Here is a 62,216-nt window from a genome sequence, read left to right as displayed (position 1 = left end):
GATAGAAAGTGTACCCTATAGTTTCCTTAGGGTATCCTATGAAGATGCATTTCTCCGCTTTGGGTTCTAGCTTGTCCTGTTGTAACTTTTTTACATAGGCTTCGCAACCCCAAACTTTAAGGAACTACAGCTTAGGTTTCTTATTAAACCATAATTCATACGGTGTCGTTTCTACGGATTTTGATGGTGCTCTATTTAAAGTGAATGCGGTCGTCTCTAATGCATAACTCCAAAATGATAACGGCAAATCAGTAAGAGACATCATAGAACGAACCATATCTAAGAGAGTTCGATTACGACGTTCGGACACACCGTTTCGTTGTGGTGTTCCCGGCGGTGTCAATTGTGAAAGTATTCCGCATTTCTTTAAATGCATGCCAAACTCATAACTCAGATATTCACCTCCACGATCGGATCGTAGAAATTTGATCTTCTTGTTACGTTGATTTTCTACTTCACTTTGGAATTCCTTAAACTTCTCGAAAGTTTCGGATTTATGTTTCATGAAATAGATATACCCATATCTACTCGGATCATCTCGTGAAGGTTAGAACATAACGATAACCACCGCGCGATGCTACACTCATTGGTCCGCACACATCGGTATGTATGATTTCCAATAAGTCGCAGCTCGCTCCATCATACCGAAAATGGAGTCTTAGTCATTTTTCCCATTAGACATGCTTCGCATCTATCAAGTGACTCAAAGTCAAGTGATTCAAGTAATCCATCGCATGGAGTTTCTTCATGCGTTTCACTCCAATATGACCAAGACGACAAGTGCACATATAAGTAGAATTATCATTCAATTTAATTCGCTTAGCATCAATGTTATGTATATGCGTATCACTACTATCGAGATCTAACAGAAATAAGCCATTCTTTTGTGGTGCTCGACCATAAAAGATATTATTCATAAAAATAGAACAACCATTATTCTCGTACTTGAATGAATAACCGTCTTGCATTAAACAAGATCCGGATATAATGTTCATGCTTAACGCAGGTACATAATAACAATTATTTAGGCTTAAAACTAATCCCGAAGGTAGATGTAGAGGAAGTGTGCCGACGGCGATCACATTGACCTTGGATCCGTTTCCAACGCGCATCGTCACTTCATCCTTCAGCAGTTGTCGTTTATTCTTTAGTTCCTGTTTCGAGTTACAAATATGAGCAACCGAACCAGTATCAAATACCCAGTGTACTAGAACGAGAACCAGTGAGATAAACATCTATAACATGTATATCAGATATACCTTCTTTCTTCTTCTTGACAAGGCCGCTCTTCGTATCCGCTAAATACTTGGAGCAATTACGCTTCCAGTTGTCCCTTCTCCTTGCAGTAATAGCACTCAAGCATCGTGCTTAGGGCCGTTCTTAGGTTTCATAGGAGGCGTGGCAGCTTTCTTGCCACCCTTCTTGAATTTTCCCTTAGACTTGCCCCGTTTCTTGAAACCGGTGGTCTTGTTGACCATCAACACTTGGTGCTCTTTCTTGATCTCAATCTCAAGCAGACTTTTAGCATGCCAAAGAGTTCCAGTAACTCCTTGTTCATGTTCTCGCATATTGTAGTTCATCACAAAGTTCTTGTAACTTGGTGGCAAGTGATTGAAGGACACGATTAATCCCCATCCGTTAGGAATCACTATTCCCAAGTCACCGAGTTTCTTCGCATGCCCGGCCATGGCGAGCATGTGCTCACTAATGGAGCCGCCTTCTTCCATCATACAACCGAAGAAATGTTTCGATGCTTCATAGCATTCCCACGGCCGCATGAGTCTCAAAAATAGCTTTCAGCTCATTCATCAACTCATGAGGATCGTGGTGCTCAAAACGTTTTTGAAGATCGGATTCCGCATCGCACAGATGGCACACCGAACTTGAGAGTACCGAGTTTTCCGAGTCTCGTAAACAGCTTTTACTTCATCGGTTTCAGTTTCGCAGGAGGGTCACCTAGCGGTGCATCAAGCACATATTGCAGATTTCCGCCGAGAGGAAGATCCTCACATGACGGAACCAGCTCGGTGAAGTTGCTACCGTTGCTCTTAAGCTTTTCTTTCTCTAGGAACTGGTTAAAATTGATTGGGGACGCCATCTCTACAACATATATTTGCAATAGTTTAGACTAAGTTTATGACAAATTGAGTTCAAATTTTAATTCAACATAATTAAAAATCTAGGTGAACTCCCACTCAAAACAATATCCCTCGCATTGTCTTAGTGATCACACGAACCAAATCTACCGCACCTAAACCCGATCATCACGAGAAAAGGTGTGATTTCAATGGCGAACACTCAAAGTGTTCATCATATCAATCATATGATTCATGCTCTACCTTTCGGTATCATGTGTTCCGAGACCATGTCCGTACATGCTAGGCTCGTCAAGGCCACCTTAGTATCCGCATGTGCAAAACTGTCTTGCACCCGTTGTATGTACTTATTGAATCTATCACACCCGATCATCACGAGATGCTTCGAAACGACAAGACTTGATAACGGTGCTACTAAGGATGAACACTTTATTATCTTGAGATTTTAGTGAGGGATCATCTTATAATGCTACCGTCGCGATCTAAGCAAAATAAGATGCATAAAAGGATTAACATCACATGCAGCTCATATGTGATATGATATGGCCCTTTTGTCTTTGCGCCTTTGATCTTCATCTCCAAAGCACGGACATGATCTCCATCATCTTCGGGCATGATCTCCATCATCGTCGGCGTAGCGTCAAGGTCAATGGCGCCGTCTTCATGATTGTCCTCCATGTAGCAACTATTACAACTACTTTGAAATACTACTCAACATGAAATTTAAAGACAACCATAAGGCTCCCGCCGGTTGCCACAATACAATAATGATCATCTCATACATATTCATCATCATATTATGGCCATATCACATCACCAAACCCTGCAAAAACAAGTTAGACGCTCTCTAATTTGGTTTGCATATTTTACGTGGTTTAGGGTTTTCGATATAGATCTAATCTACCTACGAACATGAACCACAACGTTGATACTAATGTTGTCAATAGAAGAGTAAATTGAATCTTTACTATAGTAGGAGAGACAGACACCCGCAAAGCCTCTTATGCAATACAAGTTGCATGTCAAACGAGGAACAAGTCTCATGAACGCGGTCATGTAAAGTTAGTCCGAGCCGCTTCATCCCACTATGCCATAAAGATGCAAAGTACTCAACTAAAGATAACAAGAGCATCAACGCCCACAAAACCATTGTGTTCTACTCGTGCAACCATCTATGCATAGACACGGCTCGATACCACCGTAGGATAACGTAGCATAGAAAACAAAAATTTTCCTACCGCAAACACGCAATCCAAGCCAAGATGCAATCTAGAAGACGGTAGCAACGAGGGGTTATCGAGTCTCACCCTTGAAGAGATTCCAAAGCCTACAAGATGAGGCTCTTGTTGCTGCGGTAGACGTTCACTTGCCGCTTGCAAAAGCGCGTAGAAGATCTTGATCACGATCGGTTCCGCGCCACGAACGGGCAGCACCTCCGTACTCGGTCACACGTTCGGTTGTTGATGAAGACGACGTCCACCTCCCGTTCCAGCGGGCAGCGGAAGTAGTAGCTCCTCTTGAATCCGAAAGCACGACGGCGTGGTGTCGGTGGCGGTGGAGAACTCCGGCGGAGCTTCGCTAAAGCACGCGGGAGCTATGGAGGAGAGGGGGGCGGCTAGGGTTTGGGAGGGGGTGGCCGGCCACTCAAGGGGGCGGCCAGGTTGTGGTCTTGGGGTGGCCGGCCCCCTCCCTTGGCCCCTCATTATATAGGTGGATCCCCAAGAGTTGGTCTCCAAGTCTCCGAATAAGACCCGAACCAAATCCTTCCAAAAAAGAGGGGAAACCTAGCCAAGCTAGGACTCCCACCAAAGGTGGGAGTTCCACCTCCCATATGGGGGTGGCCGGCCCCCTAAGGGGGAGTCCACTTGGGACTCCTCCCCCACTAGGGTTGGTCGGCCATGGAGGTGGAGTCCCATGTGGACTCCACCTTCCTTGGTGGTTTCTTCCGGACTTTTCTAGAACCATCTAGAACCTTCCATAGAACCTTCCGCGACATTTTAATTCACATAAAATGACATCCTATATATGAATCTTATTCTCCGACCATTCCGGAACTCCTCGTGATGTCCGGGATCTCATCCGGACTCCGAACAAATATTCGAACTCCATTCCATATTCAAATACTACCATTTCAACATCCAACTTTAAGTGTGTCACCCTACGTGTTCGTGAACTATGCGGACATGGTTGAGTACTCACTCCGACCAATAACCAATAGCGGGATCCGGAGATCCATAATGGCTCCCACATATTCAACGATGACTTTAGTGATCGAATGAACCATTCACATACAATACCAATTCCCTTTGTCTCGCGATATTTTACTTGTCCGAGGTTTGATCTTCGGTATCACTCTATACCTTGTTCAACCTCGTCTCCCGACAAGTACTCTTTACTCGTACCGTGGTATGTGGTCTCTTATGAACTTATTCATATGCTTGCAAGACATTAGACGACATTCCACCGAGAGGGCCCGGAGTATATCTATCCGTCATCGGGATGGACAAATCCCATCGTTGATCCATATGCCTCAACTCATACTTTCCGGATACTTAATCCCACCTTTATAACCACCCATTTACGCAGTGGCGTTTGGTGTAATCAAAGTACCTTTCCGGTATAAGTGATTTACATGATCTCATGGTCATAAGGACTAGATAACTATGTATCGAAAGCTTATAGCAAATAACTTAATGACGAGATCTTATGCTACGCTTAATATGGGTGTATCCATTACATCATTCATACAATGATATAACCTTGTTATTAATAACATCCAATGTTCATGATTATGAAACTAATCATCCATTAATCAACAAGCTAGTTAAGAGGCATACTAGGGACTCTTTGTTGTTTACATATCACACATGTATCAATGTTTCGGTTAATACAATTATAGCATGGTATATAAACATTTATCATAAACATAAAGATATATAATAACCACTTTTATTATTGCCTCTTGGGCATATCTCCAACAACTATGCACTTGCCCACTTCCTCTATTGCATGCACAACTCCGGACGATTGCTCACTTGCCTCCATATATGGTAACACAAAACCATCACGAATAAAAGTTTTGAAGTCCTCCCAAGTACAAGCAAATTCTCCTATGTCAACCGCATCACACCAACAATTGTCTAACTCCTCGTCCACTCGACGGTGAGCAAGGACATACGCATCATACCCACTGAACTTTCCATTGTATCGACGACATCGATTGAAACCCAGTTCCATGTGCTTTTCCCAATCTTCATACTCCTCAACTGTCGTGTAATGGTGTAAATACCAATAAAGTTTGGATGCATGACGCTCTACTCCCTTCCGAATGTCAAGATAATCATTGAAAACAACACTGGATATCTTCCTTAGAGAACACCGCATGCCCAAAACATCGCCTGGAAACGAATCCGTCGCGGAAGACTGTTGAACCGCTGGTCTGGGAGCTGCTTGCGCTGGCCTGGGAACCGGATGGTCCGGCCAGGGAGCTAGTTGGCCCGGGCCTGGGACCGGCTGGTCCGGCCCAGCACCCGGTTGGACCGGGCCTGGGGCCGGTTGGTCCGGCCTAGCAGCCGGTTGGACCGGGCCTGAGACCGGACGGATGGGCAGAGCTCTCAGTACATCGCCCCGGTTGGCACCAGCGTGCAGGCCGGTTTTGGCTGGGCCGGCCGATGGTAGGGCCGGTCTGGCCGGGCCTGGGGCTGGGTGGGCCGGTCGTAGGGCCGGTTGGCCGGGCCTAGCACCGGGTGATGTCCGAAACTTCATCTTCTTCCCGATTCCAAACCTCGAAATTTGTGATTCTCCCAGCAAAAACTGCCCTAGACGGTGGAAAATCTGCGCCCCAACAACACCAAACTTCCTCCACCTCAACCTTCTTCAACCCTGAACCCGAGCCCGAGCCCGAGCGGCACGTCCGCCATGGACATGACGACGACGCCGTCACCGGACTTGGTGTTCTCGGTGATGCGCGCGAGCGCGGACTTGGGCACCGAGTTCCCGAAGAGGAAGGAGCGCTCGGTGTCGGGCTTGACCCAGACGCGGCGGCGCGCGTGGGCGGCGAGCAGGTCGAGCGCGTGCACGGTGAGGTGGAAGGCGCCACCGTGGGTGAACTTGCCGATGGGCGTGCCGACTGATAACGCGTGAAGCACACGTCCGTTGGGAACCCTAAGAGGAAGGTGTGATGCGTACAGCAGCAAGTTTTTCCTCAGTAAGAAACTAAGGTTATCGAACCATTAGGAGATGAAGGCCACGTGAAGGTTGTTGGTGGCGCCAACGTGGAACCTGCACAACACAATCACAATACTTTGCCCCAACTTAACAGTGAGGTTGTCAATCTCACCGGCTTGTTGTAAACAAAGGATTAAACGTATGGTGTGGAGAATGTTGTTTGCTTGTAAAGAACAACAGAGAAGAGAGATTGCAGTAGATTGTATTTCAGATGTAAAAGAATGGACCGGGGTCCACAATTCACTAGTGGTGTCTCTCCAATAAGATAAATAGCATGTTGGGTGAACAAATTACAGTTGGGCAACTGACAAATAGAGAGGGCATAACAATGCACATACATATCATGATGACTACTATGAGATTTACTTAGGGCATTACGACAAAAAACATAGACCGCTATCCAAGCATGCATCTATGCCTAAAAAGTCCACCTTCGGGTTAGCATCCGCACCCCTTCCAAGTATTAAGTTGAAAACAACAGTACAATTGCATTAAGTACCGTGCGTAATGTAAACAATACAAATATCCTTAGACAAAGCATTGATGTTTTATCCCTAGTGGCAACAAAGCACATCCACAACCTTAGAACTTTCTCATCACTGTCCCAGATTCAATGGAGGCATGAACCCACTACCGAGAATAAATACTCCCTCTTGGAGTCACAAGTATCAACTTGGCCAGAGCCTCTACTAGCAACGGAGAGCATGCAAGATCATAAAAAACACATATATGATAGATCAATTAATCAACTTGACATAGTATTCCATATTCATCGGATCCCAACAAACACAACATTTAGCATTACAAATAGATGATCTTGATCATGATAGGCAGCTCACAAGATCTAAACATGATAGCACAAGAGGAGAAGACAACCATCTAGCTACTGCTATGGACCCATAGTCCAAGGATGAACTACTCACGCATCAGTACGGAGGCGGGCATGGTGATGTAGAGCCCTCCGGTGATGATTCCCCTCTCCGGCAGGGTGCCGGAGGCGATCTTCAGAATCCCCCGAGATGGGATTGGCGGCGGCGGCGTCTCAGTAACTTTTCTCGTATCGTGGCTCTCGGTACTAGGGTTTACACGACGGAGAGATTATATAGGCGAAGGGGCAGAGTCGGGGGACGCTCGAGGGGCCCACCCCATAAGGCGGCGCGGCCAGGGGTGGGGCCGCCCCCCTATGGTGTGGCCGCCTCGTCGCCCCTCTTCGTCTCCTCTTCGGACTTCTGGAAGGCTCCGTGGAAAATAAGACCGTGGGCTTTTGTTTGGTCCAATTCCGAGAATATTTCCTGTGTAGGATTTATGAATCCAAAAACAGCAGAAAACAGGAACTGGCGCTTCGGCATCTTGTTAATAGGTTAGTGCCGGAAAATGCATCAAAATGATGTAAAGTGTATATAAAACATGTGAGTATTGTCATATAACTAGCATGGAACATAAGAAATTATAGATACGTTTGAGACGTATCAAGCATCCCTAAGCTTAGTTCCTACTCGCCCTCGAGTAGGTAAACGATAACAAGGATAATTTCTGAAGTGACATGCTACTATCATAATCTTGATCAATACTATTGTAAAGCATATGAGATGAATGAAGTGATTCAAAGCAATGGTAAAGATAATGACTAAACAACCGAATCATATAGCAAAGACTTTTCATGAATAGTACTTTCAAGACAAGTATCAATAAGTCTTGCATAAGAGTTAACTCATAAAGCAATAGATACTTAATAGAAGGTTTTGAAGCAACACAAAGGAAGATTTAAGTTTCAGCAGTTGCTTTCAACTTTCAACATGTATATCTCATGGATAATTGTTAACACAAAGTAATATAATGAGTGCAAATAAGCAAGTATGTAAGAATCAATGCCCACAGTTGACACAAGTGTTTGCTTCTAAGATGGAAAGAAGTAGGTAAACTGACTCAACATAAAGTAAAAGAAAGGCCCTTCGCAGAGGGAAGCAGGGATTACTCATGTGCTAGAGCTTTTTATTTTTAAAACATGGAAAGAATTTTGTCAACGGTAGTAATAATTCATATGTGTTATGCATAAAACTTCCTATAAGTTGCAAGCCTCATGCATCGAATACCAATAGTGCCCGCACCTTGTCCTAGTTAGCTTGGATTTCCATGGATTATCATTGCATTACATATGTTTCAACCAAGTATCACAAAGGGGTACCTCTATGCCACTGATACGTCTCAAACGTATCTATAATTTCTTATGTTCCATGCTACTTTTATGATGATACTCACATGTTTTATACACACTTTACATCATTTATATGCATTTTCCGGCACTAACCTATTGACGAGATGCCGAAGAGCCAGCTGCTGTTTTCTGCTGTTTTTGGTTTCGAAATCCTACAAAGGAAATATTCTCGGAATTGGACGAAATCAACGCCCGTGGTCTTATTTTTCCACGGAGCTTCCGTAAGACCGAAGGGGATACGAAGTGGGGCGACGAGGCGCCTGCACCACGAGGCCGCGCGGCCTGGGTGGGGCCCGCGCCACCCTATGGTGTGGGGCCCTCGTGCCTCCACCGACTCTGCCCTTCCGCCTACTTATTCCCTCCGTCGCGAAAACCCTATTACCGAGAGCCACGATACGGAAATACTTCCAGAGACACCGCCGCCGCCAATACCATCTCGGGGGATTTAGGAGATCGCCTCCGGCACCCTGCCAGAGAGGGGAATCATCTCCCGGAGGACTCTTCATCACCATGATCGCCTCCGGATTGATGTGTGAGTAGTTCACCCTTGGACTATGGGTCCATAGCAGTAGCTAGATGGTTGTCTTCTCCTCATTGTGCTATCATGTTAGATCTTGTGAGCTGCCTATCATGATCAAGATCATCTATTTGTAATGCTACATGTTGTGTTTGTTGGGATCCGATGAATATGGAATACTATGTCAAGTTGATTATCAATCTATCATATATGTGTTGTTTATGTTCTTGCATGCTCTCCGTTGCTAGTAGAGGCTCTGGCCAAGTTGATACTTGTAACTCCAAGAGGGAGTATTTATGCTCGATAGGTGGTTCATGCCTCCATTGAATGCGGGACGATGCGATGAAAGTTCTAAGGTTGTGGATGTGCTGTTGCCACTAGGGATAAAACATCAATGCTTTGTCTAAGGATATTTGTGTTGATTACATTACGCACCATACTTAATGCAATTGTCCGTTGTTTGCAACTTAATACCTGGAAGGGGTGCGGATGCTAACCTCGAAGGTGGACTTTTTAGGCATAGATGCATGTCGGATAGCGGTCTATGTACTTTGTCGTAATGCCCTAAGTAAATCTCATAGTAGTCATCATGATATGTATGTGCATTGTTATGCCCTCTCTATTTGTCAATTGCCCAACTGTAATTTATTCACCCAACATGCTATTTCTTATCGGAGAGACACCACTAGTGAACTGTGGACCCCGGTCCATTCTTTTACATCTGAAATACAATCTACTGCAAACTCTGTTCTCTACTGTTCTTCGGAAACAAATATCATTTTCCACACCATACGTTTAATCCTTTGTTTACAGCAAGCCGGTGAGATTGACAACCTCACTGTTAAGTTGGGGCAAAGTATTGTGATTGTGTTGTGCAGGTTCCACGTTGGCGCCGGAATCCCTGGTGTTGCGCCGCACTACACTCCGTCACCAACAACCTTCACGTGTTCCTTGACTCCTACCGGTTCGATAACCTTGGTTTCTTACTGAGGGAAAACTTGCTGCTGTACGCATCACACCTTCCTCTTGGGGTTCCCAACAGACGTGTGTCTTACACGCCAGCAAAGATATTTTCTGGCGCCGTTGCTGGGGAACCGAAGAAAAGTTACTCCACAAAGATTTCTAACTCCCACGTCAACTGTAGCAAGATATTTTCTGGCGCCGTTGCCGGGGAGATCAAGACACGCTGCAAGGGGAGTCTCCCACATCCAATCTCTTTACTTTGTTTTTGTCTTGCTTTACTTTATTTTATTTACTGCTTTGTTTGTTCTTTATATTAAAAACACACAAAAATTAGTTACTAGTTTTACTTTATTTACTATCTTGTTTGCATTCTCTATATTAAAAACACAAAAAAATTAGTTACTTGCATTTACTTTACTTATTTCATCATGCTTCCTCCTAAGTTCACTCCGAAAGATATACCGGTAGGGCGTGGGTCTATCATTGGAAGAGATAATATAGAAGAATTTTTCACTCATGTTAGTATGGTTGAAGATTTTGAAGATAGACACTTGGTAAAAGTTGTCCCTACTTATGAAAGTGCTACTGCCTCTTTAGTACACATGTTGGAAACTAGATTTGTTAATCTCAATCCTATAATGCAACATATGTTTCTTACACTCTCTGATATGGAAATGGGAGAAAAGAGAGATTTTGTTTTAGAGGTCCTTCTTAGAGAATTTGGTGATATAGCTAAAGAAGCTAGAAAAGTTTTTATTAAGCATAAGAGGCTTGGCTTTTGTACCGATTTTGCAAAAACACTTGAAAAGATGGACATGGATAGATTAAAGTACACTAATAAAGTCAATGGTGAGGGGGAGATTAAAGTACCGATACCTAGTAAGCTCCTAGGGATGCATGAAGCTCTAGAAAATAACTATGATTGGCTTGTTCCTGAAAATTTGTTTGATGAGGATAGTAAGCCTAAGAGCAACGAAAGAGGAGTTTCTTACATAGAAAAGATACAATGCATTGTTGAAAAAACTCCCAACTCCCTTGGTAATAATGTTAATGCTTCATCTCTTGATAATACTTGATTCACACTTTCTGCGCCTAGCTGAAAGGCGTTAAAGAAAAGCGCTTATGGAAGACAACCCATTATTTTACTTCTGCACTTTTATTTTTTATTTGAGTCTTGGAAGTTGTTACTACTGTAGCAACCTCTCCTTATCTTTATTTTATTGCATTGTTGTGCCAAGTAAAGTCTTTGATAGTAAGGTTGATACTAGAATTGGATTACTGCGCAGAAACAGATTTCTTGTTGTCACGAAATTTAGCAGCCCCGTCTGTAGGTAATTCAGAAAAATCTGCCAATTTACGCGCGTGATCCTCAGATATGTACGCAACTTTCATTCAATTTGAGCTTTTTCATCTGAGCAAGTTAAGTGCCCCTGAAAAATCCGTCTTTACGGACTGTTCTGTTTTGACAGATTCTGCCTTTTATTTCGCATTGCCTGTTTTGCTATGTTGAATGGATTTTTTTGTTCCATTAACTTTCAGTAGCTTTGCGCAATGTTCAGAAGTGTTAATAATTATTATGTAACCTCTGAATATGTGAATTTTCGATTATGCACTAACCCTCTAATGAGTTTGTTTTGAGTTTGGTGTGGAGGAAGTTTTCAAGGGTCAAGAGAGGAGGATGATACAATATGATCAAGAAGAGTGAAAAGTCTAAGCTTGGGGATGCCCCCGTGGTTCATCCCTGCATATTTCAAGAAGACTCAAGCATCTAAGCTTGGGGATGCCCAAGGCATCCCTTCTTCATCGACAACTTATCAGGTCACCTCTAGTGAAACTATATTTTTATTCTGTCACATCTTATGTGCTTTACTTGGAGCGTCTGTTTGTTTTTATTTTTGTTTTTGTTTAAATAAAATCGGATCTTAGCATTCTTTGTTTGGGAGAGAGACACGCTCCGCTGTTGCATATGAACACATGTGTTCTTAGCTTTACTTTTAATGTTCATGGCGAAGGTTGAAACTTCTTCGTTCATATTATGGTTGGAAACAGAAAATGCTTCATGTGGTAATTGGTATAATGTCTTGAATAATTTGATACTTGGCAATTGTTGTGCTCATATAGATCATGTTTAAGCTCTTGCATCATGTACTTTGCACCTATTAATGAAGAACTACATAGAGCTTGTTAAAATTTGGTTTGCATGATTGGTCTCTCTAAAGTCTAGATATTTTCTGGTTAAGGTGTTTGAACAACAAGGAGATAGTGTAGAGTCTTATAATACTTGCAATATGTTCTTATGTAAATTTTGCTGTACCGGTTTATACTTGAGTTTGCTTCAAACAACCTTGCTAGCCTAAGCCTTGTATTGAGAGGAATTCTTCTCGTGCATCCAAATCCTTGAGCCAAAAACTATGCCATTTGTGTCCACCATACCTACCTACTACATGGTATTTCTCTGCCATTCCAATGTAAATTACTTGAGTGCTACCTTTAAAATTCCATTCTTTGTCTTTGAAATATATAGCTCATGGGAAAATAGCCTTAAAAACTATTGTGGTATTGAATATGTAGCTTATGTGCCTTATTTCTTATAAGTTGCTTGTTGAGCGGTAACCATGTTTCTGGGGACGCCATCAACTATTTCACCTTTGTTGAATATCATGTGAGTTGCTATGCATGTTCGTCTTGTCTGAAGTAAGGGTGATTTATCATGATCAAATGGTTTGAGTATGCATATTGTTAGAGAAGAACATTGGGCCACTAACTGATACGTCCAAAACGTATCTACTTTCCCGAACACTTTTGCTATTGTTTTGCCTCTAATTTGTGTATTTTGGATGCAACAAACACGGACTAACGCTGTTTTCAGCAGAATTGCTCTGGTGTCTCGTTTTTGTGCAGAAATCCAACTTTCGGGAAAATCCTCGGAATTTATGCGAAAGGTCCTATTTTCCCGGAATATTGACGGAGCCGTAAGGGCAAGCCAGGTGGAGGCCCGAGGGCCCCACACACTAGGCCGGCGCGGCCCCGGAGGGGGCGCGCCGCCCTGTTGTGTGGCCGCGTCGGCTGGCCCCCGACGCCCTCCTTCGGACTACTTAATGCCTTCGACCTAAAAACGCACGGGGGGTTAGAAGAAATCGCCAGAAACCATCCAGTACGCCGCCACCGTCGCGAAACTCCGTCTCGGGACCGAAACTCCGTTCGGCACTCCGCCGGGACGGGGAATTGGAGGAGATCATCGCCATCATCACCACCGACGCCTCTCCATCGACCAGCCATGTTTCCCCCATCCATGTGTGAGTAATTCCCCCGCTGTAGGCTGAAGGGGATGGTAGGGATTGGATGAGATTGGTCATGTAATAGCATAAGATTGTTAGGGCATAGTGACTAGTGTCCGTAATTGGTACTTTTATGATATTGTTGCAACTTGTTATGCTTAATGCTTGTCACTAGGGCCCGAGTGCCATGATCTCAGATCTGAACATGTTATCGATTCATGATGATATTCATTGCTTTATGATCTTACCCGCAAGTTGTATACACGTATTGCTGTCCGGAACCTAAGGCCCCAAAGTGACGAAATTGGGACAACCGAAGGGGAAGGCGATGATATGAGGATCACATGTGTTCACGGAGTGTTAATGCTTTGCTCCGGTGCTCTATTAAAAGGAGTGCCTTAATTTCCAGTAGATTCCCTAGAGGCCCTGGCTGCCACCGGCCGGTAGGACAAAAGATGTTGTGCAAGTTTCTCATTGCGAGCACGTACGACTATATATGGAACACATGTCTATTGATTGATTAGTACTTGGATACCATTTTATTATTATCTGCAAATGCCCTGCTTTGATTGTTACATGAGTTTCTCTCATCCATGCAACACCCGTCATCCATCCATGTGCCTACAGTATTTTAATCCTGTTGTTTACTATAATCACTATTGCTGTCTTTGTTACTCGTCGCTGTTATTTCACTACCATGCTATCGCTATAAAACCGTTACTATCGATAAACTCTTGCGAGCAAGTCCGTTTCCAGTGCAGCTGAATTGACAACTCCGCTGTTAAGGCTTACAAGTATTCTTTGTCTCCCCTTGTGTCGAATCAATAAATTGGGTTTTACTTCCCGCGAAGACTGTTGCGATCCCCTATACTTGTGGGTCATCAAGACTATTTTCTAGCGCCGTTGCCGGGGAGCATAGCTTTATTTGGAAGTTCACTTGGATTGATATTGTTCGCTGCAAATTCTCCATCATGGGTAAACCTCGCGATCCTAAAGTCGCCATATTACCATCCACTACAAGAAAAGGTCCAACTCTGAGTACCTCTGCTGCTCTTGATTCACCATCTGTGATTGATAAACTTGTTTCACCACCACAAGCTTCACATGCTGGTACTTCTGCTAGATCTGAAAATTCTTATAATATTGATGATGCTTCTGCTCGTGCTTGATGATAGTGGTTCATTGGGATCTTTTCTAGATGCTACGATTGCTAGGTCTAGACAAATTGAAAGTACTCGAAACTCCTAATGAAAATGCTGCTACACTCGTTAGTTCACCCGAGTCCGTTGAATACTCTAGTGATGATCTTGATGAAGATTATGTAGAACTTGATGATGATTTTATTGATAAATGCAATGCTACTACCGATGCAAGAAAAATTAAAAAGTTGCTTGCACAACATACTGTTAGATATAAACCTGTCTCCCGATCCTAAATTTGCCACATCTCCTATAAACATTAAGGATAAGGATTATGATTTTTCTCTTGATTTGTCTCATATATCTATTGTGGAGAAAACACCTTTTTGTGGTACTGAAAAAGAAAGTGCTCGTAGAACACATGATTGAGCTATCTACTCTTAGTAGCTTGTTTTCTCGATGATGTTAAGAAGCGTACTTATTTCGTTGCTAAAATTTTCCCTTTCTCATTAAAGGATGATGCTAAAACTTGGTATAATAGTTTGCCACCTGATTCTATTAATAGTCCAAAAGAATTGCTTGATGTTTTCTTCCGGAAATACTTTCCTCGCTAGTGCTCAACATATTGCTTTGCGGAGAATTTATAACTTTGATCGGGAAGATGGAGAGAAATTGCCTCGAGGCTTGGGCTAGATTTTGCTCTCTTATTAGAGCTCGGCCTGACCATGATTTGGAAAAGCATGATTTACTTGATATATTTTATAGTGGGCTAACCATTGAGTCTAGGGCATACCTGGATAGTTGTGCTGGTTGTGTTTTCAGGAAAAGAACTCCAGACGACGCTGAAGAATTATTGGCGAGAATAGGCCGGAATCATGATGATTGGTCTATACCTGAACCAATCCCAACACCAATATTTAAGAAGAGGGGTATGATTAAATTAAATGATGAAAATATGAGGGAAGCCAAGAAATCTCTTAAAGAGAAGGGTATTAAATCCGAAGATGTGAAGAATTTACCTCCCATAGAAGATTCATGTAAGATCACTCCCCCTTCATCCATGATTGAGGTACACTCTCTTGAACGCTTTACTAGAGAAGATATTCCGTATTCAAAACCTCCTCGCTCAATGCTTAGATGAGTTTGATAATTATATTGTTAAGCAAAGTAATTTCAATATGAGAGTAGAGAATCATTTAATGGAAAATTCTCGAGCTATTGGTGAATTGCATGGTATTGTGGAGAGAACCTCCAATGATGTTAAGATGCTTGTTAAACATTTTCAAATGGTTCAAACTCAAATTGATCAACTCACTAAAGTGCAAAATGACTTGTTAAAAGATAATTCTAAAGAAAAGCATACTTATGAAGTAACAACTAGAGGCGGTGCTTCTACCTAGGATCCTCTATATCCTGAAGGGCATCCCAAAAGAGTTGAACAAGATTCTCAATGAACTGAAATTAGAGCTCCATCTAAGAAAAAGAAAAAGAAACATAAAACTGTTGTAGAATCCTCTGAGCATGTTAATGATCCTAATAGTATTTCTATTTATGATGCTGAAACTGAAAGTGGTAATGAACATGATAAAGATAATGATAAGAATGATGCTTCTGATAAAGAAGAGGTTGAAGAAGAACCTGAAAAGCATGCTAAAAATAAAAAGTATACTAAAGAAGATTTTATTGCTAAGAAACATGGTAATGAAAGGGAACCTTGGGTTCAAAAGAAAATACCTTTTCCTGCTAAACAACTAAAATCAAAGGAAGAAGAACACTATAATAAATTCTGTGATTGGATGAAGCCTTTATTCCTGCAAATACCTTTGACTGATGCTATTAAATTGCCTCCTTATTCAAAGTATATGAAAGATATTGTCTCTAACAAAAGGAAAATTCCTAATGAGGAGATTTCCACTATGCTTGATAATTACTCTTTCAATGGTAAGGTTCCAAAGAAGCTTGGCGACCCAGGTATACCGACTATTCCTTGTTCTATTAAGAATAATTATGTTAGAACTGCTCTATGTGATTTAGGAGCGGGTGTTAGTGTTATGCCTTTCTCTCTTTATAAGAGACTTTATTTAGATAAGTTGATACCGACTGATATATCTTTGCAAATGGCTAATAAATCTACTGCTATTCTTGTTGGTATATGTGAGGATGTTCCTGTTCAAGTTACTAATAACTGCTTGATATTAACTGATTTTGTTTTTTTTGAAACCCTATTAACTGATTTTGTTGTGTTGGAAATGCCTGAAGATGATAATATGTCTATTATTTTTGGGAGACCTTTTCTTAACACCGCAGGGGCTGTTATTGATTGAAATAAAGGAAAAGTTACTTTCAATGTCGATGACAAGGAGCATACCGTTTATTTTCCCAAGAGGATTGAGAAAGCATGTGGAGTCAATACAATTTCTAATGTGAGAACTATCAAAGTGGGAACTATTGATTGTCCAATATATGAGCCTAAAGAAGAATATCAAACTCTTGTGATTGGATCCATATCAATACAATACAAGGTAACATGATTGATTTGAGGTTTATTTCTTCTTATGCTATGTAAAATTTATTTGGTGGCAAGACTTGATCAACCTTGTTAACAAATTCATTTTATATGCATAGAAGAGCTAAACAACATCTCTTTCTTCCTCCACTTGATCTACTTGCTGTAGCACTTTTGTTTTGCAAAGTTCTTTAGTTAATTAGAGATTTTAAAATCTTTTCCTGCCTAGTAATAATAATTTTGACACCCAGAAATGTGCATTTTTCAAAGTTTTCAAAAATTCACAAAAATTATACCGTTGGTCCTATTTTTCGACGAGGCACCTGGGAACACCTGGGGATGACCAGTGGGCACCCTGCGGTGGCACCCCACAAGCCGGCGCGGCCGACAAGGGGGCGCGCCACCCTGTTGTGTGGGCCCCTCCTTGCCCCACTACTTCATCTCTTCCTCCCACTTTCTTCTCTCTCCCGAAAAAACTCGCACCAGGTTCCTCTCACCCGCGTTTCTGCTCAAGAGCTCAAGATTTCTCAATCTCTTTGCTCAGCCCAGATTTCTGTCTGAAACTTGGCACATTTGCTCTCCAGTATGTGACTCCTCCGATTATCCAAGTAGAATTTTGTTTGGTGGAGTATATCTTGAATATTTTGCTGCTGTAGGTAACATGTTTAGTGAGCTTGCATGCTTGTTCTAAGTGGTAGAAACTAGTTTTGATGCATGTTTAGTACTCTAGCAAGTTCCTATGGTAGTTTCCCTCAATTATATGTCACCAAATCAAGTTTTATAATGTTTGTTGAAAAATTTCAGAAAAGCAAGATGGATAATTGTAACTTTGGAGAAGTGTTTGAAAGAGAGACAACAAGCACGGGGAGGCCCTCAAGGTCATCTACCAGATTCAGGCAATCCTATAATGAGGACCTCATCGCACCGAGCTTCGCACCCGAGGAGGACAATGGAGTCCCTAACGCTTCATCCTTCCCATGTTATGACTTTTTGAGTAATGCAGGGTTGTTGGATGATTTCTTGACCCTCGTTGGTAAGGCGGGCTTAACCACCTACATGGGAGATGAGAGTGAGCAATACTACACGCTCACTAAAATCTTTGTGGAGAGCTTCAAGTTCAACAACAAGCACTTTCGCCCGACAGTCGCATTCAAGATCTATGGTAAACCTATTACTATGAAGTTGGAAGATTTTTGTGCTGCATTGGATATTGCCCCTGTAGGTACAGCAAGGAAGATCGAGGACAACCCCAAGGAATTGCTGGAGCTCTATCAAGGAATCACCAATGATGATTGTTGCACCATTCAGCGTGGCAAGATAAGAAACATTCAACTCCCCGCCACTAAGTATTTTGCTTATTACATTGCTACTAGCATTCTTGGTAGGGAGAACACTAGTAATATATCTAGCTATCATCTTGCTTTCTTAATTGCTGCACTCACTAGGGACACGCCTTATCATCTTGGTGCTCTTGTTGCTCGCCGCTTGGCTAACAAGGGGCCTATATTTGGAGGAATTATTGCATCGCACATTTTAGCATATCTAGATCTTCCTCTTGACCCTACTGATGTGAAAATAACTCCTATGAGGCTTGATATTGCTGCTATGAAGAGTCATCAATTTGTTACAGCTCGACTCTAGTTTAGATAATATTGTCTATAGAGTGTTGTTTGCCGACGGGGAAGAGAGGGAAGTCCTTTGCCGCAGCCTGCATTTGTTCAGTATTGACAGGAAACCATGGTCGCGCTCTAAGGAGGAGGTGGATGAGCAATTGAAGATACAAGGCTTCCACCAGCAGCGATGACTCCGAGGACGCCGAGCCCTCCTACGACTACACCGTCACGTATCCGGGTGCTTCTTCCAACACATACCCGGAATATGATCCATCTTCGTCGTACTACGGAGGTGCTACTTCATGGGCACCATGGGGTTGATCTCCACTTAGGCCAAAAGCCTAAGCTTGGGGGAGGTATACCGGCATCACTCATTCTTTGCATATTATGGTTGCTGGATACTTTTATATACTTGTTTAGTTTCTTTGAGTGGTTTTCTAATGAGAGGAAGATGATATTTGGGGAAGTGCTGCCTGAAAACAGATTCTGGACTGTTACTAAAAATATTCGTGAGCACAGCCAGAACGTTATTTTGAGCTGCCAATTTTTGTGCATGTTCCTCAGGTTGTTATCTAACTTTCGTTAGTTGAACACTTTTTGAGATGAGCAGCGTAAGAATTTCTTGAAAATCGATTACTGTACTGCTGTCAAGTTTTGGCAGATTTCTGCCACCCTGCTTTTCTGTGTTTCTTCTAGTTTTCATTTTCTTGTTTTTGCTTTGTTTCTTTCCTAAAACACAAAAAGACCAAAATATTTCTGTTGTTTCTCTCCACCACTTGTTTATTTTAGTTTCTTGCTTTTATCTTGCTTTATTTGCTATCGTTGGTTTGCTATAAGAAAATCCAAAAAGATTTTGCTTTGTTTGCTTGTTTCCTTTTGTTCTTGCTTCCAAATTCGAAAACACCAAAAATATTTGCTGTTCTTCTATGGTTTTGTAAAGTTCATTATGAGTTCAATGGTCTTCGGTGGCTGGAGCGTGGTTTTCATTCCATATTATTCAAGCTACACAAGTGAAAAGCAATGATGACGATATACGACGATCTGATTGTGGTGAGAGGTTGGTATGAACTCTATTTGTTTTCATTTTTGTACATATACTCATCCATGTGAGCATGCTTAGTTGGTTCATGTGAGGTATATGTCATTTAAGAAAGTCTAGTAGTTCATGATCTCTCATGATTAGCTCCAATTTATTAATATGAGTAGCATGTCATGAATATTTGCTTGCATTGCTTTATTCATAGATAGGTATGACATTGTGGTATCCTCCTCTGAATAATTCTCTTGAATCAACTTGGCACATGCTCACGCATGCATATGACTGAACAAAATGTCAAATAAGCCTCGATGATTTACTTTACCTCGTAGTTCTTGTATCACTTTTATGCCTCCGTTAATTTATTTTGTCGCAAGCATGATTATGACAAGCATCGCTCTCTTGATTGTCGCTTCCCAGTCTATTGCTAGCCTTCACTTGTACTGAGCGGGAACGCTGCTCGTGCTTCCAAACACCTGAAAACCAAGTTATTCCAGAGTGTCCACCATAAATACCTATGCATGGCATTTCAAACCATTCCAAGTAAATTCTCATGTGCTACCTTTAAACCTTCAAAATGCTTCTCAATTTGTGTCAATGTTTTATAGCTCATGAGGAAATATGTGGTGTTTATCTTTCAATCTTGTCATTTACTCCCGACAGTACTTTCATAATGGACTAGTGGCACATCCGCTTATCCAATAATTTTGCAAAAAGAGCTGGCAACGGGGTTCCCAGCCCCAATTAATCAACTTTCATTAATAATTCTCTTCACATGTTTTGCCCCGATTTATCAAGTAAGCAACTTAAATTGCAAATAGACACTCCTTCATGGTATGTGATTGATGGAAGGCACCCGAGGATTCGGTTAGCCATGGCTTGTGTAAGCAAAGGTTGGGGGGAGTGTCATCCATAATAAAACTAAAGTACGTGTGTAAACAAAAGAGAAGAGGGATGATTTACCTTGCTGGTAGAGATAATGTCCTTCATGGGAGCCGCTCTTGAAAGTCTGGTTGACGAGGTAGTTAGAGTACCCACTATCATTCGTTGACAACAACAAACACCTCTCAAAATAATTTTACTCCTATTTTACAAATGAAAAGCTCTAGCACATGTTAATCCCTGCTTCCCTCCGCGAAGGGTCAATCTTTTACTTTTACATTGAGTCTCCATCCTTTCTTTGAGCACTTTCTTGAGAGCACAACTGTCATTCTTAGTATAATATGCTTGTCCCAAAATGTGATTAACTGTGGTATAACTTTGATGCTTTAATCTTTGATAACCTCTACTTCCAGTCTTCTCATGAACCTCAAAGGTACCCGAGCATTTATGTTTTGCTATAAAAATACGGGCAAGCGAGATACCACTTTATCATATCCTTCTATGAACATTGCAATCCTGCTGATAGGCATGATTCATGATGCTCATTATTAGTTTGTTGGTACCTTTTTCATGATAGACATAGCTATTAGATGATTTTATTTGCATGTATCTTATTATGAACTGCTTAAGTACTTGCCATATCATGAGAATATTTACATCATATGAACAAATGTGTTCGTGAAAGTTCTTTTATCGCACTCGCTTGTTAATCGAATTGCTTGAGGACAAGCAATAAGCTAAGCTTGGGGGAGTTGATACGTCCAAAACGTATCTACTTTCCCGAACACTTTTGCTATTGCTTTGCCTCTAATTTGTGTATTTTGGATGCAACTAACACGGACTAACGCCGTTTTCAGCAGAATTGCTCGGTGTCTCATTTTTGTGCAGAAATCCAACTTTCAGAAAATCCTCGAAATTTATGCGAAAGGTCCTATTTTCCCGAATATTGACGGAGCCGTGAAGGGCAAGCCAGTGGAGGCCCGAGGGCCCCACACACTAGGCCGGCGCGGCCCGGGAGGGGGCGCGCCGCCCGTTGTGTGGCCGTCTCGGCTGGCCCCCGACGCCCTCCTTCGGACTACTTAATGCCTTCGACCTAAAAACGCACGGGGGTTAGAAGAAATCGCCGTAAACCATCCAAGACGCCGCCACCGTCGCGAAACTCCGTCTCGGGACCGTAAACTCCGTTCCGGCACTCCGCCGGGACGGGGAATTGGAGGAGATCATCGCCATCATCACCACCGACGCCTCTCCATCGACCAGCCCATGTTTCCCCCATCCATGTGTGAGTAATGCCCCCGCTGTAGGCCGAAGGGGATGGTAGGGATTGGATGAGATTGGTCATGTAATAGCATAAGATTGTTAGGGCATAGTGCCTAGTGTCCGTAATTGGTACTTTTATGATATTGTTGCAACTTGTTATGCTTAATGCTTGTCACTAGGGCCCGAGTTCCATGATCTCAGATCTGAACATGTTATCGATTCATGATGATATTCATTGCTTTATGATCTTACCTGCAAGTTGTATACACGTATTGCTGTCCGGAACCTAAGGCCCCAAAGTGACAGAAATTGGGACAACCGAAGGGGAAGGCAGTGATATGAGGATTACATGTGTTCACGGAGTGTTAATGCTTTGCTCCGGTGCTCTATTAAAAGGAGTGCCTTAATTTCCAGTAGATTCCCTAGAGGCCCGGTTGCCACCGGCTGGTAGGACAAAAGATGTTGTGCAAGTTTCTCATTGCGAGCACGTACGACTATATATGGAACACATGCCTATTGATTGATTAGTACTTGGATACCATTTTATTATTATCTCGCAAATGCCCCGCTTTGATTGTTACATGAGTTTCTCTCATCCATGCAACGCCCGTCATCCATCCCTCGTGCCTACAGTATTTTAATCCCGCCGTTTACTATAATCACTACCGATGTCTTTGTTACTCTCTCGTCTGTTATTTCACTACCGCTATCGGTATAAAACCGTTACTACTGATAAACTCTTGCGAGCAAGTCTGTTTCCAGGTGCAGCTGAATTGACAACTCCGCTGTTAAGGCTTACAAGTATTATTTGTCTCCCCTTGTGTCGAATCAATAAATTGGGTTTTACTTCCCGCGAAGACTGTTGCGATCCCCTATACTTGTGGGTCATCACTAACTAAAACCATGAATCATGGTGGAAGTTTCAGTTTGGACATCAATCCTCAATCTCTTATGAGAATATTATCTGTTGTTGAATGCTTATGCATTAAAGAGGAGTCCATTATCTGTTTTCTATGTTGTCCCGGTATGGATGTCCTAAGTTGAGATCTATCAAAAACGAGAAATCAAATGCGATCTATCTCCTTGGACCTTTGTACAGAGCGACATAGAGGTACCCCTTTGTGACACTTGGTTGAAACATATGTTATGCAATGATAATCCATGTAAATCCAAGCTAATTAGGACAAAGTGCGAGCACTATTGGTACTCTATGCATGAGGCTTGCAACTTATAGGATGTCTTATGCATAACACATATGAATTATTACTACCGTTGACAAAATTGTTTCTATGTTTTCAAAATGAAAAGCTCTAGCACAAAAATAGTAATCCATGCTTCCTCTCGCGAAGGGCCATTCTTTTACTTTATGTTGAGTCAGCTTACCTATTTCTTTCTATCTTAGAAGCAAACACTTGTGTCACTCGTGTGCATTGATTCCTACATACTTGCTTATTTGCATTCATCATATTACTTTGTGTTGACAATTATCCATGAGACATATCCATGAGATAAACATGTTGAAGTTGAAAGCAACTCGCTGAAACTTATATCTTCCTTTGTGTTGCTTCAAAGCTTTCTACTAAGAATCTATTGCTTTATGAGTTAACTCTTATGCAAGTCTTATTGATGCTTGTCTTGAAAGTACTATTCATGAAAAGTCTCTGCTATATGATTCAGCTTGTTTAAACATTGTCTTTACCATTGCTTCGAATCACTGCATTCATCTCATATGCTTTACAATAGTATTGATCAAGATTATGATAGCATGTCACTTCAGAAATTATCCTTGTTATCGTTTACCTACTCGAGGGCGAGTCGGAACTAAGCGTGGGGATGCTTGATACGTCTCAAACGTATCTATAATTTCTTATGTTACATGATACTTTTATGATGATACTCACATGTTTTATACACACTTTACATCATTTATATGCATTTTCCGGCACTAACCTATTGACGAGATGCCGAAGAGCCGCTGCTATTTTCTGCTATTTTTGGTTTCAGAAATCCTACAAAGGAAATATTCTCGGAATTGGACGAAATCAATGCCCAGGGTCTTATTTTTCCACGGAGCTTCCAGAAGATCGAAGGGGATACGAAGTGGGGCGACGAGGCGCCCAGACCACAGGGCCGCGCGGCCTGGGTGGGGCCCGCGCCGCCTTATGGTGTGGGGCCCTCGTGCCTCCACCGACTCTGCCCTTCCGCCTACTTATTCCCTCCGTCGCGAAAACCCTATTACCGAGAGCCACGATACGGAAATAATTCCAGAGACGCCGCCGCCGCCAATCCCATCTCGGGGATTCAGAGATCGCCTCCGCACCCCGCCGGAGAGGGGAATCATCTCCCGGAGGACTCTTCATCACCATGATCGCCTCCGGATTGATGTGTGAGTAGTTCACCCTTGGACTATGGGTCCATAGCAGTAGCTAGATGGTTGTCTTCTCCTCATTGTGCTATCATGTTAGATCTTGTGAGCTGCCTATCATGATCAAGATCATCTATTTGTAATACTACATGTTGTGTTTGTTGGGATCCGATGAATATGGAATACTATGTCAAGTTGATTATCAATCTATCATATATGTGTTGTTTATGTTCTTGCATGCTCTCCGTTGCTAGTAGAGGCTCGGCCAAGTTGATACTTGTAACTCCAAGAGGGAGTATTTATGCTCGATAGTGGGTTCATGCCTCCATTGAATCCGGGACAATGACGATGAAAGTTCTAAGGTTGTGGATGTGTCGTTGCCACTAGGGATAAAACATCAATGATTTGTCTAAGGATATTTGTGTTGATTACATTACGCACCATACTTAATGCAATTGTCTGTTGTTTGCAACTTAATACTGGAAGGGGTGCGGATGCTAACCTGAAGGTGGACTTTTTAGGCATAGATGCATGCTGGATAGCGGTCTATGTACTTTTGTTATCACCAGAATTTGACCAAGTCAGAGGTGGGCCGCGATCAAGATGGGTTTGAAGAAATATATATAGAAGGAATGCGTGGATCGGCCTTTTATACCAAGTTGGGCTTAATTGCCCATGTATCTGTAACATATTAGATCGCATCTTAGTTTAGAAGTTAGAGTTTATCTCGTGCACGGTTTAGTGCACGCCCACATTAGAAAGTCTGCTGGACTATAAATATGTACCTAGGGTTTATGGAATAAACAACAACCAACGTTCAACCACAAACAAATCTCGGCGCATCGCCAACTCCTTCGTCTCGAGGGTTTCTACCGGTAAGCATCATGCTGCCTAGATCGCATCTTGCGATCTAGGCAGCACAAGCCTGCCCACGTTGTTCATGCGTTGCTCGTACGGAAGCCTGTTTGATGGCGAGCAACGTAGTTATCTTAGACATGTTAGGGTTAGCATTGTTCTTCGTATTACATGCTTTCGTAGTGCAACCCTTGCATGTCTAGCCGCCCTTACACCTATCTTAGGTGTAGGGCGGCACCCCGCTTGATCATAGTTTAGTAGATCTGATCCGTTACGATTGCTCCTTGTTCTACAAGGATTAGTTTAATATCTGCAATAGTTAGGCCTTACAAAGGGTTGGAGGATCCAGCGGCGTGTAGGGTGGCGTTTGCTAGTCCTAGAACGGATGTTCCGGGGATCAACCTCGTGTTGGTTTTTAGGCCTCGTCTAGGATCGGCTTACGGTCACCGTGCGCGAGCGCGAGGCCCAATCGTGAGTAGGATGATCCGATTATGCGGTGAAAACCCCGGATCGTCGTAGATCTAATCAGCTTTACCTTGATCAAGCGGGACCACCATATATTCGGACACCCCGTCCGAATCATGGGTGGATCGGCTCTTTGAGCCGATTCACAGGATAACCCGAGAGCCGATCGAGGCTCGTATTTAACGTTTACGTGTGTGCCCCGCAGAAACTAAGCGAGGCATCATCCACACCTTCCCGACCGGGTATAGGTCGGGTGGCACGCCCTTGTGATAAACATCGGCGCGTGCGACCAGGAGGCTTTGCGGGCCGTCGCTCAGAGGGACTGGGGCCAGCCGCAGCCCTAGTTGTTCCCGGCTCTACCGTGTTGCCCGTCTCTGCCCGCCAGGGGGTTTCTGACGTCAACAACTTTGTCGTAATGCCCTGATTAAATCTCATAGTAGTCATCATGATATGTATGTGCATTGTTATGCCCTCTCTATTTGTCAATTGCCCAACTGTAATTTGTTCACCCAACATGCTATTTCTTATCGGAGAGACACCACTAGTGAACTGTGGACCCCGGTCCGTTCTTTTACATCTGAAATACAATCTACTGCAAACTCTGCTCTCTACTGTTCTTCGCAAACAAACATCATTTTCCACACCATACGTTTAATCCTTTGTTTACAGCAAGCCGGTGAGATTGACAACCTCACTGTTAAGTTGGGGCAAAGTATTGTGATTGTGTTGTGCAGGTTCCACGTTGGCGCCGGAATCCCTGGTGTTGCGCCGCACTACACTCCGTCACCAACAACCTTCACGTGTTCCTTGACTCCTACTGGTTCGATAACCTTGGTTTCTTATTGAGGGAAAACTTGCTGCTGTACGCATCACACCTTCCTCTTGGGGTTCCCAACAGACGTGTGTCTTACACGCCACCAAAGATATTTTCTGGCGCCGTTGCCGGGGAACTGAAGAAAAGTTACTCCACAAAGATTTCTAACTCCCACGTCAACTGTAGCAGCCACCTGTACAAAGGTCCAAGGAGATAGATCGCATTTGATTTCTCAATTTTGATAGATCTCAACTTGAGGACATCCATACCGGGACAACATAGAAAACATATAATGGACTCCTCTTTAATGCTTAAGCATTCAACAACACATAATATTCTCATAAGAGATTGAGGATTAATGTCCAAGCTGAAACTTCCACCATGATACATGGCTTTGGTTGGCGGCCCAATGTTCTTCTCTAACAATATGCATACTCAAACCATTTAACTCATGGCAAATCTCCCTTACTTCGGACAAGACGAACATGCATAGCAACTCAATGATATTCAACAAAGGTGTAACAAGGTTGATGGCGTCCCCGTAAACATGGTTACCGCTCAACAAGCAACTTATAAGAAATAAGATACATAAGCGACATATTCATCACCACAATAGTTTTTTAGGCTACTTTCCCATGAGCTATGTATTGCAAAGACAAGGAATGAAATTTTAAAGCTAGCACGCAAGCAATTTACTTTGGAATGGCATAAAAAATACCACATAGTAGGTAGATATGGTGGACACAAATGGCATAAGTTTTGGCTCAAGGTTTTGGATGCACGAGAAGCATTCCCGCTCAGTCGAAGGCTTGGGCTAGCAAGGTTGTTTGAAGCAAACACAAGTATGAACCGGTACAACAAAACTTACATAAGAACATATTGCAAGCATTTTAAAACTCTACACTGTCTTCCTTGTTGTTCAAACACTTTTACCAGAAAATATCTAGACTTTAGAGAGACCAATCATGCAAACCAAATTTCAACAAGCTCTATGGTAGTTCTTCATTAATAGGTTTAAACTACATGATGCAAGAGCTTAAACATGATATATTTGAGAACTCAAAACAATTGCCAAGTATCAAATTATTCAAGACAATATACCAATTACCACATGAAGCATTTTCTGTTTCCAACCAAATAGCAATAAACGAAGCGACTTTCAACTTCGCCATGAACATTAAAAGTAAAGCTAAGAACACCAGTGTTCAATATGAAAAAGCGGAGCGTGTCTTTCTCCCACACAAGGAATGCTAGGATCCGAATTTATTCAAACAAAAATAAAAATAAAAAAACACACAGACGCTCCAAGTAAAGCACATAAGATGTGACGGAATAAAAATATAGTTTCACTAGAAGTGACCTGATAAGTTGTTGATGAAGAAGGGGATGCCTTGGGCATCCCCAAGCTTAAATGCTTGAGTCTTCTTGAAATATGCAGGGATGAACCACGGGGGTATCCCCAACCTTAGACTTTTCACTCTTCTTGATCATATTATATCATCCTCCTCTCTTGACCCTTGAAAACTTCCTCCACACCAAACTCAAAATAATCTCATTAGAGGGTTAGTGCATAATAAAAAATTCACATGTTCAGAGAGGACACAATCATTCCCAACACTTCTGGACATTACCCAAGGCTACTGAAAGTTAATGGAGAAAAGAAATCCACTCAACACAGTAAAAGAGGCAATGTGAAATAAAAGGCAGAATCTGTCAAAACAGAACAGTCCGTAAAGACGAATTTTTTCGAGCACTTAACATGCTCATATGAAGAAGCTCAAATTGAATGAAAGTTGCGTACATATCTGAGGAACACGCATGAATTTTTACAGAATTTTTAGGTTCTCCTATAGAGAGATCTACTCAAATTCGTGACAGCTAAAAATCTTTTTCTGCGCAGAAATCCAAATCTAGTATCAACTTTACTATCAAAGACTTTACTTGGCACAACAATGCAATAAAGTAAACATACAAAGGTATTGCTACAGTAGTAACAAGCACCTTGACTCAAATATAAAACAAAAATTACAGAAATAAAATAATGGGTTGTCTCCCATAAGGGCTTTTCTTTAACGCCTTTCAGCTAGGCGCATAAAGTGTAAATCAAGTACCATCAAGAGAAGAAGCATCAACATCATAATGTGTTCTAATAATAGAATCAAAAGGCAACTTCATTCTCTTTCTAGGGAAGTGTTCCATACCTTTTTTAAGAGGGAATTGATATTTAATATTTCCTTCCTTCATATCAATAATAGCACCAACAGTTCGAAGAAAGGGTCTTCCCAAAATAATGGGACAAGATGCATTGTATTCAATATCCAAAACAACAAAATCAACGGGGACAAGGTTATTGTTAACCGTAATGTGAACATTATCAATCCTCCCCAAAGGTTTCTTTATAGAATTATCAGCAGGATTAACATCCAAATAACAATATTTCAATGGTGGCAAGTCAAGCATATCATAGAGTTTCTTAGGCATAACAGAAATACTTGCACAGAGATCACATAAAGCATTACAATCAAAATCATTGACCTTCATTTTAATGATGGGCTCCCAACCATCCTCTAACTTCCTAGGAATAGAAGTTTCAAGTTTTAATTTCTCTTCTCTAGCTTTAATGAGAGCATTTGTAATATGTTTTGTAAAGGCCAAGTTTATAGCAGTAGCATTAGGACTTCTAGCAAGTTTTTGCAAGAACTTAATAACTTCAGAGATATGACAATTATCAAAATCAAAACCATTATGATCTAAAGCAATGGGATCATTATTGTCCCTAATACTCTTTAAAATTTCAGCACTTTTATCACAAACAGTTTCAGCAGTTCCTGGCAGTTTTGCATGCTTTGTATTAGAAGTAGAAACATTGCCAACACCAATTATTTTACCATTGATAGTAGGAGGTTTAGCAACATGTGAAGCATAAACATTACTAGTGGTGGTAATAGTCCAAACTTTAGCTACATTATACTCTTTAGCAAGTTTTTCTTCTCTTTGCCACCTAGCATGCAATTCAGCCATCATTCTAATATTGTCATTAATTCGAACTTGTATAGCGTTTGCTGTAGCAAATGACTTAATATCTTTATTTTCATTAGGCATAACTTTCAATTTTAAAAGATCAACATCAGCAGCAAGACTATCAACCTTAGAAGCAAGAACATCAATTTTACCAAGCTTTTCCTCAACAAATTTGTTAAAAGCAAGCTTTGTGTACTAATAAATTCTTTAAGCATGACATCAAGACCAGAGGGTACACTCCTACTATTGTTGTAAGAATTACCATAAGAATTACCATAACCATTACCATTATTAGAAGGATATGGCCTATAGTTGTTACCAAAATTATTCCTATAAGCATTGTTGTTGAAATTATTACTTTTAATGAAGTTCACATCAACATGCTCTTCTTGAGCAACCAATGAAGCTAAAGGAACATTATTAGGATCAACATTAGATCTACCATTAACAAGCATAGACATAATAACATCAATCTTATCACTCAAAGAAGAGGTTTCTTCAACAGAATTTACCTTCTTACCTTGAGGAGTCCTTTCAAGTGTGCCATTCGTAGTAGTTGATCATCATATCATCAAGAAGCTTTGTTGCAAGCACCCAAAGTGATGGACATAAAAGTACCTCCAGCAGCTGAATCCAATAGGTTCCTTGAAGAAAAATTCAATCCTGCATAAAAGGTTTGGATGATCATCCAAGTAGTTAGTCCATGGGCGGGGCAATTCTTTACCAAAGATTTCATTCTTTCCCATGCTTGGGCAACATGTTCATTATCCAATTTTTTAATATGCATAATGCTACTTCTCAAAGATATAATTTTAGCAGGAGGATAATATCTACCAATGAAAGCATCTTTACATTTAGTCCATGAATCAATACTATTCTTAGGCAAAGATAGCAACCAATCTTTAGCTCTTCCTCTTAAGGAGAAAGGAAACAATTTCAATATTATAATATCCCCATCTACATCCTTATACTTTTGCATTTCACAAAGTTCAACAAAATTATTAAGATGGGCAGCAACATCATCGGTACTTAACACCGAAAATTGCTCTCTCATAACAAGATTTAGTAAAGCAAGGTTTAATTTCATAAAATTCTGCTGTAGTAGCAGGTGGAGCAATAGGAGTGCATATAAAATCATTATTATTGGTGCTAGTGAAATCACACAACTTAGTGTTCTCAGGAGTACTCATTTTAACAGTAATAAAGATAAGTAAAGCAAACTGAATTAAATAAAGTAAAACAAGTAACTAATTTTTTGTGTTTTTGATATAAAGAAAGCAAACAAGACAGAAAATAAAATAAAGCAAGACAATAAACAAAGTAAAGAGATTGGGTGTGGGAGACTCCCCTTGCAGCGTGTCTTGATCTCCCCGGCAACGGCGCCAGAAAATATGCTTGATAACGCGTGAAGCACACGTCCATTGGGAACCCCAAGAGGAAGGTGTGATGCGTAAAGCAGCAATTTTTCCCTCAGTAAGAAACCAAGGTTATCGAACCAGTAGGAGATGAAGGCCACGTGAAGGTTGTTGGTGAAGGAGTGTAGTGCGGCGCAACACCAGCGATTCCGGCGCCAACGTGGAACCCGCACAACACAATCACAATACTTTGCCCCAACTTAACAGTGAGGTTGTCAATCTCACCGGCTTGCTGTAAACAAAGGATTAAACGTATGGTGTGGAGAATGATGTTTGCTTGTAAAGAACAACAGAGAACAGAGATTGCAGTAGATTGTATTTCAGATGTAAAAGAATGGACCGGGGTCCACAGTTCACTAGTGGTGTCTCTCCAATAAGATAAATAGCATGTTAGGTGAACAAATTATAGTTGGGCAATTGACAAATTGAGAGGGCATAACAATGCACATACATATCATGATGACTACTATGAGATTTACTTAGGGCATTACGACAAAAAACATAGACCTCTATCCAGCATGCATCTATGCCTAAAAAGTCCACCTTCGGGTTAGCATCCGCACCCCTTCCAGTATTAAGTTGAAAACAACAGACAATTGCATTAAGTACTGTGCGTAATGTAAACAATAGAAATATCCTTAGACAAAGCATTGATGTTTTATCCCTAGTGGCAACAAAGCACATCCACAACCTTAGAACTTTCCGTCACCGTCCCGCATTCAATGGAGGCATGAACCCACTACCGAGCATAAATACTCCCTCTTGGAGTCACAAGTATCAACTTGGCCGGAGCCTCTACTAGCAACGGAGAGCATGCAAGATCATAAACAACACATATATGATAGATCAATTAATCAACTTGACATAGTATTCCATATTCATCGGATCCCAACAAACACAACATGTAGCATTACAAATAGATGATCTTGATCATGATAGGCAGCTCACAAGATCTAAACATGATAGCACAAGAGGAGAAGACAACCATCTAGCTACTGCTATGGACCCATAGTCCAAGGATGAACTACTCACGCATCAGTCCGGAGGCGGGCATGGTGATGTAGAGCCCTCCGGTGATGATTCCCCTCTCCGGCAGGGTGCCGAAGGCGATCTTCAGAATCCCCAGAGATGGGATTGGCGGCGGCGGCGTCTCAGTAACTTTTCTCGTATCGTGGCTCTCGGTACTAGGGTTTTCGCGACGGAGAGATTATATAGGCGAATGGGCAGAGTCGGGGGACGCTCGAGGGGTCCACCCCATAAGGCGGCGCGGCCAGGTGTGGGGCCGCGCCCCCCTATGGTGTGGCCGCCTCGTCGGCCCTCTTCGTCTCCTCTTCGGACTTCTGGAAGGCTCCGTGGAAAATAAGACCGTGGGCTTTTGTTTGGTCCAATTCCGAGAATATTTCCTGTGTAGGATTTCTGAAACCAAAAACAGCAGAAAACAGGAACTGGCGCTTCGGCATCTTGTTAATAGGTTAGTGCCGGAAAATGCATCAAAATGATGTAAAGTGTATATAAAACATGTGAGTATTGTCATACAACTAGCATGGAACATAAGAAATTATAGATACGTTTGAGACGTATCACCGACCCCGGCGAGGCGGACGCGGGACACGGCGGTGGCGCGGCGCACGAGCGACTCGGAGGCGTAGAAGACGCGGTTCTTGTGGAGGCGCAGGCAGTAGCGGCCCGGCTCCGCGTCGGGGCCCTCCGCCGAGGGCCGCTCCAGGAGGTGCTTCAGGTTGGGGCCCGTGAACTTGAAGAGCGTCTCGAAGACCATCGTGGTCTCCTTCTCGTCGAGCGGCCTCATGGCGCTGGCGGCGGGAGAGCTCGGGGGCGAAGCGGCGGCGATGGAGGTTTCGGGGACGGAGACTAGGGTTTTAGGCGTGCTCGGTAAGTCCACCAGACTGGCGAATTAGGAAGCCATAAAGCATCCAGAAGAGGAGTATATAGGCCCGTTGGGCTGGCACCTCGGGTTGGAATGCCTCGGTTTGGCTTTTCTTGTTTTCTGCATTTTTGACAATTCACAGAGGATTTTGCTGTGCTCGGCCCTACGTGTAACATTGTTGTATATGGTCATTGTTTATCCAAGTTTGAGCACATAGGAGATGAAATTTGGATAACATTGTTTGGCTTAATGTGTAAAAGGATTATTCTCTTACTTCACTTACTCATGTCTTCGGGGAATATCTTTACTCTTCTTAGTATCTACATATATCTAGATTTAGAGAAAATCTTAGACATATTTCATGAAACATGATGGAGTACTTCTCTTTTGATCACCTTCTCTTTTTATTAGGCAACCCTGTGCTCTACGAAATATAGGGGCGCGTTTGGTAGCCTGCATCAATTTCATGGCTCACTACGTCAGCGAGATGGGCTCACCTGCGCGTCGCGAACGGGCCATGAGCCATGAAAGCCGGGTCGTTTGGTAGTCTGTGCGGCCTTTTGCGCGCCGGAGAAGAAATCCATGCCCCAACATTTGGTTGCCCGTTTATAGTACTTTTTTCCCTCCTCATGCAACTCACAGCCTGTTTGGTTGCACATAGCTCAGTGATGTGATAACCCCTTCACTTAGAGTGGTGAGGTTACCCAGTAGCACACATCAGATTCAGTTCATCAGAAAAGGTGCTGGTAATACACATCAAATATTTAGTGGGTGATGCATCACGAGCGAAGCAACTACTTCGTGATGCATCACAAGTTCATGACACGAGGGGTTAGTATATACCACGTCAAACAAGTTCATCATTACAGACCAGGGATCAGGTTATAGGAAGTCCTAGCTAATGGAGGGATACAAGATCACCTCCCAAAATCAGCAGATCATGACCAAGGAAGCATAAGCACTAAGCAGGAAACTGGTTGCAGAGCCAGGTCCTGAGCCAGCTCCTCCTCTCTGGTGGCTGCAGCTTACGGTAGACGGCATACTCTGCTTCATTGTCTGCAATGAAGTCGATAGTCTTGACCAACAAGTTAGGCTGAAACAGCTGCGCCTTGCACACAAACCAGGGAGTGAAGATTGTCTTCATCTGAGTGTAGTTCGTGATCGGGGTGCCGACGTACTGACGATGCTTCGGGTAGCTCTGCAATCCAGAAGGAACAATTGTTAGGGCGGACGACATTCACATATATATATAGTTTCATATCTATGCAGGAACTCCGTAGAAGCAGCAACTATCTTCACTCCAGTCCAAAATGCGATCGGACTTAATCTTCATAATGAAGCTACACTTCGTCCTCCAGTTTCTGATGTGGTTATACGGCTGAAGAGTGATGACATGTATACCAGCGAATGCAAGAACATCCGCGTCTACCTTCTTCATCTGCTGCTCCTTGAATCCCATGTTAAGCAGACGCCGCTACGGACGAGTTGATCCAACCGGTTCAGCACAAACTCCGATAGCTTAGATTTCCAAACCATGGCTGGTTTGCTTGCAATCAGACATGTCTGAGCATTCATAGTCGGCGCAGACAAATCAGGGGAGCCCAAAGGTATGATCGCCTACATGAAAAACACTAGCAAATCAATGCACTACCACTACCACATGCACATCCTTAAGCACTAGCAGATCAATGCACTACCACTACCACATGCACATCCTTAAGCACTAGCAGATCAATGAACTATCACCACTACCAGTACCAGATCCACATCCACATCCTTAAGCAGTACCACATGAATGAACTACCACATCAATGAACAACGAGATAAGTAAGAGCGGCCTTACAGTCAAAGGGGCCACACACAACACCGAGATCGGGGAAGCAGGGGACCCTGGTGAAGATGCAGGCAACACCACCGTCCCAATGAAAGAGTCAACGGCGACAACAATCCCCGTGGTAGAGTCAGATGCAACCTGGACAACCTCCACCGGCGAGGAAGGAATGTCCTACAATGGATTCGTTCATACCCCGCTTGTGTACCCAAAAGATCTAGATCTGAGGCTAGGGTTGCAGAAGCTTACCACAACAGAAGTCATCGACGCACAGGAAGAAGACGACCATCCTCCGCGGCCAGTAGCCGCCGCCGCTGCAAGCCTCGCCGATCGTGCTGGTGAGGTAAAGTCGGCCATGTCGCTAGATCGGGAACGGTGGATGAGCTCGAAATGGGGGAAATAGGGGATTTGGATTTGCCGGTGAGAGAGCCGCCCCCTATATACGGTGGTGAAAATTCAAGCGCGGTGACCGAATTCATGGCGCCAAGATTTCGCCGTCCCGCGCAGTGACCGAATTCATGGCGCCGAGATTTCACCGTCCCGCGCGAGCTCCCGGGGTGGCTCGCTAGAAACAGCTGAACCGGATATTCCTCCGGAGCCTGACCCGAGGGTGCTTTGAGAAACGGTTTGTGCAAGAATGCGGCCTCGGCCAGGTAACCAAACGGACCAAAAAAAAGCTGGGCCTGCGAACCAAGGGGCATGCAGGCTACCAAACGCGCCCAAGGATATAACTCTGCATATGTGCATCAGTTTCACTCTGCATATATTTCTTCTCACGCGGATATGGCTTTCTCTACTTTTGGGCAGCTTTCAAACCGCAGCACCAACTGAGCTTTGAGCAAATGCAGCACTCTGTTTTCAGCTAAAACCAGCAGTGTCATTCTAGACAAGAGTGAGCACCAGTACTGTTGCTCTAAAAGTTAATACTGGTAAACAGGGTCTGTTCGGCGTTTATGCCATCCAAAGCTAATGGAATGTCAGTGTTCCAAGTCCAAAAAAAAAGAAAGACTTAACGCTGGTATTGTACCAAAGATTAAAACAAACGAACCCACAATGCAATGAAGCAGTAGTACACTTAGCATAGGCTTTCAGTATTTGCAACTCAGCCAGCTAAATCATAGCATTCCACAAACGGGGAGCAACTGTATATCGTATAGTTAGGTTGTACGTGGACAAAAAACAAAACTGGCACACCGCAAACAAACTCGAGTGTATTAACAAAGTTACAATAAACAATTGACAAGCCCATAAACCTCGGCGAGAAGCAGATACATAAGGCCGCTGCTGAAAACTATAGTCCATACAATGGGGGCAAAAAGGAAACGAAAAATCTGGTGGTATACAGCGTTCCATCCTTCCACCATGGCTCATGAGAACAACAGCCTCAGGGAAGAATTCATCTGATTTCTGCATCAAGACCAGAATATATTAGTAACATAAATTCATTAATGCCTCAACCATAACAAAATTATTGAGTTCGCCCAAAAATAGAAGGTTCTTGATGTCAGCAACCAGAGGCCCGCCGATGGAGAGAGAAACAATACCTGCAACCCTATATGGCAGTCGACAACAGTTTACTTCTCAGCATGTCGGCGCTTGTGTCTCCTATTCCCATGGTTGTTATGGTTTGCATGGCTACTGTGAGAGGATCTCTTCTTCTTCTTGGTGCTGTGTCAATCAGCAAGAGAGTTCACAGAAATTACGGAATATCAGTTTATGCAAGGTCACAGAGATAATAATTAGAAATCAAATATACAAAAATAAAGAAAACTACCAGAAGGTATCTACTAGAAGCCTGTATATAACAAACACAGGCAGAGCCAGCAAAGCAGAAGCCTGTAAAAAAATGGGAATGGCGGTTAGATAGGTGGGGCCATCAAGGTTGCTGTTTCTGACTATTTCCCAAGACTGCTTACCAGGAACCAAACCAACTCTTTCGTCACAAGTGATTTTGTTATCTCATGTCGGTGCAAGTAATCTGAGATGGTTGCTTGAGCCTACGGAAAGAGAAAAAAAAATTAGACTTTTACCCATATAAATGCATTTAGGAAGGGTTACACTGTTTTGTTATAGCTTCTTGTCTAGTGCTGATATCTTAGGCTACAGATATTAACTACCTGATAGGACTTCAAATGAATAGGACTTCAAATGAATAGGACTACAATATATTTGAAAATTTTGCAAACGGGACAACGTACATATACAAATAACAACTCTAGATGATGTCCAGGAGATTTTCTGAGGATACAATACCCTATTGGTCTTTCAAATATTTAAGCAATAGGCATGGTTCACAAACCAAGACCAAGTTATATTTGTTGTCTGCTTGCTCCATCGCAGCTGGAACCTAAGGGTGTGTTCGGTTTGGGGATGGGGTGGAACGGAATGGAACCGTTCCGCACCCAGAGCCCGTTCCTGCGTTCGGTTGCAAACTGGAATGGAATGAAGTGGTTCCTCCAAATGGAATATTCCCTCTAGATGCGGAATGAAGTGGTTCCTCCGATTCGGCCGGACGAGGTGGAACGGGTGACTGTCACACGCTGATTAATTAAGTTTAGCAATAATTAACCAAGTTTAGCAATAATTAATCAAGTTTAGCACTACTTAATCAAGTTTAGCAAATAATTAATTGAGTTTAGACTAATTAATCGGGTGACTATCTCACCCATTCCATTCCATTCTCATCTCATTCCAAAACCGAACACTGGGATGGAACCGTTCCATGACAATTTTTTTGTCCAAACCGAACACAGGGATGGAACGGTTCCGTGCCTGTGGAATGGAATGGTTCCATTCCATTCCTCCCTATCCCCAAACCGAACACACCCTAACATGATTTAGCACTAAAGATAGCCTTGGCATCACTGTCACCACTGAGGACCTTTAACCAACAAAGTCAAACTAGTGGGTCAACCTCTCAAGGCCATTGTGCTGAAGAAGTTGGACTAGAAACAACAGAAGTATTCTTTACAAACGACGACTGAGGGCACATCCAGTGGTGCCCACATGCCTCTACTCCAGCATGCTACAGCTAGAAACTAGGGGTAACGCTGCACATCGCAGCAGTAGCGCAAGGGTTGAATTTGGTTTCTCCAGAGACAAAAGCTTGGCATAGACAAAAGCTGGCATATATAATACTCCCTCCGTCCCAAATTAGTTGATGAATGAGGAAAATAGGCACAAACCTGACGATGGTATGTGGTTGCAGACTCAAGAAATGTTCCATACGCATGAACTGCTCTTTTAGTGTAAGGCTTAAGAGTAGTTCTAACTTTCTCAACATGTGGCTTCGTGACCTCAGCAACTTGATCAATGTAAGGTTTGGAGAGCTTCTTAGCTTCCTAAATCAACAGTCATAACTACACATCAATGATTGAAAGCTACTACCATGATAACAGCAATTAGCATAACCAACCAAACAGTACCTGGCAGTAGGGATCAGCAAATGCTTTAAATTTTACAATGTGAGGTGTCACAGCATCCCTTGATGCCTCATAAACCTCAACTGATTTTGTGGACAGATTCTCCACGTAGGGCTCTGCATTTTTCTTAAGCTCGGCCAATTTTTCCTTGACAGGAACCAATTTCTTCAAGCACAAAAGTAATATTCTTAGTGCAAGATAAGCAATGAAGGAGGAAAATGCATGAATCCAATGTCAATACCATCTTAGCAGTCTCGATATGTGGTTCAGCCCATTTCTTTGCTTGAGCTGATTTTTCTGATGCCTGGAGCAATTTGACAAGTATAGATAACAACTTCATTTAAACATCACATCGTGTAACTGAAATAAAAGGAACTGTTTAATTGAGATGTACCTTCTCCAAAAAGCTCTCCAAGGCAGGTTTTCCATGTTCATTCCAGTGGCCTGAGACCACCTCCTACACAAGATGGTGATAACACTGATGAGTGTGAGTAAACAAATGGCAGAGGTGCATATTCTGTGGTTCCATCTTACCGCATAACGAGCAGAATATGTCACTAACCAAGGTGGCAACCATGCTCCATGTACCTTAGAAAAAGGACAAATACAGAATCATACAACTGTTTTCGTTACAGACAATAAGAAAAAGTATCTTCTAATTCTGGAAACAAGTCTGGAAGATACCACTAAGGGTATCGAGAGATACAAATTCTGTCTGTCTCCTTTGTCCTTCCTAACGCTAGTCTAGTCTCCTTCGTTCCAAAATTCTTACTTTGTATACAACAAATTATAAGTAAACTAAGCGCCAGTTAACCATCAGAAGTACCACCAGACTATTGATACCACACAACAAATAATGCCCAGGTGCATTCTCAAGCTATGCAGTTAGTGTGCAAGTTAATATCTGTTGAAAGTTCTCTTTATTCATACTGATGATATAACCACCGATTCGTCAAAAAGCAATATCTTTGTAGAAAAACAGAAATTATCATTCTGGGCAACCATAATAATCATATTTAAAGCAAAATCTATTTTCCAGCCCTAATTTGTGAGTTCTTTATAATGGAAGATAAGTTTAAGAGATAGAATGATTTAGTTGTCACGAACAGGTTTCCAAATCTACTTGACCTCGCAGGAACACACTGGGAAAAAATGTTACTAGCAGCTGTGATGATATGGTATACGATACCTCTGTCAGCTGTTTTGACTTAGTCGTTGCTTCATTTTGCAGCCTCATCAATTCCTCCTACACATGATGAAGAATAGATATCGAATAAAATGAAGCATAGAACCACCGCAGGGAAGTGCAGTAACAATTACAAAACAAATTACAAACCTCAGCAACTTTAAGAGCACGCTCTGTCTTCTGGATCGTACGCTTTTGCTCCCCACTTGCCTTTTGGAGCTAGCAAAGACAAATTTGAGAAATAAGAACAATTTGATCAACATCACGCAGGCCTTGAATAGCTTTATAAACTGAATGTAGACAGCCTTCAATAGCTTTACAAATTAAGTATAGGCTTCTGACTTAAGTAAAACGTTCAACGTATGAACAAGTAATCACTTGATAATTTATGCTGCTAAGCATCATACAAGATTCGGTTTCACTTTTGGTGAACTTATACGAAAATAGCACATTCAACAGACTTCATTAAGCAATTATCACGAGTCCATGACCAACAAAGATAATGAGAAAATGCAGGTACCACTAAGACTAAAGTGTTAAGCACAGAAGTCTGGATCGTAAACCTACTATACAAATGACAGATTTACGTCTTTGCAGGAGCATATGACCCTAACAATAATATCGATTGCCTTCTATCCAGAAACAAAACGAACAGGAAATTGTCCAATAGTAGAGAAGTCAAGGAATACACTTACTGACTCGAGCTTCGAGTTCAAATCTTGCACCTTCTTCTCCGCCTTGTTAGCTCTAGCCTCAAGTGTTGTTCTCTGGCTACTTTGTGCTTCAATCTCCTTATTGAGAATGTCGATCTAGAACAACGAAGATGATAAACCACAAGCTCATAATTGATAATTTCAACTGTTTTTTTTAACTTGAATCTTCCATACCTGCTTCTCGAGCTCAGCAGCCCGGGCAATGGCCGTGGCAGCCTGCTCCTCAGCAGCCACAGATCCCTTTTTCTGTACATTAACCGGAAAGAAGGCAAACAAAATGCAAGGCCGTAAAGTTATATTTCAGACGCCGTAGAAAAACAATGCTTCACAAAATCGAGAATTATCTATGTATCAATCTACCATGATGCTTAATTACCTGGAGGGCTGTGATCTCGCTCTGCAGAGTAGCAATCTTGTGCGACTTCTCCTCGATGTCCTTCTCAAGCTTGGCGATGCCAGCATCTTTGCTCTTGAGGTCCTGGGATCTCTCCGTGATGCCCGACTCTGTATAAGGGAAACAATCAGACCATCTTTGTTACTGAGATGATGGTCTACAAAGTGGCTTGATGAGCAGATTAAACTTGCGAAACAACTAATCAGCAACTGACAACTGGACGGTGCTTTTGGTGGGGGAAAAAGTACTCTGGCGTGCGAAACCTACACGACTTGTTTTTCCCACGGTGGAAACATTTACTGTAAAAGATACGCAGTATATTGAGTGGGGCAGACAGAATTGAGCAGTTAGTGTTAAAATCTTATTTCAGCCAAAGCTGGGTGATTCTGAAGTAAATTCTAGGCCAAAAAAATGGATTCTTTTCACACGTCCAACCACTACAGAAAGAAATCCCTGCAAAAGATAACTATTTTGAACAGTAGAAAAATAAATAAATAAATAATCCCCTCATCAGGTCAGTTTATTGAGGAAGCAAAAACTATGCGACTAGGTATGATAGGCGGGCGGGACGTAGATGAGCACCGGCCTCTTGATGAATTGAGCAGCGTAAAACCCGAGCCACGCAAAACGAGTGATTAAATCATCACGTCAGCAATAATAAACCCCTAGCGGACGGATCCGGCACAGCTCGTGGAATCGAATTAGGCCACGAAGCTAAAGCCCTCTTCTTCTCTATCAATCCCAGTGAACCATGGATGATTAGCCTAGCTCCGGCGTCCAGAGCCCAGAGCAGGAATCCAATCAGCCCCGGCCGCAACCCAATCAATCCCCTTTCAGTTCTCATGAAAACAAGAGGCATGTAACAACACCCCCCTCTGATTTCAGACCGAGAGCGAGGCGAGGCGGGCAGTGAGGAACTGACCTAAGGCGGAGATCTTCTCCGTGAGCTGCGCCAGCTCGGCCCTGAGCGCGTTCGCCTCCGCGACCTCCTTGACGCCCGCCGCGATCTCCCCCGCAGCCGCCACGTCCACCGGCACCGCCTGCTCCTCCGCGGCGGCCCCGGCGACGACGGCGGCGAGCAGCAGCGCGACGGCGAAGAGGAGCCTCATCGAGATCCCCATACCGCCTCGCGGAACCCAGAATCCTTCGGTTCTATCGACGCCCACGACCGCAGAGTAGTTGTAGTAGGGCGCGGGCGGGCGGCAGTGCCTGGTTCGTGCGTGCCGTGTCGTGCACTAGTATAGCGCAGATCTTTCCATTTTTTCTTCTTCTTTCCTTTTCTCTACGCGAGGCGGGGAGCACGTGGAGGCGCGGCGCGGCCTGGATCCAAGATGCGGGCCCACGAGACGTGGTCGGGTCTCTGCCCGGTGGGACCTTCTGGGCCGGGCCGTCCCTGTCCGGTGGATTTGCGATACCGTCCGGGACAGGTGTGGCTGGCGCGTGGGCGTGCCCGTATCGGCCACGCCTCGCCCTCGAGTATCTGGCCACGGAATCCTCCCATTGCTCGCCCGCCTACTTGTACTGTACTTTCCGTGCGACATTACACGAGTAGTGATAATTGGATGGCGATGTAGGAAGGCCAGTGTGACGCTTTGACGTTTTATAAAAGTGAAAAATATTTTTTCGCTAAGCTGTGATGTTTTCGTCGATAGCGAGGTATTTGTGGTGACTTCATCAATTTTAGATGTGCATGCGTGAATGAATGTACGTATGTATTTGTTGTGATCATCTCCAATTGTAATGTGTATCGCAAAAAAAAATCCTAGTGGTTTATATAAGGAATTTAAGTAACAAACAAGTTGAATACATAGAGCAAACTCCCCCATAATATATGCATGTGTGAATGAGCTTGAATTTCATTGTATACATTGGCATTCAAAGCCTAGTGGAGTTTCCTCTAAATATTCAACTATATATGCAAGGCAACAAGATGCAATGCAAGAAAGGCACATGCTTAAGCACAAAGCAAAGACATAACCAAATTCCCTTAAACCCTCCAAACTTCTCCCCCATTGGCACCAATTGCTGAAATGGGTGAAAAATTTAGAAGACGAAAATAGAGAGTTCCTCCATACCGTGTGAATTTCTCATAATTTGAGTGGAATCAAATGCACACATCCAATGATGAATATTCGGAAGGAATCACACAATAGAGAGGATCAAAGATTGCAAAAAAGATAACAAGGTCAAGAAGCTTCAACAAATGAAGCAAGCAACCAAATGAACCACAAAGAAGATACCAAAATAAAGATAGATATTATGATAAGATCGAGAAGATTGCTCTAAATAATATGAGGAAGCTCCCCAATGTTTGTGTACAAAACTAGACAATTTGCATTGGAGTATAAAGTGCACAAACATGGAATCATCACTCCCATAATATCATTCGAAACAAAAGATACCAAGTGGATTAGACTCTAATAATCACCACAAAATTATGCTTTAAATAAAATGAGGAATCTCCCCAAGGTACATGCATAAATAAAAATGTTGCTTTGAATACAATATGCATAACATGGAATCCTCGCTCCCTCAATACCATTTAAAACACAAACATTTGCAATAGATCATATATAGAAGATTAAGCTTAACACTTGCAACATACAATTGGTTGAGCAACAAGTAGGAGACACCGTAATAAAAGGCTCAACCAAGAGGATATGTGAAAGACATGCGAAAGCATATTATAGGACTATTACAAGGATAAGAAAATAGCATCATCATAGTCTTCAATGAATTATATTGCTTAGCATGACCAATCAACACACAACAAATAAATAAGAAATCAAATGGAGATGTATCATCTCTTATGTGTATAAGTTTCTCTAAGTGGGAAAATCACTAAGATGTTTATCCACAAAGAAACATGCACACACAAAATAGATACACAAAAAACATAGCATGATATCCAAGACGAAGTCATGCAATATACCAATAAGAATTTTTGCTTAATAGCATGACCAAAGGCTCAATTGTATCTTATCATCCATCCCGTCCATATACTATTTATTAGCTTTGCAATTATACATCAGGGCACATGTGAATACATCCAGCAAAATTCACAAAAAAATCCACAAAATAAAGTGCTCTAACTATTGATTGCATACACGGGCATATCTATAATCCACGTATTGATTGCATCTTGATTCTTCACTTATGATGATCTTTTGATTCTTCACTTCCGATGATCAACATGTCCGTGTAGACATTGTTCTGTGCACTACTCAAAACCAGAGGTCACCAAAAGGAAAGATCAACATGTAGGCGAACCATTGTACTGTTGAAAATTGTTGCAGTGTTGATGGCGGCGTCCATTTCCAGGAGGGCAGCAGAGGAGAGGCAATCAAATATCATATGAATATAAAACGAAATGAACCTTCAAGTATGATTCATGCTAAATATGAGGTTCTGTGTGCAAATCAGATACACTATTGCAGTATGTAAGGATTACGGAAATAGATAGCCTGTAATTAAGAGAACAAAGTCCGATGCAGCAAATTGTTGTCTTATCTACATGATAAATTGGTCTACATCTAATCTGTCCATGTTTGTTCTTTTTATAGGATTTATGGGATTCTACTGCAAGTCCTGACTGTCGTGGTGACATGTTGCTGGCGGATGCCATTTCTTGCTTGACCGTGTCTGATCGATGCATATTTTGGATTTCATGCCTATATGTCTCAATTTATAGGAAGCTTCCAGAGGAAATTTGTGATCAGTTAGAATTTCCAAAAGATCTACCTCATATGTTACTATGGCATCCTGTTGAACTTACAGTAGATAACAAATGTAAGGTTGTTGAAATATATTGAAATGTGTTGTTGATAAGATAGCTGTAGATATTAATGAGACTGTTAAAATGGGAATCCGTCTTACCTTACCTGACACTGTTGATAAGACACCTTCATGGGCACCAGGTTCTGGGCAAGTTCTGTTCTGATCAATGCCATATTACGTGCTGTACATGTTTAATCAAGAAATTAAGGCATAACCGATCATCAAATTGCAGATGTACAGACAGCTTTATTTCTTATTGTTGTGCATACTTTCATCTATACCCAAAACAAACTCAATCAAAATGGAACCAAATGAACTCAGTACACACTCAGTTATGGGCATTGAGTTTAAATTGCAGGGCAGACAACTTAACTCAAGATAAACAATTTGAGAGGCTACAAACCCTACTGAATTATGCAGTCAGCCTTCCAACAATTCTACTTATCCATGCATGCAGGAGGGATACAAAGTAGGTATCAGGCTAGGGTGCAAGATTACTTCTGAAGAGAACTTACTCGAATAGCCACCATGTAAACCAAATTAGGCGAAATATAGTTATTATCGGGATGCCTTGCCTGACTCATACATGTAAAAGATACACTGTCATATCTATATCTTTTAGCTATTCCATGGTGATACTCAGCCTCATCTTATTGTAAAATATAGTCATTATCGGGATGCTCTAGTATTTCAATGGGGTGGATATGATGATAAAGATGGTGAAGTACTGAGGCCAACACTAAGGGGCTGTTTGGTTTAGGGGTTATCGTCAAGTGGACAGGGATAGCCACTAAAAAAATGGCTACCATCCGTTTGGTTTAGAGGATGGCAGGGGATAGGGGTAACCAGATTTCACAAATTTGGCTCAAAACGGTGGCTCAGCCCATCCGCCAAAAAGTGCTGGATGTGGCCAACCACTTCTGGCTCGGCTGCTAGCCTCACCCCGCGCTCGCTTACCGATGAAAGAAAAGCACTCACACATTTCTCTTTCGCCCTGTCTTCTCACCCTCCCGCTCGTGAACGAGCAGCGGCGGCGGCAAGAAGTTGGCGTGCGGCGCCGGGACACCAGAGGCGCCGGGACAAATTCCTTATATAAACCCTCTCATCTCATCTTTCTAGTCGTATGTATCTGGCGAGACGACTAGAAGCTTCAGAAAAACGCCCTCTCATCTCATCTACTGTAGCGGGAGAGGATGAGGTCCAGCGTCCACGACTGTCGTTACAAAAATGTGATGTTGTCGGCCTATGACACAAGCACACAAGCTATCAACTGGAATAGCGTGTATTTTGAGCTACACAAATATGACAAAGAATGTGGACTAGAGAATGTTGATCTGGCTATCACATTTTCAAGTCTAAAACCATATTTTTTTCATTTATGTGTAGCCCAAAATAAATAAAAAGAATTACAACCCCCGATTCTGCATTCTTGTAGGATATATTATTAACTTTCAATGTTTTTAAAAATACTTTTCGTTATACTCGTACTATTTCTTTTTCCCGGGCTCAGCCTATACGTGCAGCAACGTGTCTAAAATCATGAGCTGTTTCCAGAAACATGAAAAATACAAGCTGCTTAACTGTTTCCAAAAAATTAAAAATAATAAATATGATTTGTTTTCTTATAAAAGATTGAGTGCAGAGGGATCTCTGGAGATTATTTGCGAGAACAACTTTTCTTACACTCATAGTTTGTTTTGCGGGGCGCAACCTAAACTGCTAAAATCATGACCTATTTTTGGGGACGTGAAACTATGAGCTATTTACTCCCCAATCTCCTAGATAGAGAAATCAAGTTAAATATAAAATATATGTTGCTCTGCCGTTGGTTTGGCTTGTCATGATTTGTCAGAGGTCGGTAGGTGGTCTAATGAACAATTTAGTGTTTTTTATACTGCGATAATGGTTATTAATAGATCGGCGGATCTTCTCTGCAGTAAAAGATTAACAATCGACTCCATTACTTGTGATTGGTCATGCAAAGATTTCTCCTTCTTTTCTGGCGTGCATGCAAAGATTGCTTTTCTCAAAGTCGAATTGTTCCCGCTTCTGAATCAAATGTATGTATTTCAATTAGGATCATATTCTACGGTTACGACTACAATGATCATTATTTACTTTGCGAGGACGTAAGTGCGCTGTTAAAAAAATATTTGTTTCTTGAAAATTTGAAACAAACCTTCCAAGTACTTCAAGAGTCAACTGCTGCGCCTCAACGCATTTCGGGGAGAACCAGCTAGCTCTGGGTTCGAGTGGCATTTCACCCCTAACCACAACTCATCCGCTGATTATTCAACATCAGTCGGTTCAGACCTCTGCTTAGTTTCATCCAAGCTTCATCCTGGTCATGGATAGATCAACCTCCAAATCCCTGGTCGTCGATGTGCATAGGCAGTCTGATTGATGTACACACCCTAAACTTGCGCTGCCGTCACTACCTTGAAACGAACCACTCGCGTCGGACCATCGATCTCCAGCGCATCCCCGGATCAAAGCCGCCACCCCAAAAGTCAAAAGCTTTGCACCGGAACCAGCTCCGCAGAAATTCTGAACCAACAACACTTTTAAAAAACACAATGTACTGTACTACTCTAGTAAAATTTAGCAGCAGGTCGGTAAGCAGCGGCAACCACCAGCGTCGACGGGGGCACCAACCTCCCAACCCCCGACCTTATAAATGGCGTTCTGGCCCTCCGATGTGGATCGGACAGCGATGGGATCGCGCCGGAGTTAAAGGTGGCCGGATCGGGGTAGCTGGCTGTGGAGTTCGTTGGAAGATTTGATTCCATGGGCCCGCTCGGACCTTCACTACTACTACTGGTATCAATTGCAAACTGGTACTGCCCTGGCTAGTACAGCACATGATGGTGATGTAAAAATTAAAAATCCTGTCCGTGCAAGAAAATTCATGCCCGTACAAACGCTGAGACTTCCTTAACCCTTAAATGCTCCTTAGCCAAACTTTTAACTAGTTCTGTACCTTTTTTAAAAACTTTTAAACCATACTTCGGTTGGTTTGTTTAAATCACTAGTCTCAGCTACTCCGTCTCATTTATATTAATTGACTTAATTTTATCTAAATACAAATATATCTAGTTAACAAATTATCTAGATACAAAGTTGAGTCAATTATTTCGATTCGAGATAGTATTTTTAGTCTAGAATGGCTAAGACAAAGAAAATTCATGTCCGTGGCGAGACTTTTGAACCTAAACATTTAACTACTCGTGGTATTTTCGAAAACTGTTGACCTCTTATGGCTCCTCTTAGAGCATCTCTATCATTGGTTCCAATAGCGACTCCAATAGCTTATTGCGGTTAGGCGCTCTTTTGGGGCCACGCCGACACTTCCTAAAAGTAGCCGGCCGATTTTGGAGTCCAATAGAACCGACGACTATTCCCCCTACAACTACTCCACTTCTTGTGTATCTCTCCATTCCGCGCCCAAAGATGGCCTTGACCTCGCCGCCACCGCTTCCAGCATGCCTCTGAAAAACAAGACATCGACGAAAGGGAATGGGCCGGGGAAACCATGCAAGACCCCGCTGAAAGAGAAGCCGGCAAGCATGTCGAAGGAGGAGTGGCAGGATCACCGCATCACCGGCGGCAGCCAAACCACCAGCAAGTACTACAAGCGCATCTTCGACCAATTCAATGAGAGGAAGCAATTTGGAGATTTTTCTTCGATCCGCATGATCCACAACGAGTCGGCCATGTCGCTTCGGTGGGGATCATCAAAGCGTCATGCTACAAATTCCATGGCCACTACGAGAAGGTCATGGTGAGGAAGAAGAGCGGCACGACCATGGTGGACTACGTAAGTTCCTCTCTCATCTTGCGCACATGTCAATTCACTATTCCCATGTTGATGCATTGTCATATTCTTTGTTAGATGTTTGACGCGTTTGCCTTGCACAACGAGGACAAAGGCCTTCGCGTCCATGTATTGCTTTAGGAAGCTCCCAGATGTGAAGAAATGGGACAAGGTCCGACTCAAACTCAAAGGAGTCCTCGATGGCCTCGCCCGGTCGCACAATTAGCAACAGGAAGGCCAAGGCCAAGGTCAATGGGGTGTCCTCATTGGCCGACTTTGATGCCACCATTGAGAAGATGGTTTCATCCTTCTCCATCGACAACAAAGGGAGGGATGAAAAGGGGCACCGCCATGTGGATGGCCATGCTGGAGAAGCAAGGTGTGAAATTGAGGCTCGAGAGGGAGAAGGTGGAAGCCACCAAGATGAAAGGCCGGTCCGGCATGATGAAAGAAATGAATGAAGCATCGAACGTTTCTTTGACTAAGATGTCGCAAGAGGCCAAGATCTTGATGGCGGACATGTAGGACATGGATCCTTTGGCCAGGGTGTGGCACAAGAATTACTGCGAGCGCATCAGCAATGAGGTGTTGGCTGCCCAAGCCATGTCAGCACCGGCATCCATGGCGACATCGACATCGGCAGCGACAACCATGGTGATGGTAACACCACCGGTGATGGAGGATCCACCGATGACCGTGGAGTCGTCGGTGATTAACGAGCCAAACGTGATGGAAGTGCACACGTCCTTCACACCATTCATTCGAGCTATTTGTCCACGAAGCACAATTTGTTTTTGGAGATTTGGTGATGTGGATGAAGTATGCTTTGAATTCCTATTCGAAAACTAGAATTGAATTTCAATCCCTATTTGTGAGTTTCATTTTATTTTGTGCCAAAAAATTATTGGAGCCAACTTATTGGTATCGCTGGTGTGGGGAACCCCTCCCTACATCAAGGGAGGTACTGCCGGCACCCCCATAGCAACGTGTCGGTGCTACTGCCGGTGCCTATTTGCGGGCATCGGTGGAGATGCTTTTAGTCACGCCGCTTTCGTTGATTTGTTTAAATCACTACACTTGGCTACTTTTAGTCTAGGATGGCTAAGACACGTCTATTTATTTGGCTACTTCAGTGAGGTCACCCCATCCAAGATGGAGTGATACCATACCCTCCAAAAAAAAAATTAAACCCTCTAGGTAAACAAGCAGCTAGGTCACGTTATTATGAATGGTAAGACTTAACAAAAACTAGTCAAATCAACTAGCGTGTCATGTACTTTTGTTAAACCAAACAAAAATATCTTGACCAAAAGAAGCCATATGAGTTTTAAGGTTTTTCAAAGGTCACACGTGGTTGAAAGCCCAGCAGAAGTCGAAACACGAGGTGGCTTTGGGATTCAAATGGGTTCACCAACTTTTTACTGGGACGATGGGGAAAGACTTTAGGATTTTTTTTATTTTTTTACTCCGACCAGTGTTTCTGTTTCTACCACGTATGCATTGCGAGATTTGACTTGTCTTCGTGTGTGTATTTGCTGCGGTCCTGCGACAGGATTTACGAGAGCAATATGTCTGCATGAAATTTGATGTGACCGACACGAGTAGGCTTATCCTTGAGACAGACTTCTTAGTGCTAAAGTATATAAATGCTCCTTAACCAAGACTTTCAACGACTTCTGGTCGATCCGTCGATGCCTAACGGGCGAGAGGTTGCATGTACCATGTAGAATTGTAGACATCGGGTCAAGCAAAGAATCAATCGGATGCAAGTCTGTACGTACTCCGTATCTCTCCCCATGGAAGATGCAAGCTGTAATTGAACTTGTGATGTGCTCTCACTAATTAAGAGACCCACTAAACAAAATCTTCGGTAATCTCCAGCGAATAACAATCACACACGCTCAACACGCAGGTTAATTTAAAACGGAACTGCGGTCAACTGGAAATTGCAAAAAAATCCTACTGCACAAAACGCGTGAGAAAAACCAGCTTGGCCGGCCCAGGCCACGATCTCCAGCGGGGCGATCCATCCAGTTTCTCGTCCACGAGGATAGTGGATCGGCCACACGCTCAGCGAGACAATCCAAACGAACCGGTCCGTTCGACGCAATCTATCAGTTCGTCAAATTTAGGGAGCCGATGTGTCTGCATAGATAGAGGGCTCGCATGGAAGCAACCCGACGATAGAAGGCTGACCAAAGGTAGCAAGCGCGGCCATTAAAGCTGTCGTTGAGCATTGTCGCCGCCGCTTAAGCTTCTGGGTCAGCATTTATGCCGATGTCGCTGGGTCACTGCGAGCACATTGATGGCCAGGGCTAGTTTAGCACCCGTCGGTCATCCTAATGCCATCGTTCATCACCATTGCCAGAAGCCAAGCGCCAGCGCCATTGCTAGAAACCAAGCGCTCCCGATGACGATGCTGAAATGGCCAAAGAAGAGCGTCAATGACCACGAGGTGTGGTCGTCACCTGTCGACGCTGTTGGGAGTCTCTGCCTCGCCGAAACCCTGCGCGTAACCGAAATCAGCCGCCGCCTCCACATGCGTTAGATTTCGTCGGTCATGAAGCCGCTGCAGCATCGGCAATCTAGCAGATTACCAAAGGATGTTGGCGGAGGACGGCGCCGCCACCACGATGTCTCCCTGACGCACGGATAGCACCTCAACAAGAGGAGGATCCCCGTGCCGCCAGCGTCGACGGATGGGCTGACACTCCACACCAAGATGTGCCGCCGCATGCAACAGCTACCGTCGGTGCTGTTGGATAATTAGGCACAATTTCCATGATTAATTCCAGAATATAAAACATGATGACAGCAACTACTAACATGTGAAACTCGAACATACTAGATGCATTAATCAACATGAGTAGCGACAGCGCAAACGGTAAAGCATCCATCGCTAAACAAATCGAGATATGTCGCACGTACCGATCCGGTGGAGGTGGCGGTGGAGGTGTAGCCGATGATGTCGCAGCGAGTAACGTTGTTGATGACAACGTTGTTGACGACGGGGACGACGGGTCGAAGTAGACGGCGTTGAAGACGACGGTAGGCAGCACCGCCCGACTTGGACGGAAGGCGACCCGTGATGAAGAGCTTGAGCAGTCGCGCAAAGCGCTTCCCAAAAACCTAATTCGCCCTCTCCCGTACATGATCGCAAGGACGAGCGGTTCCGGAGACCTGCTCTCCCGTTCGCCGATGCACGTCGGCGCGCGGGATGGAGTAGGCTACGGTGGCGGCGCAAGCAGAGAGAGGTGGAAACCCTAACTCGTGTTTAGATGTATTTCTGCGGTAGCCGGGCAAGAGAATATATAGGCTCGGGAAACCCTAGACAACGTGGGCCACGCCCACGTCGCACGAACGTTTCGAGTCGGTTACAGATAGCCCACGATCCGGGAGCGACCCGAACCGACTAACTGTGACGCGTCCGTCTAGGACTCTATTCGTTTTCCTGAGGTGCAAAAAGTAAGGAAAGTCTCGGCTCGAGGCTCAATCCACTCAACACGAGCGCGGCGCGCGCGTCGTGACGTGACGTGTCGTGTCGAGTCGAGACGAGCGAGCGAGGAGGAGGAGGAGCGCGCGTGTAGCACTCCTATTCTCACTCACTTACTAGTGGTGGAACAACCCACCTTATAAGGTGGTCTAACTTCCTCCCAACTTTCCATGTGGGACTAAACTTCCCACCTCTTGCCACTCCCTAGTGAGCTGCCACCAATTTGGGCTCAAACTCACATGGCTGCCACTATGTGGGCTTTGAGATTTATAGGAAAAACTGAAATCTAATTTGGGCCACTAAAAGTGGGCCCAATATTTCAACAATCCCCCACCGGATCTCAAATCCCCATTTAGAGATTTACCAATACTCGTCGCTTGTTTATATACCGAGTGTTTCGGCGGAGACTGTTAAGTTGAACTTCCGCCTAGAACCTTAAGCTACATCCATTCACACTTGAACAATGGATTAAGCCTTGAATTGCAAGTTTTGCGTGAACGGGGTTTCACTCAAAGTCATGACCGAGTACAAGGCTGCCGGTAGCCTACCCCGCGGGTGAAGCATATGCGTCATACTTCGTGGTCTCTTCATGAGTTTACTAGAGATCACCCAAATCTCATAGATTGCGACGTTTAACAATCGGACTCATATAGGTGTGTTATTTCAAGAATGCTCAGTAGGACAGCACCTTTGCTAAAATAGCCAACATAAACACATTAAGGCTTGTTGCCAACCTCGCCTTACGACAATTGAGAGTTGTGCATCTTCACATAGAGAGGGTTACGAGAATACTCTCCTCAATTAAACCACTAGTTTGTTCTTCCCGGGTCCTAATTCACGGGATCTCCGATCACAAAGGTTGGGTTACCACTATGGTGTAACATCAACGGGTCTCAAACCCATCTCCCTCGATGCACTTTCTATCACATTACGTGATAGTCCCTTTGTAAAGGGATCCGCCGGGTTTTTGTCTCGTTTGAATATATGTAACGAGTTATTACTCCGGAGTTTCGCAATTTCCTGACGGACTTCAAACGTCTCTTGACGTGTCTTGATGACTTCGCGTTATCCTTAGAATTGTTCACTTTGACAATTACGAGTTTGATTGTCACAATTCAAAAGGATTGCCGGAACAGGTTTTTCAACCACGAGCAAGTCCATCAAGAGCTCACGCAACCATTCCGATTCAACGGTGGTTGTGTCTAAAGCGATAAGTTACTGCTTCCATAGTTGACCTCGTCAATATGGTTTGCTTGCAAGATCTCCATGACACCGCGCCACCTCCAAAGGTAAATACATACCCACTTGTGGCGTACGGATCAGCTACATCCGAGATCCAATTCGAATCACTATATCCTTCAAGCACAGCTGGGTGCCCCGAATAGTGAATCCCATAACTCATTGTACCACATAGGTAGCGCATGACCCTATCAAGTGCATGCCAATGATCGGTACTCGGGTTTGACATGAACATACTCAACTTGCTAACGACAAAAGAGATGTCGGGTCTAGTCGCGCTCGCTAAGTACATGAGTGAGCCAACGATCCGAGAATATCTCAATTGATCTATGGCAATCCTCCGGTTCTTGCGTAGTGTCACACTCGGGATCATAAGGTGTTGAAGAAGGCTTGCTATCAATATAGCCGAACCGGCTCAAGATCTTCTCAACATAATGGGATTGCGTTAGAGTAATCCCACTCTCGTTCTTAATCGGCTTGATGTTCGGAATCACATCGACTTCTCCCGGATCTTTCATATCAAAGCTCTTTGACAAGAAAGACTTGACCTCGTGTATTACTTTCATATTTGTACCAAAGATCAGAATATCACCCACATACAAACATAGTATAACACCTTCGCCCCCACCATGGCGATAGTAAACGCACTTGTCAGCCTCATTGACAACAAACCCTACAGAAGTTAAAGTTCTGTCAAACTTCTCATGCCATTGCTTAGGTGCTTGTTTCAGGCCGTATAAAGATTTCAGCAACTTCCACACCTTTCTCTCTCGCACCTTTTACTACAAACCCATCAGGCTGATCCATATAGATTTCCTCTTCCAACTCTCCATTAAGGAAAGGCTGTCTTTACGTCCATTTGATGAACGATAAGACCATAGGAGGCAGCCATGGATAGTAGTACTCGAATGGTGGTAAGTCTAGCGACAGGTGAATAGGTGCCGAAGTAATCTTCGCCTTCTCTCTGTGTGTAGCCTTTCGCTACAAGCCGCGCCTTGTACTTTTCAATAGTACCATTAGGTCTTAGCTTCTTCTTGAACACCCATTTGCAGCCTACAGGCTTGCATCCGTGGGGTTGATGACCCACAAGTATAGGGGATCGCAACAGTCTTCGAGGGAAGTAAAACCCAATTTATTGATTCGACACAAGGGGAGGTAAAGAATACTTATAAGCCTTAACAACTGAGTTGTCAATTCAGCTGCACCTGGAAAAGCACTAGCAACGGGGGTGATGTGAAAGTAGCGATGATATGAGAGCAGTGAGTAACGATAACACGGCAGCGAGTAATAGTAATGTGAGAGCAATGGCACCGGAAAACGAGTTGACATGTAGAACGAGTATATGATGATGAAAGATGGACCGGGGTTCCCAGCTATCTACACTAGTGGTAACTCTCCAATAACAAGTGTTGGGTGAACAAATTACGGTCGGGCAATTGATAGGATTGAAATAGCATTAAGACAGAATATCAAGATCATTAATCATGTAGGCATGTTTTCCAATTATAGTCGTACGTGCTCACAATGAGAAACTTGCACAACATCTTTTGTCCTACCGGCCGGTGGCAGCCGGGCCTCTAGGGAAACTACTTGGATATTAAGGTACTCCTTTTAATAGAGCACCGGAGCAAAGCATTAACACTCCGTGAAAACATGTGTCCCTCACATCACCGCCATCCCCTCCGGTTGTCCCGATTTCGTCACTTCGGGGCCATTGGTTCCGGACGATGACATGTGCATACAACTTGTAGATACAATCTAAGCAATAAGTATAGAGCTCAAATCTAAGATCATGGCACTCGGGCCCTAGTGACAAGCATTAAGCATAACAAGATTGCGAGCAACAATAACTTCATAAACTTTGTAGATAGACAATCATAATGTAACAATCCATCGGATCCCGACAAACACAACACCGATTACATCAGATGAATCTCAATCATGTAAGGCAGCTCATGAGATCATTGTATTGAAGTACATGGGGGAGAGAATACCAACTAGCTACGGCTAGAACCCGTAGTCCATGGGGGAACTACTCACGGAGCATGATGGAGGCGATGGCGTTGATGGAGATGGCTTCCGGGGCACTTCCCCGTCCCGGCGAGGTGCCGGGACAGAGACTTCGTCCCCCGAGTTGGAGTTTCGCGATGGTGGCGGCGCCCCGGAGTCTTTCCGGAGTTTCGTCAAGAGTTACGGTGTTTTTAGGTCGAAAGGGATTTTATAGGCGAAGAGGCGGCGCAGGGGGCACACGGGGGCGCCACGCCACGAGCCGGCGCGAGCCCGGGCCGGGCCGCGCCTCCCTATGGTGTGGTGGCCCTCCGGCCCCTCTCCGACTCTTCTTCGGTGTTCGGAGCCTTCCGGGAAAAATAGGAGGTTTGGTCTTCGTTTCGTCGAATTCCGAGAATATTGCCCGAACAGCCTTTCCGGAACCAAAAACAGCAGAAAACGAGAACGGCACTGTGGCATCTTGTTAATAGGTTAGTTCCGGAAAATGCATGAAATCATCATAAAGTGCAAGCAAAACATGTAAGTATTATCATAAAACAAGCATGGAACGACAGAAATTATGGATACGTCGGGGACGTATCAGCATCCCCAAGCTTAGTTCTGCTCGTCCCGAGCAGGTAAACGATAAAAAGAATAATTTCTGTAGTGACATGCTACTTACATAACCTTGATCATACTATTACAAAGCATATGAAATGAATGAAGTGACTCAAGGCAATGATCTATAGTTGCTAACAAATAGATAACATATAGCAAAACTTTTCATGAAGAGTACTTTCAAGACAAGTATCAAAAGTCTTGCACAAGAGTTAACTCATAAAGCAATAAGTTCAAAGTAAAGGCATTGAAGCAACACAAAGGAAGATATAAGTTTCAGCGGTTGCTTTCAACTTGTAACATGCATATCTCATGGATAATTGTCAACACAAAGTAATATGATGAATGCAAATATGCAAGTATGTAAGAATCAATGCATAGTTGACACAAGTGTTTGCTTCTAAGATGGAAGGAAATAGGTAAACTGACTCAACATAAAGTAAAAGAAAGGTCCTTCAAAGAGGAAAGCATCGATTGCTATATTTGTGCTAGAGCTTTGGTTTTGAAAACATAAAGAGAGCATAAAAGTAAAGTTTTGAGAGGTGTTTGTTGTTGTCAACGAATGGTAGTGGGCACTCTAACCCCCTTGCTAGAAAAACCTTCAAGAGCGGCTCCCATGAATTATTTTTATTTTTGGTTGGCACTCCTTCCAACCTTTCTTTCACAAACCATGGCTAACCGAATCCTCGGGTGCCTGCCAACAATCTCATACCATGAAGGAGTGCCTTTTTAGTTTAGTTTTATTATGATGATGACACTCCCCCCAACCTTTGCTTACACAAGCCATGGCTAACCGAATCCTCGGGTGCCGTCCAACAATCACATATCATGGAGGAGTGTCTATTTTGGTTAATTAATTTGGGATCGGGAATCCCATTGCCGGCTCTTTTTGCAAAATTATTGGATAAGCGGATGAAGCCACTAGTCCATTGGTGAAAGTTGCCCAACAAGATTGAAAGATAAACACCACATACTTCCTCATGAGCTATAAAACATTGACACAAATTGAGAAGCATTTTGAATTGTTTAAAGGTAGCACTCAAGCAATTTACTTTGGAATGGCAGGAAATACCACATAGTAGGTAGGTATGGTGGACACAAATGGCATAATGGTTGGCTCAAGTATTTTGGATGCATGAGAAGTATTCCCTCTCGATACAAGGCTTAGGCTAGCAAGGCTATTTGAAGCAAACACAAGTATGAACTGGTACAACAAAACTTACATAAGAACATATTGCAAGCATTATAATACTCTACATTGTCTTCCTTGTTGCTCAAACACTTTTACCAGAAAATATCTAAACCTTAAGAGAGATCAATTATGCAAACCAATTTCAACAAGCTCTACAGTAGTTCTCCACTAATAGGCTTAGGCTACATGAAAAAACTTAATCATGATCTACTTGAGAGCTCAAAACAATTGTCAGGTGTCAAATTATCCAAGACATATGAGGCATTTTCCTTTTCCAACCAAATAAGTATTGTAGCTTCCAACTTTTATCATTGAACATTAAAAGTAAAACGAAGAACAAGTGTTCATATGAAAAAGCGGAGCGTGTATCTCTCCCACACAAGGATTGCTAGGATCCGAATTTATTCAAACATAAACAAAAATAAAACATACAGACGCTCCAAGTAAAACACATATGATGTGACCGAATAAAAATATAGTTTCAGGGGAGGAAACCTGATAAGTTGATGAAGAAGGGGATGCCCAAGGCATCCCCAAGCTTAGACGCTTGAGTCTTCTTGAAATATGCAGGGATGAACCACGGGGCATCCCCAAGCTTAGACTTTTCACTCTTCTTGATCATATATCATCCTCCTCTCTTGACCCTTGAAAACTTCCTTCACACCAAACTTCTCATAAACTTCATTAGAGGGGTTAGTACTTAAAATTTTTTGAATCCACCTTGGTCCTGTAGTGGCACATTGCAAGAACTCAATAAAACATTAGCTACAGCTCTCCACGTCTAGAAAACCTCGCTTAAAGTCCACAAGAGACAATGCAAAAAACAGAGACAGAATCTGCCAAAACAGAACAGCCAGTAAAGACGAATTTTAATAAAATACTTCCGTTGATCAAATCAGAAAACTCAAAACTAATGAAAGTTGCGTACATATCTGAGGAACACGCACGTAAATTGGCATATTTTTCTGAGTTACCTACAGAGAAAACAGCCCAGATTCGTGACAGATAGAAATCTGTTTCTGCGCAGAAATTCAAATCTAGTATCAACCTTCGATTAGAGGCTTCACTTGGCACAACAAAACACAAAACTAAGATAAGGAGAGGTTGCTACAGTAGTAAACAACTTCCAAGACACAAATATAAAACAAAGTACTGTAGCAAAATAACACATGGGTTATCTCCCAAGAAGTTGCTTTCTTTATAGCCATTAAGATGGGCTCAGCGAGCTTTAATGATGCACTCGCAAGAAATAGTATTCGAAGCAAAAGAGAGCATCAAGAGGCAAATCCAAAACAAGTTTAAGCCTAACATGCTTCCTATGCAAAGGAATCTTGTACACAAATAAATTCATGAAGAACAAAGTGACAAGCATAAGAGGATAAAACAAGGATAACTTCAAAAATTTCAGCATATAGAGAGGTGTATTAGTACCATGAAAATTTCTACAACCATATTTTCCTCTCTCATAATAATTTTCAGTAGCTTCATGAATAAACTCAACAATATAACTATCACATGCAGCATACTTTTCATGATTTCCAAACACATAATTTTTATCAAGTTCAAGAATAGTGGAATTAAAACTTTCAAACTTACTTTTATTAATAATATAACAAGGTAGTTGATCAATCTCAATAGATATGGGACTCATAGAATAAGTCAAGAACTCTCCAATCCCATTTTCATTAGTAGTACAATTAATATTATCAAGTAACATAGGACCATCATCTAGAGCTTTATCATAGACATTTGCCAAACAAAATTCTTTAGTACCATGCATTTCGACATCGAGCACAAACAAAGCATTATCATAAGATTTATCAAAGTAGCATGGATTATCATAGATAACAGTAGCATAATCATTCTCACAAGTATTACTCATAGGTACTATTTCAAGAGAATCCACAGGAACATAACATTCAACCTCTTCCGGTAAGCATGGAGGACAATCAAATAGTGTAAGAGATGAAGAGTTACTCTCATTAGAAGGTTGACATGGGTAGCTAATCCATTCTTCCTCCTTTTGTTCGTCGCTCTCCTCTTCTTTTTCATCCAATGAGCTTTCGAGTTCATCAATTTCCTCCTCTTTTTCATCCAATGAGCTTTCGGGTTCATCAATTCCTTCTTCCACAGGTTCCTGCAAATTGTGAGTGCATTCTTGTGCATTAATGTGTCTCTCTTTATAATCAATGATATAAGGATTCCTACTGTAGCATTCTATGCAAGAATTAAGGATAGTAGAGACATAATCTTTAAGGCCCTTACAAACAACACAAGTTTCATAATTCTCAACCATGAAGGATTCTATCTCGGAGGCTCCCATAAATAAGACAAATTGTTCTACCTCTTCGAACCCATAATGAATATAGCAATTCCGATTATAGTTCTTAATTAAAAATTCCTCACTAAAGCCACATTGAAATTTAAGATGTTTAGTATCCTGTTGAGAGCAACAGTTTATATCATGGCGTTCAAGCAAGATTTTAGCAATTTATTCAATTTTTCTATCATAGCACTCATTATTTTACCAGTTCTTGATTCTCTATAACAATTATAACATTCTATAAGCTCCAAGTAGGTTGTTGGTTCTCCCATAACAGCAGTTTTTAATTTTTTGGTTTTTCAAATTTTTATGGATTTTTGGGTATATGAGACAAATAAAACAAGACAAAAAGTAACTAGGCAAAAGTAAACTAAGCAAAATAATACTAGACAGAAATAAACTAAGCACAAATAAACTAGACAAAAGTAAACTAAGCAAAACAAAATAAAACAAAAAAAAAACAGAGAGAAAGGTAGAGTGTACTCCCCAGGTGAACTTATGAGTAGAGCTATGCCTCCCGGCAACGGCGCCAGAAAATAGTCTTGATAACCCACAAGTATAGGGGATCGCAACAGTCTTCGAGGGAAGTAAAACCCAATTTATTGATTCGACACAAGGGGAGGTAAAGAATACTTATAAGCCTTAACAACTGAGTTGTCAATTCAGCTACACCTGGAAAAGCACTAGCAACAGGGGTGATGTGAAAGTAGCAGTGATATGAGAGCAGTAGTAACAAGTAACACGGCAGCAGTAATAGTAATGTGAGAGCAATGGCACCGTAAAACAGCTTGACATGTAGAACGAGTATATGATGATGAAAGATGGACCGGGGTTCCCGACTATCTACACTAGTGGTAACTCTCCAATAACAAGTGTTGGGTGAACAAATTACAGTCGGGCAATTGATAGGATTGAAATAGCATTAAGACAGAATATCAAGATCATTAATCATGTAGGCATGTTTTCCAATTATAGTCGTACGTGCTCACAATGAGAAACTTGCACAACATCTTTTGTCCTACCAGACCGGTGGCAGCCGGGCCTCTAGGGAAACTACTCGGATATTAAGGTACTCCTTTTAATAGAGCACCGGAGCAAAGCATTAACACTCCGTGAAAACATGTGTCCCTCACATCACCGCCATCCCCTCCGGTTGTCCCGATTTCGTCACTTCGGGGCCATTGGTTCCGGACAATGACATGTGCATACAACTTGTAGATACAATCTAAGCAATAAGTATAGAGCTCAAATCTAAGATCATGGCACTCGGGCCCTAGTGACAAGCATTAAGCATAACAAGATTGCAGCAACAATAACTTCATAAACTTTGTAGATAGACAATCATAATGTAACAATCCATCGGATCCCGACAAACACAACACCGATTACATCGGATGAATCTCAATCATGTAAGGCAGCTCATGAGATCATTGTATTGAAGTACATGGGGGAGAGAATACCAACTAGCTACAGCTAGAACCCGTAGTCCATGGGGGAACTACTCACGGAGCATGATGGAGGCGATGGCGTTGATGGAGATGGCTTCCGGGGCACTTCCCCGTCCCGGCGAGGTGCCGGGACAGAGACTTCTGTCTCCCGAATTGGAGTTTCGCGATGGTGGCGGCGCCCCGGAGTCTTTCCGGAGTTTCGTCAAGAGTTACGGTGTTTTTAGGTCGAAAGGGATTTTATAGGCGAAGAGGCGGCGCGAGGGGCACTCGGGGCGCCACACCACAGGCCGGCGCGGGCCCGGGCCAGGCCGCGCCGCCCTATGGTGTGGTGGCCCTCCGGCCCCTCTCCGACTCTTCTTCGGTGTTCGGAGCCTTCCGGGAAAAATAGGAGGTTTGGTCTTCGTTTCGTCGAATTCCGAGAATATTGCCCGAACAGCCTTTCCGGAACCAAAAACAGCGAGAAAACGAGAACTGGCACTGTGGCATCTTGTTAATAGGTTAGTTCCGGAAAATGCATGAAATCATCATAAAGTGCAAGCAAAACATGTAAGTATTGTCATAAAACAAGCATGGAACGACAGAAATTGTGGATACGTCGGGGACGTACCAGGGGTCGTTCTGACAACTCCCAAGTTCCATTAGAAAGAATCGAGTCCATCTCATTATGGACAGCTTCTTTCCAGTCATCTGCATCTGGAGATGCATATGCCTCCGCAATGGACGTGGGAGTATCATCCACAAGGTACACAATGAAATCATCACCAAAGGATTTTTCAATCCTCCGTCTCTTGCTCCGTTTAGGAGCTTCATTGTCATCCTTCTCAATAACAATCTCATGTGATTTTTCAAAATACTCATTAGATGTACTAGATACAGGAACTATCTCAGTAGAAATTCTAGCAATGCTATGCATATCTTTCATAGGAAACATATTCTCAAAGAATGTTGCATCACGAGATTCCATAATAGTATCAACATGCATATCGTGTACTTCAGATTGAACTACTAAAAATCTATAGCCTACACCGCGGAGCATAACCTAGAAAGATACAATCCACTGTCTTTGGTCCGAGTTTGCGCTTCTTAGTAATTGGAATATTGACTTTCGCCAAACATCCCCATGTGCGCAAATACGAAAGTGATGGTTTTCTCCCGCACCACTCCTCGTAAGGGGTTTTATCTTTATTCTTGTTAGGAACTCTATTCGGGACATGACATGAAGTCAACAAAGCCTCCCCCCACCATGCCTTTGATAAACCAGCAAGTGGCTAACATGGAATTCACCAAGTCGATCAGCGTGCGGTTTTTCCTCTCGGCAACCCCGTTTGATTGGGGCGAATAGGGAGGCGTCCTCTCATGAATAATACCATGTTCCTCACGGAATTCATCAAAGATTTTAGGAAAATACTCGCCACCACGATCCGACCTAAGACGCTTGATCTTTCTCTCTAGTTGATTTTCAACTTCGGCCTTATAAATTTTAAAGTAGTCTAAAGCTTCATCTTTAGTTCGCAACAAATAAACATAGCAAAATCTAGTCGCATCATCAATCAATGTCATGAAATATCTCTTTCCACCTTTTGTCAACACACCATTCATCTCGCATAGATCGGAATGTATGAGTTCTAGAGGTGCCAAGTTTCTCTCCTCGGCCGCCTTGTGAGGCTTCCGAGGTTGCTTTGATTGCACACAACTATGGCACTTAGAACCTTTGGCAATGGTGAAATTCGGAATTAAACTTAAACTCGGATAGCCGAGACATTAAACCAAAATTAATGTGACATAAACGAGAATGCCAAACACTCGGTATCATCACTAACATTGCCACAAATATGGTTCACAGACTTATTGATGAAATCAGAAAGCGAAAAGCGGAACAAGCCTCCGCACTCATAGCCTTTACCAATAAATTGTCCAAACTTGGAAACAACTACTTTATTCGACTCTAAAACAACCTTAAACCCATCTCTGCATAGAAGGGAGCCGCTAACGAGATTCTTGTTCATAGTAGGGACATGCTGCACGTTCCTCACTGCACGATCTTCCCCGAAGTGAACTTCGGATCTACCGTGCCAACACCACGAACGAAGCATGCGACCCATTCCCCATCAAGACGGAAGAATCCCGGCGACCCGGTAAGAAGTGAACATGGATATCTCGGCACACACATGAACATTAGCACCTGTATCAATCCACCGGCATGGAGATTGAAATACTGAAAGAACAGT

At 42.9% G+C, this 62,216-nt stretch overlaps 2 protein-coding genes across 2 annotated transcripts; both read right to left on the bottom strand.

The window, feature by feature from the left end:
* Window positions 1-5,962: 5,962 nt before the first annotated feature.
* LOC124649521 (60S ribosome subunit biogenesis protein NIP7 homolog) lies at window positions 5,963-32,474 on the bottom strand. The gene is made up of 2 exons (XM_047189135.1): window positions 32,252-32,474; window positions 5,963-6,225 (listed from the first exon to the last, which is right to left on the bottom strand). Exons 1-2 carry the CDS (start codon window positions 32,472-32,474, stop codon window positions 5,963-5,965), a joined length of 486 nt encoding a protein of 161 aa, XP_047045091.1.
* A 2,921-nt stretch (window positions 32,475-35,395) lies between these two features.
* LOC124701117 (myosin-3-like) lies at window positions 35,396-41,234 on the bottom strand. The gene is made up of 15 exons (XM_047233199.1): window positions 41,021-41,234; window positions 40,081-40,208; window positions 39,879-39,950; window positions 39,687-39,800; window positions 39,142-39,210; window positions 38,995-39,051; window positions 38,340-38,393; window positions 38,200-38,262; window positions 38,047-38,109; window positions 37,809-37,970; window positions 37,569-37,724; window positions 36,300-36,380; window positions 36,158-36,219; window positions 35,928-36,051; window positions 35,396-35,790 (listed from the first exon to the last, which is right to left on the bottom strand). Exons 1-14 carry the CDS (start codon window positions 41,217-41,219, stop codon window positions 35,958-35,960), a joined length of 1,374 nt encoding a protein of 457 aa, XP_047089155.1. The 5' UTR covers window positions 41,220-41,234; the 3' UTR covers window positions 35,396-35,790; window positions 35,928-35,957.
* Between the last annotated feature and the right edge of the window lie 20,982 nt (window positions 41,235-62,216).

This window comes from Lolium rigidum, chromosome 1, assembly GCF_022539505.1.
Source record: "Lolium rigidum isolate FL_2022 chromosome 1, APGP_CSIRO_Lrig_0.1, whole genome shotgun sequence".
Lineage (NCBI taxonomy): Eukaryota > Viridiplantae > Streptophyta > Magnoliopsida > Poales > Poaceae > Lolium > Lolium rigidum.
Note: the sequence above shows the minus strand (reverse complement) of the source record. Positions and strands in the feature narration are given on the sequence as shown.

Bases quoted from the DNA above. Each gene is read 5' to 3' on its own strand.
- LOC124701117 (XM_047233199.1), bottom strand. From the start codon at position 41,219: ATGGGGATCTCGATGAGGCTCCTCTTCGCCGTCGCGCTGCTGCTCGCC. The intron at 39,801-39,878 runs GTATGGAAGATT...TCGTTGTTCTAG, and splicing joins CTGCTGAGCTCGAGAAGCAG to ATCGACATTCTCAATAAGGA. The intron at 37,971-38,046 runs GTATTGACATTG...TTGTGCTTGAAG, and splicing joins ATATCGAGACTGCTAAGATG to AAATTGGTTCCTGTCAAGGA.
- LOC124649521 (XM_047189135.1), bottom strand. From the start codon at position 32,474: ATGAGGCCGCTCGACGAGAAGGAGACCACGATGGTCTTCGAGACGCTC. The intron at 6,226-32,251 runs GTGATACGTCTC...ACGCGTTATCAG, and splicing joins CGTCCGCCTCGCCGGGGTCG to TCGGCACGCCCATCGGCAAG.